General features: G+C 47.6%; 4 protein-coding genes across 5 annotated transcripts in view; 2 read left to right on the forward strand and 2 right to left on the reverse strand.

Moving 5' to 3' along the window:
- Wnt8b (wingless-type MMTV integration site family, member 8B) overlaps window positions 1-6 on the forward strand; it is a 20802-nt gene extending 20796 nt beyond the window's left edge. The window contains exon 6 of the mRNA NM_011720.3: window positions 1-6. This exon is cut by the window's left edge and continues 2731 nt beyond it. The gene's annotated coding sequence lies outside the window, so the exon portion shown is untranslated.
- A 2683-nt stretch (window positions 7-2689) lies between these two features.
- Window positions 2690-31581, reverse strand: Sec31b (Sec31 homolog B (S. cerevisiae)). The gene is made up of 26 exons (NM_001033343.1): window positions 31521-31581; window positions 29434-29545; window positions 28999-29122; window positions 21791-21986; window positions 21438-21533; window positions 20421-20564; window positions 19974-20116; window positions 18327-18426; window positions 18027-18188; window positions 17414-17503; window positions 14399-14629; window positions 12731-12805; window positions 12338-12436; window positions 11949-12048; window positions 11209-11387; window positions 10854-10980; window positions 10162-10307; window positions 9393-9566; window positions 8738-8899; window positions 6156-6315; window positions 4906-5220; window positions 4634-4692; window positions 4251-4397; window positions 3877-3993; window positions 3373-3444; window positions 2690-3221 (listed from the first exon to the last, which is right to left on the reverse strand). Exons 2-26 carry the CDS (start codon window positions 29510-29512, stop codon window positions 3042-3044), a joined length of 3477 nt encoding a protein of 1158 aa, NP_001028515.1. The 5' UTR covers window positions 29513-29545; window positions 31521-31581; the 3' UTR covers window positions 2690-3041.
- A 2722-nt stretch (window positions 31582-34303) lies between these two features.
- Ndufb8 (NADH:ubiquinone oxidoreductase subunit B8) lies at window positions 34304-41175 on the reverse strand. Of its 2 annotated transcripts, none has more exons than NM_001347447.1 (5): window positions 41050-41175; window positions 40664-40790; window positions 39402-39501; window positions 38431-38586; window positions 34304-35953 (listed from the first exon to the last, which is right to left on the reverse strand). In NM_001347447.1, the coding sequence occupies exons 1-5, from the start codon at window positions 41132-41134 to the stop codon at window positions 35948-35950; spliced, it is 474 nt and encodes a 157-aa protein (NP_001334376.1). In that variant the 5' UTR covers window positions 41135-41175; the 3' UTR covers window positions 34304-35947. The 2 variants fall into 2 exon arrangements, with proteins under 2 accessions (NP_001334376.1, NP_080337.1); NM_026061.3 differs by lacking the exon at window positions 34304-35953 and adding an exon at window positions 35973-36145.
- Window positions 41176-48586: 7411 nt separating this feature from the next.
- On the forward strand, window positions 48587-62007 carry Hif1an (hypoxia-inducible factor 1, alpha subunit inhibitor). The gene is made up of 8 exons (NM_176958.3): window positions 48587-48787; window positions 49023-49273; window positions 51611-51759; window positions 54068-54213; window positions 55137-55243; window positions 55626-55689; window positions 55960-56070; window positions 56847-62007. Exons 1-8 carry the CDS (start codon window positions 48611-48613, stop codon window positions 56889-56891), a joined length of 1050 nt encoding a protein of 349 aa, NP_795932.2. The 5' UTR covers window positions 48587-48610; the 3' UTR covers window positions 56892-62007.
- The last annotated feature ends 7636 nt before the right edge of the window (window positions 62008-69643 follow it).

Raw genomic sequence — 69643 nt, forward strand, 5'->3', positions numbered from 1 at the left:
TTTAACAAAAACAAAAACAAAAACAAAAACAAAAACAAAACCACACATCTAAATTGATGTTGAGAAAAAACGGTGGTCCAGCAACCCAGACCCCTTCCCTCCTCTTGTGGGCTCTTAAGGAGCCCATCTGTCTCAGTCTGAGGACAGAAGGAGAGGGGGGGTCCTGAGAAGTGACAAGAACTCTGGGTAGGGTGAGCAAAACACTGTCTCCTTCCTGCCCCTGGCTGGTGAGCCTACACATAAGCAGGGCTTTCTTTTCTTTAAAAGAATCCCACCCTCACTTGGCCTCAGGAGCAGGTCAGTGCGGAGAGAGAAAGGCTCCTCCTTGGCACGCTGGTAGCGCTGGTGGTGGTGGGAGGGAGGGCAGGCCAGGGCACTCGCCTATTGTGGGTCTGGATTGGATGCTTCCACTCATTCGTTTCCTTTTAATTAACCCACATTCCTGGAGGAGAAATATTTATGTTGGCTCCCATAGAGGCAACCCTCAGACTGGAAAGAAGGGGGAAGAAAGCCTGTCTTAGCAAAACAATATCTCTAAAGAGCTCAAGAAGAGAAAATAGGGGAACAAAATGCCATTAAAACAGCCTTCTACCCCCGCCGGAGTCAATGAAAACTTCATTTCACATGTTAATCCGCCACTCCGCCCCTTCTCTTCTCACAACACCTTTTCGGAAAGTGTTTGGGAAAAGTCTTGGCAGTCAGTACACAGCTCCCTGCAGCTCAGACTTCTCCTTGTGTTAGTTCAGGGCCCCGAGTGGGGCTCTCGCTCCAGCAGCGGCTTTTTCTCTCCCCCTCCTTTAATTTAAACAAAGACTTCAGAGTTCATCAACCTCCCACTGAAATTCACAGCTGCTGAACAAACTAATCCCCTCTCCCCGCCTTTCTTCCCTTCAATGGGCTCTTGGCTTCAAAGACACTTTGGGAAAGGACTTTGCTGGGGCTCACACTGCTTCATCAATAGAAGTTAGCACAAGTATTATCTGAAGAGCAAGTGGCTTTACAAACAAATACTGCTTAACAATCCCTCCCTCCCAAACACACACATCTAGCCTGCAGACATGATGGATGGACAACAGGATTAGGCCTGGTACCCCCTGGCTTCACACCCAGGCCCTTTGTGCAGCTGAACTCAGCCCTGAAGTGGTGTGGGGGAAACCCTGCAGCTCACTGTCAGGCACAGATGGAGACAGACAGACAGACACAGACAGACATGCACAAGCATGCGGGCACGCACAAACACACACACACACACACACACACACACACACACACACACACACACACACACCCCAAGCAGTGTGGCTACAGATGTTGCAAGGAAAGGCCTATAACACAAATCCATTCGTGGGACGACACTTTAAAAAGTTATTTCCTTAGGCTGGGTCTTCCAAAGGACGCAGGTTCAGTTCTTAGCACTAATAGGTGTCCTCGTCCGGCCTCCGCAGGCACCAGGTAACATACATAGTACATAGTACATACATGCAGGCTAAACTCCCAAACACATATTTTCTTTTAAGCTCTTCAGTTTTGGAGTTCTTATCTCTCCCCAGACCTTTCTTCTGTCTTCCTCTACAGTGCAGGAAGCCACACCTCTCTGTTCTTGAAAGAGAGGCATTAGCAAGGTAGGATGCAGAGGAGACGGAGTGGGAAACAGGTCATTGCACTTTATTGCACAGATAGGAGGTCAGCACGGAAGCATGGCCAGAGGAAGCGGCTGAGAGACACGAGGTCGCTGAGGGGAAGAGGAGCCCTGGGCCTTTGAGAAGCCAGGCTCTGATTCCTAAAAATAATCACAGATAGTTTAAGGCCTTGGCCCAGGCTCCAGCCTAGGTGGTGTCGAGGGTCATTCTCTAGGGCAGTGATTCCTAGTACTGCAACCCCTTAATATACACCAGCTCATGTTGTGGTGACCCCAACCATAAAATTATTTTCTTTGCTACTTCATGCTATCATCACGAATATCTGTGTTTTCCAGTCATCTTGGGTGACCCCTTGTGGAAGGGTCATTGACTCCCAAGGGGATCACGACCCACATGACGTGAGTTAAGAACTATCGTTCCAGAGTCTAAACAGAAGGCACTTCACCCTTCCACTCAGCACCTGGCAGCCCACCCCGAGTGATGCTAATACATGAGAAGTTCCCTTTTTGTTTTGTTTGTTTGTTTGTTTTTTTATATGTAAGTACACTGTAGCTGTCTTCAGACACACCAGAAGAGGGCATCAGACCTCATTACAGATGGTTGTGAACCACCATGTGGTTGCTGGGATTTGAACTCAGGACCTTTGGAAGAGCAGTCGGGTGCTCTTACCTGCTGAGCCATCTCACCAGCCCCCCCCCTTTTGTTTTTTAAGACAGGGTTTCTTTGTATAACTCTGTCTGTCCTGGAACTCACAGTGATCACCCTGCCTCTCTGCCTCCCAAGTGCTGGGATTAAAGGCCTGTGCCACCACCACTGGTAAAAGATTTTTTTTTTAAAGGTCCGGGTTTCCTCTCTTGATTTTGTTTAGTACCTCATGTCCATGACTTGTTCAAAGGGTAAACACCAACCAATTCCCCCCAAATCCCTGGGGCCACATTAGAATATGGACCTTAAAATGGGAAGACAGAGGTAGAGAGAAAGTGCATTTAGACTCAAACTCCAGAAGAGAAAAAACAGAAGACCTGTAAGATGTCGTGGCAGAGGCAGACTGACTAATAATAGCACTGTTTACTCTCTCGGAAGCCATGTGAACAGAATGCCCCAGGTTAGACACTCTGGCGCAGACCCTGCTGGGCTGCTACATTAGAGAGAGTAAGGTTCAACTCTGAGCATCACCTCTCAGGTGGAAGCACCAGGGTAAGTCCCAGGTGGCCGGGCATAAAGGAATGAGAAGGAGACACTCAGCTGGCGTGGGGCCAAGCCCCCAGTGTCACATACCTGGCAGCAAGGGAAGAGATTGGGGGAAATACACACTCTGTTGGAAAAAAAAAAAAACGTCCCCCTTTCTGCCACACGTTAAGTAACAGCAGAGGCGGCCTCTTGGTAGAAGAGAGTCCTGACTTAGCCCTGCAGCTTGTGCGCGATGGTGAGGACGGCCTTCAGCATAGGCATGAAGCTGGATACCTCGCTGAAGCTGCTGCAGCCCGCCACCTGCGCATGCACCGCGAGGCCCTGCTCAAAGCTTCCGGCATCCACACATCGGGCAACTTCATGGAGCCCAGCCAGGACGTGGGGCGAGAGCTGGGGAGGGATTGACCCTTGGATTAGATGAGCCTACCCCAACCCCGGCTCTGACAGCACGGGCAGGTCCAGACCTCAGTCCAGGAAGATGTCTCTGAGACTGGGCGGGAGTAGAGGGGCACCAGGCAGAGGGAGTAAGTTAGGTACTTACTGTCCCCTCGCAAAGCTTCTCATACAGACATTCTAGGCGGCGGGCTGCCTCCTCCAGCTTCCTTTTTGTTTTCTGCAGGGAGAAAAATGGCTCCTGACCCTAGCTCAAAGGCTCACACTGTACAGCACTATAAACAGATATGATATAATAATTACAACGGCTTGCTTTTAGTTCCTTCATTTCACAGACCCAAGTGGAGGCCCAAAGATGGCAAGAGGCTTGGTCAGGCGACACAGCCAGTGAGTGACTGAATGGTGGCTCTCTCCTGCCAGCTCCACCCTCTCTAATGTGCCCTGCTCCTGTAAATGACCATGCTCTCTGGTCCTGCTATTGAGAAGTGGCACTTAGGGCAGACTCCAAGCCCTCCCCTACTTCATCTGGACATCCAAGAACTTTAAGATGTAGTCAACACTCCAGGGACAGCGAGGGAGCTGGCCTACATCTGAGGTGTCTAGGAGCCTGCTGAGGCTGTGAAGAGGCAGGTTCAGGGAGACCCATACTTACAAGGTCAGTGGCGGTCAGGGAACAGCGCTGAAGGAGTGCCTCAAAGCTGTCCTTCACGCACTGATGCTCTGGGGGCAGCTCCTTCTCTGTCCTCTCAGGAGGCAGTGGCTGGAGTTGCTAACGAGGGGACAGTGAGGCAGAACTGGAGGTGAGCTGTCCTCATGGCTTCCCTAAGGCCTAGTGCCCTGTGACTCAAGGTCATACCTGCCGCTGCAGAGCTGAGAGCCACCCCTCCCTCCTCTACGGGAATAAGAACCCCTTCAGGCTCAAGGGTTACTTCCACCTTGAGCAAAAAGTCCAGTTTCTATGATCCCACTTTTCTTGCCCAAGTAAGGTGGGGAAGCATTAGGGGAGGGGCCCACAGTTCTTGTCACCTGCAGGCTGCATTCTCTTGGGGCTCCAGGAGGAGGCAGGGTCGCACTGGAGACTAGGGGCTGAGGTAGCAGGGCCTGTTGTGGCTCAGGGCCAAGGCTCCTAAGCGGAGCTGTAATTGGTGCTGGAGGCATGAATGTCTCAGGCAGCTGCGGAGATAAAGAGAAGCCTATGAGCGACCCAGAGACACCACAGGTGGATCTTGAACAAAGAAACAGGATGGGAAGTGGGGAACTGGAACACAGAACGGTGTGTACGGGAGGAAAGAGAGAGGTGCTGAGGGGCACACACCCACTTGGAGGAGAGCATACAAATATGAGAAGGGTGGGGATGAGCTCTTAAAGAACTAGGAAATGGGTCACTGGTTAGGGAAAGATGCAGCGACCTTTTTCCTTTGGAGGTTTCCCTGGGAGGCTGGAGAAACTTTCCAGGAGTCCTGGGGTCCTAAAGAACAAAAGGCAGGGGATTTTAGGGGCCTGGTTAAGAACCTTGATGATGTTAGAGTCTGCCATACCTCCCTCTGTAGGCCAGTCATACTCTTAACTGACAAAAGGCCTTAGTTCACTGGCTTGAGGAACAAGACTCCCAAAGTAATAGTGAGAAGGGGAAGAGAGGTGGCAATGACCCGCAGGAAGCAGCTATGGAAAGAGGACTGACCTGGACAAGTGGCCAAGATGCCAGAGCTCGGGAGTGCACTAGAGCACGGTGCTCTTGGACCTCCAGGAGGGGGAGCCACAGAGAAAGTGACAGGAGAGGCTGGGAGCTGGGAGCTCAGAGGGTTGGGACCTGGTGGTCCCACAGGAGGCAGAGGGAGGAGTCTAGGAGTTTCAGGCAGATGGGTAGAGCCGGGCTGCATGAAGTCTGGGGACGCCATGACTGGAGTGGGGCCAGGAAGAGGCCATGCGCCACAGAATCCAGCTGGGTTTACAGCTGGAACACTTTGTCCTCCGGACAGCTGTGGCGGAGATAAAGCTGCAGGAGGGGAGAAATAAGTAACTTATCACCAGCCTTCATTTGGAAAGGACTCAGAGAACATCACGCAGGAACAAACCAACAGAAAACCAGAAAAGAGGGTGTGGAAGCACCTGCAGGGACACCTGGGAGGCTGGGACAAGGTCTTTTGAGACCAGGAATTGGAAACCAAGCAAGAGTCCATTAAACACACACACACACATACACACACACACACACACACACACACACACTCACACACACATTTGTAAACCCACAACCAATAATAACAATGAAGGATTAGTCCATGTAGAAAGAAATCTATACTTTTCAAAGTACTTTCTAACTTTATTCCTTATTTGACCCTCAGAATATTACTAGTGAATTTGAAATGACAGATGTAACTACTTTGGTATATTGCCAAAAATACTAAGCCTTTAGCCAGAAAAAGAGAGAGAGGCAGAGAAAGAGGCAGAGAAAGAGAGAGCACATATGAGGGGGGGAGGGAGAGAGAGAGAGCACATATAGGAGGGATTCAATAAAGAGAACTCTTATGAATTCAGATTTCAATCCCAAATCAATTTTCTCAAAAATAGAAAAATTTTTGGTATATTTTCTTGGATATCACTCAAGTTGCCCCCCCCCACCCCCGTGCTCTGTATACTTTATTTTATGTTCAAAACTAGAATTTAATAAAATGTGTTAAAAAGACAAAACAAGCTGGGTACACTCCTGTGATTCCAGCACTGGGGGCAGAGGCAGAAAGATCAGTTTAAGGTCATCTTGGGCTACACAGAAAGTAGGAGGCTAGCCTGAGTTACACAAGATGCTGTCCCATATAAAACAACGGCCTCTCCGGGCAACATGAGCATAGGCTAGGGAGGCAGGATGTCTATCTGCATGCCTGTCTTCCCTGAGACCTCATATTCCACCAGAAGAGATCTTCCTTTACTCACCAGGCCTTACTCCAGGGACGAAATGCCCAGGCAGGATTGCCTGGGGCCTAAGGACCCTGTGGTCACTTGAGCCCTGAGAAGGGCTGGGCTGGGAGGGGCTGAAGGGCATCACTGATGACGGCTGAGCTGTGGTCCTCGGCCTCACAGATGGAGCTGGGACCTGTGAAGAGGGAAGGGGTCAGGGAGCTGGTGTGCTGTGGCCATTTCTCCCATGCCCCATCCCTGTAGCAACACCAGGGTCAAGCTGAAGGTCTTTAGTGTACAACGCCAGATTCTCCGTTATCTACTTTCCACGAGTCATTCCTTTATTTAATCCCGTCCCAGGACCACAACCCATTGACGTTTTGTCGGTCTTTATTGGAAAGCTGCTGTTTCTTCTTGGTTCAATGTGCTTGCACTTCTGTCCTCTGTGGCTGAGGTAGACGTAATGTCCTGATTCCCTTGTCTGAGTAACTTAATCTTTAATATCCAATGAAGGGCTGGAGAGAGGGCTTGATCCACATGTTAGAAGAGACCTAGTTCCCACAGCTTGCTCTCTGACTTCTAGACACGCACCATGGCACACATGCACACACACACATGTACACACACACATGCATACACACACACACACACACATGTACACACACACACACATAATATATTAAAAAAAACTCCTTTTCAAGTTCAGTATGGGGGTGCAGGCCTTTAATCCCAGCACTTAGTAGGCAGAAGCTTGCATATCTCTATGAGTTTAAGACCAGGCTGGTCTGCATAGTGAGTTCTAGACCCACTGAGACTATATGGTGAGACCCTGTCACAAAAACAAAAACAAAAACAAAAACAAAAACAAACAAACAAAAAAGAACAACTTTTAAAAAGGGAGTAAGATCAGGTTGGGGGAGTGGAGGGGGAAGACAGAGGGAGAGAATACTGAAGAGACAACTTGGGGGGGGGGCGCTGTGTAGATCTCTGGTATGAGCTAGAAATCTAGTACAGTGGAGACTCCCAGGAACCCATGAGGGTGACCCTAGCTAAGACTCCTAGCAATGGGAGATACAGAGCCTAAACTGGCCATCTTCTGTAACCAGGCACGTCTTCCAGTGGAGGGATTGGGATACCAACCCAGCCACAAAATCTTTGACCTACATTTTGTCCTGCCTACAGGATGGTAAAGGTAGCACAGAAATTGTGGGAGTGTTCAACAGTGACTGGTCCTGCTTGACACCCGTGATGCCATGAGAGTGAGCCCACCCCTGACACTGCCTGGAGGGCCGGGAACCAGAGGCTGGAGAGCCCAGACACCTAAGATCAAACCAAACATAAATCGAAAAAAAAAATCACTGAAGTGATTCCTGGTGATTTTATGCTGTACTCATAGATTGGTGTCTAGCCCAGTTGTCATCAGAGAGGCTTCACTAGCAACTAATGGGAATAGATGCAGAGACCCACAGCCAAATATTAGGTAGAGCTTGGGGAATCATGGGGGGAAAGGAGAAGAATTGTAGGAGCCAGAGGAGTCAAGGACACCACAAGAAAACCCACAGAATCAACTAACCTGGACCCATAAGAACTCTCAGAGACTGACCTACCAACAAGGGAGCCTGCAAGGGACTGACATGGGCTCTCCACACATAGCTTGATCTTCTTGTGAGACTCCTAACAGTGGGAGCAGGGGCTGTCTCTGACTCTGTGCCTGCCTTTGGGACGCTTACCTCTACCTGATTGCCCCATCTAGCCTTAATAGAAGAGGGGGGCCTGGTTTCACTGAAACTTGCTATGCCATGGCTAACTGATATCCATGGGAGGCACAGATGGGGTGAGGAGGAGGGAGAAAGTTGGAGGGAGAGACTGGGGGAAGGGTAGGAGGGGAAACTTCAGTCAGCATGTCAAATAACAAACAAACAAACAAACAAACAAACAAATAAAAATTGTAGAAAGCAGAGTGATAACCGGAGACATGGCTCAGTGGTTAAGAGTACTCCCTTAACCCACTGGTGTTTGTTTGTTTGTTTGTTTGTTTATTCTCTCGTATATGACATCTTGACCACAGTTTTTATTATGTGAATAAAAATTTAAAAATAAATCTTTTAAAATGTAATACTTTTCTTAAAGTCTCAGATTAAATAATCAGCCTCAGACCCATTCTAGAATATTCCTGAGCTTCACTCCTCAACACACACACATACACACACACACACACACACACACACACACACATACATACTCACACATACACACACACATATACACACACATACACACACACCCCACAGGAAATTTCTTTTCTTTCTATATAATCCCATAGTACCCTGCCATACCAATCATGGCTATTCTAAATTCTACATATTTTTGAATACGCTATCCTTCCACTAGATGAACTACTTGAGGGCAAAGATTATAATTTGTGTCTCTTATGTTCTAAGATTCTAGTGTTTGTTCAATGAACAGTTACTAGAAAAAAATACCCGACTCTCGAATGGTTCTGTGAAGCTAGGAATTTTCATCTGGTTTTGGACACTAAAATAATTCCAAGTGTCTATGTCTACGACCATAATCACTTTTGAATGGACCGATAAGCTAGCTAACAGATAAGGTCCTACCTGCTGAGGAGGCTGGAGCCCCCTTCTGTATGACGATGTCTCTTTGGAGTGGAGGGCAGCTCCTACAGCAACTCGGGGGAAAGGGAAAGCAGGAGCCTGTTGGCCTAAGACGGCAGAACCTTGGGCATGAAAAAGCCGATCTCTCAGCTGCTGAACTCCTGGCTAAAGTTGTAATAAGGAAGAGCTGGGTTAGGAAATGAAAACTAGCAAACATCTTCTCTTCCAAGCCTGGCTCTTTCATCAGACACTGGATTACTGCTTATATATTCTCTAGTAACACAGAGACCCAACGTTCCCTGATCCCTGCCAAGCACTTGCACGCCTCCCTCCTGGCTATCCTGAGCCAGGAGTGCCCCACATGCACTTCTCTTTGAAGGTTTAGTTCAGCTGTTTTAAGCCCTGGAAAGCCTTCCTTCACATCCCCAGGAAAGCCACCTCTTCCTTGCAGTCCCACAGTGCTCAGCGCAGTCTTCTGTTAGGACACTGTAAGTTACTAATAGGTGATCGAGATTTCCCAACAGGCTGTGGGCTGCTAAAGGAGAAAGATCTTATCTGTCCTAGGCGCTACAGCATTGGTACAGGATGTAAAGCATGGGTGTGCGTGCTGTTGGATGAATGAAGAAGATGGTTTGCTCTTTATCATGGCCACTCTCACCTGGATACAGTCGCTGGGTAGGAAGCTCATAGCAGTGGCTAGGCTGCCCTGGGCTGCCAGGAGATTGGCATACTGGGTGAGCCTGTGTGTTGTGGCAGGACCTGGGCTCATCTTGTTAGAGCCCTGAAGGAGCTCCAGGCTCCTGCTGAGGACTGTCACCTGCTCCATTAGCTCCTGCAGGAACAAGGATGAAGGTGATCCACCTTTTCCATGCACACCTTGCTCTGTCCCGGTGGCTCATCCCAGGACCATCAACATGTCGTTGAAGGCAACAGACAGTCACATGAAAGAGACATGATGGAGGAGGCCTCACTCCTTAAGCTATTAAGGTTGGGACCAATGGACTGCATCCAGGCCTTGGATTTCTATGCATCTGTCTCTTCTTGGTACCTCTTTATCCCTTCCTGTGTGTACGTCATCAACCAGACTGAATTGTTTCATATGAGACTCTGTTCTCCCCGAAAGCCTATGACTCCACCTTCTCTGATTACCCACAGAACACCTGATACAGTTGAGGTCCATAGAATGTTTCACTGAAATTCTCAAATACTGGATTGACTTGTGTGCTGAGTCTTTGAATGGCAACATTTTCTGAAGGCTCATAGCCAACCTAGGCATCCTGAGGGAGTAAGGTGGTTTCTTCCTGACATTAGGCACGGAGGGCCCTCTGCTCTTCCCTAAAACTTGGTTCTAGCTAACCTAGATGTCCCACCTCTCTGATCTGAACAACCCTACCACTAGTGGCCAGAACTCTGGAGAGGAGAGGTACCTGCAGAGCCATGGGGCTCGAGGCTTGCTGGAATTTTGCCCAGCTCTCTACCAGCCGCTCCACACTCCCTGAGCACACGTAGCAGAGTCTGGCTTCAGAGGTGAGTGCCCTGCCTCCCTCCTGCTCCATTCGAGTTCCCAGCATGTCTGTGGAGAGATGCAGACATGTTTACCAGCACAGCTTCCCTACGCTACTCCTCCTGCACATTTGGAAACAAGTGGAAGACTGTGATCTCTCAGACAAGTGTCTTCACTGGCTTTAAGACAACTCAGGGGAGAGAGATGGCCACATGATAAAGAGCACATCCCATTCTTACAGAGGACCTGGGTTCGATTCCCAGAACCCACTCAGCAGCTCACACCTAACTATAACTTCAGTTCCAATGATTCTGTCTAATTCCTCCTTCAATGGGACCCAGACATGCACATGGTACATTCGCTTATATATATATATGCAGGCAAAATACTCATAATACGTAAATAAAAATAAAAGATAAATCTTTTAAGCTAAACTTACTCTATTGAAACAGTCAAAGAATTTGCCATGTGACAGAGAAATAAGACAGAACTTATGCGATGCCTCCAAGAAACAAGAAGCTACAGTCCCTCTCCTGGCTGAGCCCTTTCTTCCAGAGCCCACCCTCTGCCTCCACTTTGCATAAATATGTTGGCACATGCTGGAGTCACACCTACCACAGAGCTCAGGGAACTTCTCTGGCCCTGAATACGTCAGTAGCAAGGCCAGCGCCTCTCTCCAGTTCTTCAGCCTACAGGCACATACTAGGTCCTTCCAATTCTTCTTTACAACACAGGCTAGAAGCTGTACTGGGCGGAAAGGGAGAGACCCTCAGCCTTCTGTCCAGCACAGTCAGCAGGGATGTTCCAACAGAGCCTCTCATGTTAGAATGCTCAGCATGGCTAGCAATGAAGTAGAGGTCGTTAGAGTAGAGAGACAGGTAGATTTCACACACCAGTCCCAAGGGACGGGCCTCTACCTGCCCAGGTCCAAGCCATCCCCTCCCTTCTTCTCCTGGGTGACGGGCAGTACCGAGGAGGTTTTGGTTCTCCTCTTGGCTAGGTAGCGTTCTTGTGTCCACTTGAGCAGCTCTGCATCCCCAGCCTGAGCCAGGATGATGGCATCAGCAAAGCGTTCCTCCTTCAAACACAGCTCCACAGCAGACCGCAGTTCCCCGAGCAGCAGAGCCTGGCTCAGGAGTCCATCAGTGTCTGCAGACAGCACATCACCTCCTCACTCACTGGCCCTCACATACTCACTTCCTGCCCAAGAACACAGAGCTTCCCCCTCTGGCTCCAGCTCTTCAAAGACGGCTGAGAAGTGAAGGCTTCCTCTGCGGTGTATGGGAGGCACATGTTGGAAGCAAACTGTCTCTAACTTAGGCAGCCTGGTTCCACAAAACCCCCAAGTTTCACTTCTGGGCAACAAAATGTAGTGTCCCAAGGATGCCCTGGTCCAACTGAAACTTTCTAAAACAGGATTCAAATCAGGGAGGACCTTGTGTGCAGGATCACAAACAGGACGCGGGCAAGGTCACCGTTTTGTTTTTTAACAAGAAAACTAAGGAACAGAAAAAAGCCCTTGGCAGAAGGCCATCCAGAGAAGGGCCCAGTCACTAGACTGAGCACAGCACCCACTAGCTGGAAAAGACCCACCAGTATTTGACATTTTAGGTGGGGGGAGGCAAGGGAGAATAAGCGACTCTTAAGACCAAAAACTCTGGGCCCATCTGCTCCTGTGCAGTGATCTCCTCTCTCCCAGGACCAAGGTACCTTCTGTGGTGGGGATCTCCCAGGGAGTCATGTTCTGAGGTATCAGCTCATCAAAGAAGGCTGAGGACTCAGAGGCTTCCTTGGCAGTGTGTTTGGAGGCCTGTACACAGAGGGGCAGGTGTGACTGTGTAGGAACTGAAGCCAGAACACAGACAGCATGCTCTAGGCAAGAGCGCTACCATTTGTGTCCTAGTATATAAAACAGAAAGAATGCACAGGTCCATTTGGGAAGCATCCTGTGGGTTCTGTGTTCTACTCTGGCTCCAAGTGAGCAAAGCCTTCCCGGGAAGCTTACTGAGAACAAGCGAAAGGACCAGCATGGAGACTGTTCCCTAGAAGGCATGTCTCCTGTGCTCCCAGGAGTCAGGCTCCCCGGACTCCAACCATACCTGGGCGCAAGGGCTGTGTGCTCTGTCACTTTTGAGGTCAACCGCCTCAAGCTGAGGGCTTTCCTGTGATTTTGAGTCACTCTTCAGGCAAGTGTCCACCTGTGTGGAGACCCTTGTGAGTGCCAGCCAGGCCCCCACAAGTGTCTGATGCGCCCCATTCACCCACCCCAAACTCTCCAAGATCCTTCACCCACTTTTCCAGAGAAAGGCCTAATTCCAGGAGGTAAAACACACATTGGTGATGGATTGAGGCTAGGTGTCCCGGGGCAGAGGCCCTAGTGGGGTTCTGCAGGGTTCTGTAGGGTTCTGTGGGGTTCTGTGGGGTTCTGCGGGGTTTTTTAGGGTTCTGTGGGGTTCTGTGGGTTCTGCGGGGTTCTGTAGGGTTATACTCACCTTCTTCTGAAGTTCCTCTCTGCTGTAACCTAACAGCCCAAGGAACTTCGGCCTGGAATCCTGCTCTAAGGTCACCTAAAGAACCACAAATACAGAAACATTTCCATCAAATGAATGTAAATGACCATTCTCCCTTACCGTGATGGATACCCGTACCAGTATACCCTCACATACAGCCCCATGGACCATCAAAGTACCCTCGAAACGGTGATCCCACCTTTTACCTTTCTTCCTCACTGGTTTTTGCTGGGCTGTGGACAGTATTATCACAACCCTTTGCCATATTGACATGAGAACTGTACCTTCAGTTGACTTCCTAACTTAGTTTACCTTAGTAACCCAGTGAGAGTAAACGTTGGCAGTTTAGAGGTGGTACTTCCTGTAATGATTGGTTATTGCACCTGGCCTGGAACTGGGTAAATCATAAATAACCTATATGAACACCATGTCAGGTTTCTGGCTTCACAGACTCTGGGCACTGGACGGGGTGCCCTGTGGGGTCTCTGAAACCGACAGTTGGCTTTTCTATCCGAGCAGCTTGCAAATCAGGGCACCTTACACATCGCCTGTGTCCACCTGGATCATCTCTTTGCATCTGAGCTGTACAGGGAGCTGAAGGGAACTCTGAGTGGTTGCATGAAATACTGAAAAACACACCACAAGGAGAGTGCCACCGGCACTGCCCTGGTCTCCACATCCTGAGGAGACTGGGGCACTGCCCTGGTGAGGAGACTGATGCCAAGTGTAACCTTCGTGGCCCTGGGATCTAAACGCAGGGTTGAGAAGACACTGGCAGAGGGTGCACAGGAACAGTGCCCAAAGCTAGCTTCTCACCAAATTGCTGACACCAAGGGCCAAGAAGTAGGACCAGCCTACCCCACTCTCTGTTTCTCCCACACTGACCCATGGATTCTGACTATAGTCTTTCTTACATCTCTTGCCTTCCTCCTCCTTCCATGCCCTTCCTGGGAAATGGCTTTCCAGAGCTCTGGGTATTTTAATTTACATTTATTTACTTATTTTTTTGTGTGTATGTATGTAAGCACATGTAAGTATGTATACACGTGCTTTTGTGTGTGCTTGCATGTGAGTGTGTCTGTGAATGCATGTGTGTATGAGAGCAAGCGAGAGGAAGAGAGGTAGAGACAGAAAGACAGAGACAGAGAGATAGAGGTAGTACCAAGCCTTGTGCATGTTAGGCAAGCACTCTGCCACAAGCTACCTCTCACATCTCTGACAAGCACACACTCTCCTTGTTATAACATGACCCAGCAAAGATTAGAACTGTATCCCTGGTGCTCAAGTGGAGTGGCCTAACAGGGACCTGCCCTAGGTTACCTTAAACAAATCCAAAACTTGCTTTATGCTCATGCATCTCTCCCGTGAACCCTTCCTTTGGTGTGATTCTATGAAAGCATCTGCCTTGGCTGGCAAAGTATCCAGGACACCACCACCACCACCACCAGCAGCAGCAGCAGCAGCAACAGCAGCAGCGACGCCCCACCACCCCAGTCTTTATAGAAAAGAGTAAAGACTCTGTGCCCAGAGGACATAAAAAAATACCAAGCCAGGGGAAAGGGTTAAAGTGTGCTTATTATGTCTCCTGGAGGTGACAGGGGCTGGAATTCTGGGTCTCGGGAAAGAGCAGCTGGCCTTCAAGCCTCCTACCTTCAGGAACTGCCAGAGTATCTTCTCGCATGGCAGTGATGCTTGCTGAACCTTGCTCTGACAATAATTAAGGAGATTTCCAGATCCCAAGGCCTCCTGCAGCACAACTGACCGAGTCAGGACTTCTGACTCTGTGATGACTTGACTGATGAAGACAGGGCGGGAACAAGCCTGTGCCACTGGCTGGACAGGGATGCTGGGAAGGCCAAAAGTAACCAGCTTTCCCCCAAACTGGTAAGGAAGTGTAAGAAAGAAAGAGGTTACATTTTCAAGTAACGACGAGTAGCTAACGAGATTTCAGAGCAGGCCATCTGTTGAGCAAGCCTTGGAGATTATGGTGGTTTGAATGAGGATGGCCCCCCCATAAGCTCATCTGTTTCTGTGACACTACTTGAGAAGGATTGGGGGTGTGGCCTTTTAGAGTGGGCATGGTCTTGTTGGAGGAAGTGTGTCACCATGGGTGGGTTTTGAAGTTTTAAGGGCCCCAGCGGGCTGGTGAGATGGCTCAGTGGGTAAGAGCACCCGACTGTTCTTCCGAAGGTCCAGAGTTCAAGTCCCAGCAACCACATGGTGGCTCACAACCATCTGTAACAAGATCTGACCCCCTCTTCTGGAGTGTCTGAAGACAGCTACAGTGTACTTACTTACATATAATAAATAAATAAATCTTTAAAAAAAAAAAAAAAGGGCCCCAGCCAGGCCCAATGGCTTTCTTTCTTCCTGCTCTACAGATCCAGAGGTAGAGCTCTCAGCTACCATGTCTGTCTGTATGCTGGCATACACCTCCACTGTGATGATAATGATCTAAGCCTCTAAAACTGCAAGCAAGTCCCCAATTAAATGTTAGCTTTTATAACATTTGGTCATGATGACTCTTCACAGCAATAGAATAATGACTAAGGCATTGGAAACCAACAGAAAGTTGCTAGAATGAAACAGGACCAAGAATTGAGTGGCAAATGGGTACTATAGAAATCTACTATCACCAGCTTAAAATGTCACCACATGGTACTCTCTCCCACTTCCCAGTTCAGTGCCACCATCTCTCAGCACGTGGCCTAAACGAGTGATACTATCACAGACTATGTCACTGGAGTGCTTGCTAGCATTTGTCTTTTTCCAGTCTGCCAATCCAAGGTTTAGAGCCTTCCCCATTGTTCACAGCACCCTATTGCTACCCTAGACTGTATAATGGTTTGGCAGACCACATAAGAACACTTACACTCCTCTGAAATGCATGAAACCCCTAAAAGTTAGGGCCAAACATGTCTGCCCCAGCATCTATCTTCTTGATCATTTATATGAGTGTTCCACGTTCCCAAATCGCCCAGCTCACCCGCTTCTGGGCCTTTACCTATCACACCACTCCACTTGAGGCCATCAGACGGATCTGACACTTTACATCAAGCACATGGCACAACATCAGAGGTTTAGCAATTCTTTCTCTGACCACTCGCAGCCCTGGCCACACAGTACAAGTCCCGGAGAGCTCTCCAGTCACCAGGCCACACCCCAGACAATAATACCAGAAGCTGGGTGAGGGTAACATCAGTCATTTTGAAACCCTCAAGTCAGTCCAGTGTGTTACCAGGACTGGCTCACGGCTCCAGTCCCTAACTAGTCTTTCTTTCCCTTCCTAAACCCCACTCCCTTAGTGAATTTTCCAGTAAGAATCATCTTACCTATAGAACAAACATTAGACTGCAGCTTTGCGCGCCACAAAAACCACTTAAATTATTAATTAACACTTGGCACTGGTAAAACATGCTGTGCTGGCCCTCCTACTTCTGTCTTACAAATAAGATACTGAAATCCTTCTTCAGAGTCACCTAACTAACAACAGAGCTATGACAAGAACTCTTCACTCCAGCACTGTGGCCATTTCTGCTGGTGGCAGTGACAGTGCTTGAGCATTTTAGTCCAGGGCCACGGGCATGCTAAGCCTTTGTTTGAGCTACGCCCGCAGTGTCCACTCCTGGTATTTAGGAAGGCATTCCTTCCTGAGCATGCTAGTCATTTCTTTGTAAGAAAACCACTGACTGTAAACGTGAGAACGTCTCCTCTTATGCATCCTTTTCCTAATCAAATCCAGTAGCTAAAGCATTGCTTGGCACTTCAGGACCTTCTTGCTCCTCAAAGCATTGGTCCTCGGACTAGCAGCAAAGATGGCATCTGGAAACTTGCTGGGAAATTGGTCTTCTTGAGCCCTACATCAGAGCCACTGAACCAGAACCTGAGTTTTAGTAAGATCCCCAAGTGACCTTTATTCACACTAGAGTTTGAAAAGCTCTCCTCTTGGGGGATAAAAACCAACAAGGCAGAACCTAGCCTTGCAGAGTCTATTATTAGGGTCTCCAGACACATATGATACGTTGTATATAATACATGCCATATAAAATACAGAATTACAGGAATAAAAATCTCAATAGAATGGAGCTGAGGTTAACTGGGATTAAGGACGGAGGAAGAGGTTGATATTTAAGGGTGAGGTCCTCAAAGTCCACCCCGGGATTCAGTGGAAACGGGAGAAGTTGGCGGATAAGATACAAGAGGGGTGAGGAGTTGTTCGTGGGGCAGAAATGAAATGAGTCACACGTAACTGGACTACAAGGTACGTAGGAGAATGGGAAGGGAACTGTCATGGGGAAGGCAAGTGGGGCCGGAGCATGTTTAGCCTTAGGTCTCTAAGGCAGGGAAAGCTCAGAACCTTTGAGTAGATGGATGGCAGGATAAAATCTGTGTTTTCCTTTCCTTCCTATGTTCCTTGCCGCCAGGCCAGACATCTAAGAGTTCTGGAAACCTCAGAAAGGGTCTCAGGCTCTCACCGTAAGCAGGAGGTCGAGCCGGGTTGCAGAATGGAGAGAGGGGAGAGGTGGGGGGAGCCACATTATGCACCTGCTTGAGAGGCGGTGCGGAACCTGATCCAAGCAGGTACCGGGAACAAACCTCTTGTCAGGCACAGGAGAGGCACTGCACACAAAGCACCGCACATGCCCGCCCGCCGCCGACACTTACAGCAAATGAACCGCCTGCCGGCCTTCGCATCCACTTGGGAGGCTTCTTCAAGGGAGGGATGAGTGATGCTTGGGCCACCTGCTCAGGCACCTGCAGTGGGGTGGGGGAGAGGCTCGCCTTTGCTAAAGGAAGAGGAAATCTAGAGGGAAAGGCCACCTAGGCCACCAGTACTGAGAGACATCTCAGCGAGGAACTCGTCCTACAGACTCGATTTTGGGATGAATCCTTGTGATGCGCAATTTGGCCTCGCTGGGGCAGACTCCCACAGTCTAGGAGATGAGGCTGAGGCTAAAAGTGGATGGGAGACTCGGGTGTCTGGGCCTCTTGGATAGCGATATTTAAAGTCTACATTGGAGTGAGACATAAGGTAGATACACAGCAGAGAGGGAACTATGTCGCCCATACTATGAGATACAGGTTCAACGTGAATAACAGGGGTAAAGTGGCTTCTTCCAGGGAAGTCGGGGACCTAATACAGAATACTGCCTCTAAAACCCACAGCCTGCTTCCCTCTCTTCAAGTGCTCCCCTTTTCCCCAAGCTATGTGCCCTTCTCTCATCCCCCAACTGCAGAAAGCTCCTCCCTCCAGCACTCTCGACCAAGCCCTTCAAACCTTGTCAGCCTGCCTCATGTGCTGGGCTTCCCAGCTCCTACCCATCACAGAGCACAAACTGATCCAGCCATCGAAGGAGACAGCAGAGAACACGGGAGGGCTCTGAGGGCACCACTGAACATCAAAGCACCAGCTGCTCTGTGTGGGCAGCTTGTAGACCACCTGCCACAAGAGAGCGCAACCGTGAGGAACACAGCTCAGGAGACACCGGCCTGTAGGTAACTGACATAGGAACGCGTAGCTGGGATTCCCCTGCCATCAGACCTCCATTACAGCACGCCCACAGCAGGACCGGCCTACCTCACTGCTTGACAGGTTCCAGCAAAAGATCTGGCTGTCTTTGGCAGTGCTAAGCAGCAGTTCGGCATCGGCCTGGTTCCAGGACATCGACAAGATGCCCCTAGACATGAAAATATAGAGGAGCCGGTGTTTGTGGAATGCCAGCCCTGAGTGGGCACCTTGTATGTCTTAGATAGGGCTTGCACAGATGAGCTAACTGAACTTTTCAAAGAGGAGAACAAAGCGGGCTGGAGAGATGGCTCAGTGGTTAGGAGCACTGACTGCTCTTCTGAAGGTCCTGAGTTCAAATCCCAGCAACCACATGGTGGCTCACAACCATCCGTAATGAGATCTGATGCCCTCTTCTGGAGTGTCTAAAGATAGCTACAGTATACTCACATAATAAATAAATACATATAATAAAAAAAAAGAGAGAATAAAGCTTTGAAAAGTGAGTAGCTGTTAGACAGTGGCCTAGCCAAAGTCCACAGCACACCCTGAGCGCTATGCACTGCTCCACCCTGCTGATGTTCAGCAATGAGAGGAGAATTGTGAATTAGTAGGAATCACACAAACATCCGTTCCTGGGATGCCTTTAGTCCCCTATTAAAGACCTAACTCTCAAAAGTCCTGAAGGAGGGACCTGGGAGACCCTTCAGTTGGTGAAATGCTTTCCATCTGGGTGTGAGGACTTGAGGTGGGTCCCGAGCACCTATGTGACAAACCTGGTAAGTCCATATAATTCTAGGGAGGCAGAAGCACAGGGGATCTCTGGGGTTGAGTGGCTAAGCGAGCATCCCTAGTTGGAGAGCCTAAGACTCAGTGATGAGACTGTCTCAATAAACATGTCGACATCCCCTAAGGAACAATATACTCACACACACACACACACACACACACACACACACACAAACACACACACACACTCACACACACACACACACACATACGAGAGAGAGAGAGAGGGGGGGGGGAGAGAGAGAGAGAGAGAGAGAGCGCTAAAGGAGGAATAAAGACAACATGGCCCTCTGGTTAAAATACGCTGTGGATCTGCTTCCTCTGCTGTGGGCCCAAGAGCAACAGCGTCAGGACAGATCTTCCTGAAGCGATAGGAACCAAGCTGCTTTTATTAAGAGGTCTGGCAGGAGGCTCTCCACTCAGAGAAGTGAACACTGTTCTCAGAGCAGAACCTAGGACCCTCCCAGTACAGGACAGATGTAGCAGTGAGAGGTCTGTGGGTCTCTGAAAGAAGGCTCTGGAGGAGATGCTGGGACCTGACCTCTTCCTACTTCTCTTTTGCTCCCTGGCTTTGTGGTGAGTGGCTTTTCTCCCTACACGCTCCTGCCGTAATTTGCTGCCACATCAAAGTCTCCAAAGTAAGGACACTAATCAATCATGAACAGAGAACAAAGCTCTTTCTTTATAAGTTGATTACCTTGGGTAGTTATTATAGTAATAGAAACTAACAAGGGTCAACTGGCTCAAATATTTCTCATGACCCATCTCTGGGGGTTACATGGAATCCCAGCTCTTCCCCCATAAGCCCAGGCTCCAAAGGAACTCCTCTTGGTTAGCGATGCAGCTGTGTTCTCTGCAATGTCTTTGAGCCATGGAAGATGTCCGTGGCTAAATGAGGCCCACATGTGTGAACAGGGTTGGAGATGCTACCTGCTGTGGCTCTCCAGCACCTTCAAGGGTGACGAAGCGAAGCGCAGGTCCCACAACTGAATCACCGGGAGTTGGTCGTCTTCTGAGCACAGCACTAACTGAGTGGCTATGTCTGGGTTCCAGGCCAGGCCCGAGCAGTTCATCTGTTAACAAAGAAGATCCCAGTGGGTAATGCATCGAACCTCTCAGATTATCAACCCGTTCTGCCCAATTGGAATGAGACTACTCTGAGGGTACCCTGTGTCTCCTCGGCAGTAAGTGGAGGCCACGAACAAACACAGAATGTGACAAAACCCAGGTCATCTGCTTGGCTTCTCAAGCATTCACTGTTTATAAGAACTCTGCTATGGGAGCTTGCATCCACACTTGAAAGTGGATCCCGGTCCCTGAGCAAGAGCAGAGCCCAGTGTTTGCAGGCGTGAGGCCCGTGTCCTGGTCACTACTCACCCTGCTGCTGTGGCTGCTGACTTTAATGATGGGCTCATTCTTTCTGAGATCCCACACCACCGCCTTGCCGCTGGGGTGAGCGGAAGCCAGGATGTGCTGGACTTGGAGGTTCCAAGACAATGCCTTGATGTCCTCTGGGGGGTTCTGAGGCAAGATGGTGAAAGAAACAACCTGCCATCACCTGAGTTAAGCGACATCTACCATTTTGTTCCTCCCAACGGCCCAGGGGAAGCTGAAAGGAGGCAGGAGATTCCTCCTGCTAATAGCCTTAGGAACTGGGATTACATTTTCCAAGAAAGATGCTTCAGCTATGGGTACAGAAGTGGGAGGGAACAGCTGGCACACCTGGCTTTAGCTCTAAGCCAAAGTTCTCTTAAAAGTATAGAGTCAAGGTTGAAAAGTAACCCTCGTCTGTAGGACAGAGGAGGAGAAATCTGAGAGAGGAAACAAAGAGCTCCTGAGAAAACGAGGCAGGAAGAACCGTATGACTCTCAGGGTAACAAGTGCCAACCAACCCACATTTACTTCATGATGAAGCACAAGACACAGAAAAGCAAAAAGGTAATCCAAGCTGCAGACTGACAGAGGAGGCATACGCAGAGGCAAACCAGACCTGAGAGCCGCACTCAGAGACAGCCCCTTCCCACAACAAAACAATGCTGGTGTGTCCTGGAATCTGCTCTCTCGTCTCTGCGGAGTGCAGGGCCTAGCCAGCCCTCTCCCCACCACTATGATACATATCACTCCTTGCCTGTCTTGGTGTCTTCTGTCCCCCCTTGCCCTTCACTTCTTTCCAGGAATTCTTTGAACAGCACTGACCACCGTGAACCACCTGCTCTGCCCTCTCTCCTGACTACTAGGTGACCTGTCCATCTGTGGGGTTTTATTGCCCTCCAGTGGTAAAGCTGGAAATCTCTGTTACTCGGCTGGCTCCACAATTCCAAACTTTACCTGGGAAAACCTGGCTGTACACCCTAAGAGGCAGCCCCAGGTCAGAGGGAGGAGGGAGCCCCTCACCTGTGACTTGGGTCCAGGTGTCATTGGGACACTCAGGTGGTTCAAATCCCAAATGAAGATCTCAGAGTCACTGGCTCCTGAGGCCAGGAGATTGCCCTGTGTGAATAAAAGATATTTCTAAAGACCTACCCCCAAACACACACACACACACACACACACACACACACACACACACACACACACACACACACACTCCCACCTCAGAAAAGGAGAAAGAGGAGGCTTGCATTTGGTAGACCCAGGGCCTCTCCCATTACAGTTCAGAGGCACAGCCTGAAGGCCACAAGAGAATGCTTCCATTCAGACATGCGTCGTCATGCCTTGACCAGGTCTGGTCAGCTAAGACACAGTACCTGGAAAGGATTAAAGTCCAAGGCTCTGACAGCTCCAGTGTGCTTCTGTTTCTGGGCAATCAGGGGCTCCTTCCCTGAAGAAAGGACGTGGGTCACATTGTATAGAGTCAGTGTGCCGTTGTCTCCTCCACCAGCAATAACCCCGGAGTTTTCCAGAAGCCCACTGCCAAAGCTTCCCCATATTAGCTTGTGAAACCTACAAAGGCAAAGAATCAGTCTCAGCACCGAGGCAGGCACATGTCATTATGCAGAGGACAGACATCTTCGCCAGCTTCTCCTATCATGCAGGCTTCCCCAGCCCAAGCCTGTATCTGCTTGTCTATTTTCTTCTTGCTCCAGACCCAGAAGGGAAGTCTCCCCTGCCCAGACTTGCCCTTTCTTTAGGAAAGAAAAAAAAAATACTCCAGGCTGGAGAGATGGCTCATCGATTAAGAGCACTGACTGATCTTCCAGAGGTCCTGAGTTCAATTCCCAGCATTCACATGGTGGCTCACAACCATCTATAATGGGATCAGATGTCGTCTTCTGGTGTGTCTGAAGACAGCAACAGTGTACCCACATACATGAAATAAATAAATAAATAAATAAATAAATAAATAAATAAATCTTTAAAAAGAAAAAGAAAAAAAATACTTCATCTATGTGAAACTAAAATCCAGAAAGTCACCATCTAGGTTATATGGGAGTGTTGTTCTTTTGCTTTGTTTTAAAGTTAAAGTCAGGCTACATAGAGACTGATAACTACTGCAAATGGACTCCATCACGTAGTCCTTACTGCTCAAATAGTCAAGTGATACAGCCTGGCCGGCATGGGATCCTGTCTGTGAGCCCAGTAATTGGGAAATGGAGGCAGGAGAATCAGGAATTCAGGATCTTGTAATTAAGCAAGTTCAAGGCCGGCTTGGGCTACATGAAACCTAATCTCAACAACAAAAAAGTCAACCTCATTTCTTGACAACTTGTCACATAATAGACATGATTTTACGTGCTTTACATGTGTTCACTAGTTTAATATTTAGCAGCTCTATAAAGAAGTCACAATCAGCTCCCTCAAACAACTGTTGTCCCATCTCAAACTCAAGGTGAAAAAGCCTTAGGACCTCGCTTCTCCCCGCCTTTCCCATATGCTAACCCAATGGAACCGACATGCAATTGCAATGGGTCAGCTTGGAGAAAAAGAGGCACAAAATACTAAGTACCCAACTAGGGAAACACTTTCCTGGCTTTCTGGAGGTGTTTCTAAACAAACAAACAAACAAATAAACAAACAAACAACAGTACCAGCGTTTTGCACAGAAGAAAAAGACAAACCCTAGATCTCCTACCAAAAGGCCTGGGTCTCATGCAAAGCACCATGGGAAAACATCTGAAATCCTCAGGCCTGAGAGTGTTGGGGGATGGGGTCCTGTCTCGATTTCACTGTGTCTAACCATATTTTCACATCAAATGTCACAAGATCCCTAGGTGCAACGGAACATTTCCACACCCTGATGGGCAAGGGAGCCAACTGAACGGGAATTGACAGAGCAAGAATTTGTTTACCAGGCATTTGAGCAGAGCCAGCTTGGCAAGAACAGTGGCCCAGGCAGGGCTGCATCTGCAGAACTGGAGGCTGACACGACGGGTGACACCACGGATGGACGTGCCTCTGGGGCTATCACCTCACCGGACAGTGAACAGCTTTCTAAAGTGGTGCCATCTCCATGGGGCAGAAGAAAAAGTCCAAACAGACTCAAGAGGGTGTCAGTGGCATCTAGGAACTGTGGGTAAACAACTACAGAGAGGAGGGGAAGACACAGGTCGCACAGGAACCAGAGATGGGAGGTGACAGGCTTCAGTGAGATCAGAGCACAGGGCATGTAGATAAGAATAAAGGTACCTGAAGCCTCAGGAAGAAATCACCCTGTGGTAGGAGAAGAGAATTACCTCAGAGAGGCAGAATACAGAGTATGACAAATTGGTTCTTTACACTCGCCGCAGCAAGTATGTTTCTACTGTTCACTACCTTGTTAGCGCGGTGAAGCCAACTCCTGGAGAGGCTGTGCTAGAAAACACCCGAGAGACCAGGGACCTGTGGCCAGTTAATCCCGGAAGGAGACTGTTACACCGTGGCCTCAAGTGAAGGTTACGTGACTGCTCGTTATAGCTGCCTTGTCTTCCTTGTAAGTTGGAATTTTGGAAAATGAAGCCAAGGGCTGGAGAGATGGCTCAGTGGTTAAGAGCACACACTGCTCTTGCCTGTTAACCCAGCCAGGGGAATCCAACACCTCTGGCTTCCTTAGGGACCACCAAGCACTCACATGTACACACCCACACACAGACACAGATGCATAACTAAAACGAAAAAATATTTCTAAAAGGGACATACAGTTAAAGGTAAAAAATGATGGCATTAATCATGGAAACAGGAAGTGGGGTTAAAGAAGAGAGGAGAAGACATGTTTGTGTAGGGAAACCATGAATGTAATATAAGGATGCATGGCGTCCTCTGAGGAAGATGCACCTAGCATTCTGATGGGCTACATCTAAAGAATGCACAGGCCTCACTATGCCTACCAAGGGCCAGGAATCAGAAGGTCCAGAGAAGAGACACACCACCAAATCTCCACGGAAACAGACGTTCTGAAGCGACTCAAGGCCGGACTGAGAACCGGTGTACAGATACATCAGCTTAGAAGAGGACACTGAAGTTCCTAGGCAGGAGCAGTCCTAGCAGCCAGCTCATGGCTGAGGATGACTAAATGAAAAGGCTGCAGATGACAACAAACTGAAGCCCACATGGTCAGGAGGCTGGACCACCTGAGCTTATCTGAGGCCAGCACTTAGCATTTCATGACTGCTAACATCTGCTGGATAATACCCCCAGCCCCCATCTTATTCACTTCTTCATTCGAGATTTTGCTTTCGTTGAATTGAGTTCCTTTTGAAAAAAAAAAATCCCAACCTTATAACAGCTCACTAAAGTGAGGAAGAGTTTTTCCACATCTGGGGCAAAAGAACTGGGAGAACCCAGTCTCCTTAAGAAGCAGAGTGGAGAGCGCAGGCCCAACTGGAGACTGGCAGCAGGCTGGGCAGGCCTTTGGGGAGCAACACACTCCTCGGAATGCCTGACATGCTCAGACATTGCTCTGTTTCTGCTTCATATCCTGAACTAATAGTGGAGAGCATAGTCAGAGAAGTTGGATGCTGTGCCCATGAAGACAGCAGAGCTGAGGTCTGAACCTGGGTTTATGGAAGAATAAAGATCACGTTCTCTGCTATATGATTTTGAGGCTGCTCTAAGGAAGGTGTGTCTTGAGGACAGATCCACTAAGAGAAGCACCTGGAATGGTTTTCTTTTCAGCTTGGTGTGTATTGCCCCCTAGCACTCAAAGACAGGCCAACTGTATTCCCCAAGAATGCAGAGAACCGAGTTAAAGGCACAACAAGAGCAGACAAACCACCCTTTTTCTCCCAGGTTCTTCTAGGATGGGGAGATTCGACAAATGTTCAGAGATCTGGAGTCTCTGTAAGCAGAAGGAAGAGAGCAGCAGGACAACCAATGACCTCCAACCTCATTCTGCCATAGCCTCTACCCACCAGGGAATGACATGAGAAGACTCTCACCAAACTCCTTCTTCCACAGTAAGATTTGTCTAACAAACCACAGATGGCTTCTTCGATGCACATGCTTCAGTGCCCGATCCATCTCTTCAATCTCTCCACAGCTTAAGCTGGCCCTACTGTTACCCTTATGGGTTACTTCAGAACACTGCTTTCCAGCAGATGTTTCTAGTTAGGAGTACTTCTCAGAAGCATCGTAGACTGAGGGAGAAAGAAGACGGGGCAGTGTCTGGGCCCAAATCTGACTGAGGGTGTGAAGAAAAGAGTAAGCAGAGGGAAGAAAGTCTGTTGATAGGAAAAGGCACAAGAGTGGGGTTTTGAGGGAGGGTGTTAGGGTTTCTACTGCTGTGAAGAGACACCATAACCACAACAACTCTTATAAAGGACAAGGTTTAATTAGAGATGGCTTATAGTTCGTAGGTTTAGTCCATTACCATTATGGCAGGAAGCATGGTGACATGCAGGCAGACATGGTGCTGGAGAGGTAGCTAAGATTTCAACATCTGGATCTGCAGGCAGCAGGAAGAGAGAGTGACATTGGGTTTGGCTAGAGCATTTGAAACTGTAAAGCCCACCCCAGTGACACACTTCCTCCAACAAGGCCACACCTACTCCAACAAGGCCACATCTCTGCCATACCCACTCCAGTGGAAACTGCGTGACAGGCCCAAAAGCTTGGCCACAGCTCTGAGGCAAACAGTTTTACGGAAACTTAGTCTCTTGGAGTCTTTGCATCCCATAGCATGAATGCTCTAAACTTGTCCCTGCATCAGTCAGTGAATGGATCTGTGTGCTTTCCTTCAGTATTGTTTTATTATAAGTGCCTCCAAGGAATGATTTGACATATAGCTACGTTAGATTGGCCTCCACCAGTGTTCCAATATCCTAGGAAATCGTTGAGCTGCCCTTGGGTTTTTAATTTAGTAAGAATGCTACTCATTCAGAAGAAATGCCTCCAGTGTAGATAGTGAAAGGAGTCAGGCATTACAATTTACTGGATAAGAACTAGAAATCTCAGGACTAGTTCTACAAAGTAAACTTAGAATAACAGCTGAGTCACTCCCATATACAGGAATTTACAATGGCCTAGGAAGAAGGAAGATTGTGGTCTAAGAAGGAACTGGAGTAAATAATTAGAATAACAGCTGAGTCACTCCCATATACAGGAATTTACAATGGCCTAGGAAGAAGGTGGATTATACAAAAGACTAGAATTGGAACTATGGCAAGGGCATAAAGGCCTTGCCCCTGGCTTCTAGGACTAAGCTGACCTTAGGTGGGGCTGCTTTTTATCCCAGTTGTAAACACTGCCTGGTTCCTGTCAGCTTTTATGTATGCATTCCTCTGTAACCTCAATGTACCTTGATGTATCACTTAGCTTCCTTGCTTTCTTCTGTAATATAAGTCTGATGCTCACTTTGAGAAACTGCACTCAGATCCAATACTCTCTCTGGTGTCTGTCACCCCATAGACTCTTTGTCCACTTGAGTACCAGAACCCTGATTCTCTCACAGGTTGAGGGACCGACTGAGTCCAGTCTGTGGCACACCTCCTCATAGTGCCATTCTGTAAGAGCCTATAGGAGCCATTTTCATTCAAACCCCTAGAAGGGCTGAGGGCTTAAATTTTATTTATTTATTTGTTTGTTTGTTTGTTTGTTTGTTTTTTGAGACAGCATTTCTTTGTATAGCCCTGGCTGTCCTGGAACTCACTTTGTAGACCAGGCTGGCCTTGAACTCAGAAATCCGCCTGCCTCTGCCTCCCGAGTGTTGGGATTAAAGTCGTGAATCACCACACCCGGCTCTTAAATCTTTTTATTATTAATATTGTGGTTTTCATGGTGTGTGTGCTGCAGCACCAATGTGAAGGTCAGAGGACAGCATCATGGTCTTGGTCCTCTCCTTCCACGTTATGTAGGTTCTGGGGACTGAACTCCAGTTGCTGGGCTTTTGCAGCAAGCACCTTTTCCTCATGAGCCACATTGACAGCCCTCCTAAGAAATTTTAAGGGGAAACAAAGGACAGAGAAATCCCACAGGGAAAGTGGGGAGAGACTGGATGTACGATCTGGGTGCATGTCTCGGCAGGGTCTTAGAAATGATCTTGTATGGGCTGGTGAGATGGCTCAGCGGTTAAGAGCGCTGACTACTCTTCCGAAGGTCCTGAGTTCAAATCCCAGCAACCACATGGTGGCTCACAACCATTCGTAACAAGATCTAATGCCCTCTTCCGGAGTGTCTGAAGATAGCTACAGTGTACTCACATATAATAAATAAATAAATCTTTTAAAAAAAGAAAAAGAAAAAGAAATTATCTTGTATGATCTCTTCTTCTTCTTCAAAAGTAAGTGAGAAAATACAAGGCAACCAACGTAACTCACTCCAAAGCACACAGCTTAATTAGCATCACAGCTAGGCTACAACCCAACACAACTGTGCTTTCCATGACAGCAATGCATAAGATGACTGGCAGAAGGGAAGATAGAATAGGGGCCTACCAATTATCAGATGGAAGGCTGCAATAGAGACCAAAAATCTCTAGGTTAAAGCGGTCAAGAAAATGTCCTGAGCTATAAGAAAAATACTTACATATTTTATATAGATACCTGATATCTATATAAGATCAGTAGTGTGGTAACGTGTATACTACTTATTAAATATGAAGTGGACTATAGTGAATATTTACACTTTTTTTCCTGACAGTACAAAAACCTGCTGACTATTGTGTCAGGCTATACATGCCATTTTCCACAAAGCCCTTAAAAAGGAATAGAGCCAGGTACAGCGAGACATATCTATACCAGCTTCTCAGGAGGATGAGTTGGGAGGACAGTGAGTTCAAAGCCAGCCTTAGCAAGACTTTGTCTAAAGACAAAAGCTGTGACATACTAGGAAGAAGACTTGGCACTCAGATGGGAACATGCTTCCATTCCAAGTCCACCTTCTTAAGGCTTCCATCGCCCATGTAAAATGGAAGTAGTGGCATGTCTAATTCAGGCTTATTCTGAGGACTGAGTAGAATCTGAAGGGTCCCAGTGATAGTGCTCTCCTACCAAGCTCCTCAAGGATTTCTTGCAGCCATTTCTGCCATTATAAAGGAGAGGATCAATGATCCTCTTTTCATTGCTCTTGCACAAGACAGCCAAGAAACCTACGAGCAGAGCATCCAGCTCGCAAGAGCCACGAAACCTGCGACACCCAATCAACACCCAAGAGCCATGAGGAGAGATCGTTCGTCATCCTCCTTGTTGGCAGAAGAGTGTGGTATTGTGTAAGCTTGCTGTCCTAACAAAAGCCAAGGGAGGGAGGAATCAATGTCCATGGGTTCAAAAGGAGACCTGATACAGGTAGTCCTGGCTTGTGCAAGATAGCTCTATCACCTGCACGCTGCCTGATACTGCTGCTGCTGCTGCCACTGCCTAGTAAGGTGAAAGTGGTTAGTTCTCAAGTCCCTTTGACCAGCACGACCTCCTCTGAAACATAACTCCTGTTCCCCATACTTCTCACCCCCATGATCCCTGAATTGCACACACCACCCCTAGGACCCTCTATCAGTATATCCATCAGGGTCTGACCTGAATACCCACTCATAGACCCAACATAGTACCTGCTGGAGACAGAAAGAATTCCTTTGTGTTTCAAGTCCAGAGAAGGGTCCCTGAAATCAATCTCAAATATTTCCAGGGTGGCATTTGTGCTAAAGGAGGCATCTAGTTGCTGAGCAGATGTTCCTAGTCACATGGAAAGGAAAGAAGAGGCAGCAAATGAGCAACAATGTATGCATGGGAAAATACTGGGTACTAATAGGTTAGGGAGCGGGGAGGAAACAGAACAGAAGAGAGATAGGAGCATCCTTTTCTCTAGAGGTAACCGCAAGGAAAGCATGAGGTGCCGCCCTCAGGCCCTAGTCCAAGGCTGTTACCAGGTACCCAACCTGACATAATCCTACAGCTGTCTCTCATGGTCATTAAGGAATTCTAGATACTGAGTTTTCCTTTGATGGCTGACTTCTAGTAGCTCCTGGTCTGTCGTGTCATCGTACCTGTGGCCAGATACACAGGGTACTGCCTGGCCGGGCTCCACGCTTGGACAGCTGGCTTCTCAAGTTCTTTCAACTTCATGGTTTCCGGGAAACATATATGACCTTTGGCCCACTAAAAATAGAAATAATAATTAAAAAAAAAATCTTAGGGCCAGTGATCCAGGGAGCGTCTGTGGACACAGAGATGGTCTCTCTTCTCTACAAGATGAAGTAGTCCAGCAAAAAACAGAATGAGAAAAACAAGCTCATCTGACAGTTCGCTTACCCAATGGCTAAAACTGATTATCTAAACTCCCAAGGTCTTTAATCAACATTGGTTACTACAGTTCTACCGACAATAACCATCAAACTAGGTAATTTCTCAGTGACGTTGCCTGATTCCCTTGGTTTTAAATATTGTATCTGTGCCAGGGAACCCTGTATTTATGTCATTGACACACATCTGTCCTCTGAGTACCAATTCCCAAGGGAAATGGATAATTAAATATTTCTAGCTATAATGTACATCTATGATCCAAGCATTCAAGAGGCTGAGGCATTAGAATCATAAGTTCAGGCAAGCCTGGCGTGGACTACATACAAAGTAAGAACTTATCTTAATATATTTAAAATTATAACATTCATAGATATGTGTGTGTGTTGCCTGCATGTATGTCTGTGTACCACACGGGTACCTAATGCCTTCAGAGGCCAGAAGAGAGTGTTGGAGCCCCTGGAACTGGAGCTACAGATGGCTGTGAGCTACAATGTGAGCGCCCCGGGAACCCAGCGGGTGCTCTTACCAACAGAGCCATCTTTTCAGACCCTTTCCTTTTGCGGGAGGGGGCGCATGGTCTCCCGTAGCCCAGACTGGCCTCAAACTTGCTAGGTAACTGAGAATGATCGTCCTGTCTCTACTTGGCAAGTGTGAAGCCCCCACACCGCATTCATTTTAACTCTGTGATTTCCACTTCTAATGTATACTCAAGGTCTCATCCTCACGGGCCAGCGAAAGGGCTGAAAGGTAAAGAAGGACACTTAGAACTATTTGTGACCTGCTTGAGCAACCCAGTCAGGTCAGCCTCACCTATAAAAGCAGGCGATAATAGTACTTAATCTCTATTGTACTTTCCAGCTTGAAAAAAGCTTGGGGCTGTCAGTTAAGCTTGTTTCTGGGAGCTTCTAAACTCCTGAAGCTCCGCTTTATCAGTGACCAGCGAACTACACTATTTCGTCACCAGTGCCACCTGCTGGTCAGAACCATCCTGTACAGAAGCGCAGCGACCAGCAACAGCGCATTTGCCAGGCACAACTAGAAATTTCTATAAATTGTTACTTTGTTTTACATAGAAAACAGCCGGCTAAGCCGCAATGTAAACCCCGTGCTTTTAACCATTATATTAATTTAAGCAAAGCTTTCATGACGTGCTTAAACCATTGACAGAAGGACGGGAGAAATGCTTTTTTTTTTTTTTTTTTTTTTTGGTTTTTTTCGAGACAGGGTTTCTCTTTATAGCCCTGGCTGTCCTGGAACTCACTTTGTAGACCAGGCTGGCCTCGAACTCAGAAATCCGTCTGCTTCTGCCTCCCGAGTGCTGGGATTAAAGGCGTGCGCCACCACGCCCGGCTGAGAAATGCTCTTTTCATCCACTTTGCTCTGAGGCATCATTTTATAAGAAAAACCCTCGTTAGGATCAGAACAGCCAGAGCAGTGGCGGGCTGATAGGGTCGGGGAACCACTATCAGGGAGGACGACCCTTGGCAGTCCAGTCCTTAGGGAGAAGGTCAACACGGCTTCTCGCCTGCTGACTGCCATACAAGGCGCTTGACGGTCAGTTACCACTGGCCAGGGCACCGCGACAGTGTGCAGGCTGAGGGCCCGGTCAAGTCAAGGCTTGGGGGGCAGTCGGAGGCGCGCGCAGCGCTGCTGGACCTCGGCGGGGTTGGGGACACTGTGTGGCAAGGGGAGCGGGACCGGGTCCAGCTGGGGGGATTCGTACTGGTGCTCCAGAGGCGTGGCAGCCCGGGTGTGGTCAAGGCGAGCTCCCCGGCGTCCTCCCGTGGGAGGAGCGGTGCTCCGGGACCCCAGACCCGCAGGGGAAACCCACCTGTTCCGAGCGCCCAGGTCAGGGGTCACAGGCGACCGCCTGGGCCGGTCCTGTCCCAACCAAGGGCGCACCGCGCTGCGGACGGCGGCTGCCGAGGGCCAAAAGTCAATTTGCCCTGGCCACAGCTGGCGACCCACTCCCTCTGCTCGCCTAGCTGAGCTCCTCAACACTAATCTGCACCGAGAGCGATAGCGCAGAGGTTTCCCAGCAGGGCCTGCCTCACTTGCCCTGGGATTGCACAGTTCTAGCCCCCACACCAGTACATGCTAGTCTATTCTATTTGAGTCAGGCTCCTGTGTATAGAAAGGGAAAACACTAATTCAATTTATTATGTAGTTATTAAAGTGAGGGAAGCCCATGAGCTCTCAGTGTGATCTATTTAGCTAAAAAGCAATCGAGGTTGTAAATAGTAGTGGTGCACACTGGAGCCTACTAGTAGAGGGTGTCCACAAACTGATTAACGGCTGTGTGTGGAAAAAGAGACAACTGTGAACCAGGCACTTCATGGAAGATTTCAGGCACATGACATGGGCATTACTCCTTGGAGCTGAAAGAACACTAGGTGATATTTCAGCAAAAAGGGGGGCCAAAGCAGCTAATGGGCATGCTGGCATTTCCCATACAGTAAGTCAAAGAGACTGATCAAGAACAAGTACTGATAGATAAATTGTGGAATACCAATTAATTCTGCGGTTAACAGGGAATTACTGAAAATTATTGGGTCAGAGGCACTAGTGGCAATTGTATTTTGTATCTGGCAGTATGGATCCCTTTGGAGAAAAAAGAGAGGAAGGCAGGGACCCAATTACAAGAGGAATAGAGCAGCCCAGGGACCGGTGAAGAAAGTCAGGATTAATACTGGTGACTGAAGGAGAGCTGCCCTGGCTCTCCTGACTGAGAAAGGAAAGGATTCAAGACAGCCGGGGCCCAAGAGCAAGGGAGACCCGGTGTCGCTGATAACAGAGTTAAAACCTTGAGGCAGAGGAAAAGAGAATGTGAAGATATCACAGATGCTTTTCAAGTTGAGATAACTGTGGAGGTAATTGTGGCAGGTGAAGATGCCCAAGTTGGTTCAAAAGTGCCACTTGATGCATGGTGAGTTCTACCCGGGTCACCTCTGAAACTGGGGTGCCCATTATCTGATGGGCAGTTCTGAAACCAGATAGACACCCATGTGTGGCACCATCTGTGCCAGGACCATTCTTGCTACAACTAAACATTTAACTTTTTTTTTTTTTTAAGTGTCCTATCACAGGTGAGCCGGTGATGGGGGTGGAGTTGGGGAGTGAACAAGGTCTGAGCCTTAGGAACTAGAGGTGTGGATTGGCTGAGAGTGCTTGCTTGCCCTAAGGCTTGAAACCCTGGTTTTATTTCCCAGCACTAGAGAAACCAGTAGTCGTGGTGGCTTCAGGGTGGAGGGTCAAAAGTTCAAGGTCATCTTCAGGTACCCAAGCTACCCAGCAAGTTCAAGGGCACCCAGGGCTACAGGAGATTCTCTCTCTTCCTCTCTCTCTCTCTCTCTCTCTCTCTCTCACACACACACACACACACACACACACACACACAGCTGAACCTTGGAAAGTACTCCCAAATTAGGGAATAAAGCAGAAGTACCAACCACACTGATGGAGCATCACAAAAGAAATCGCACTAAAGTCCTAAGGTTCAAGTCCCAGCACCCACATTGCAGCTTCTAACTGCCTAACTCCAGTCCCAGAATATCCAACATCATTTCCTGGTGGCACACAGCCATATACATTCATATAAATAAATAAATATTTAAGAATGAGATGATTAAAGAGTATATCTTTGTAAAAAAAACTTCTTAAAATGACATTTATTCTGTGTGCAAGTGTGGATGCACACACACTATATATAGCACATGTGCAAAGGTCAGAGGACACCTTGAAGTAATGGATTTTCTCCTCCAACCATGTAGGGCCTAAAGATTGATATCAGGTGTTCACCACATATCTTTACCAACTGAGCCATCTCAGCAGCCCGCAATAAATCTAAGAATTCTTCAAAAAGTAACGTTTTCAGTTCCACTCCCTAATTTTGCACTTTTTAACTGCCCAGATAATCCACTAATGGAGCCCATATCTAAGTTGAATGATGTGATGGTCTGAATAAGAATGGCTCCCAAAGGCTCGTATACCTGAATGCTTGGTCACCAGGGAGTGGGACTCTTTGAAAGGGTTAGAAGGTAAGGAAGCATGTTCGTGTTGGAGGATGTATGTCAATGGGGGTGGGGTTTAAGATCAAAAGCCCATGGCAGGCCCAGTCAGACTCTTATCCATCCGTCCTCCCTACCCACTCACAACCCAGATCAGGATGCAGCTCTCAACTACATCTCCATCATCATGCCTACAATGCTTGCCACCATGCTGATAATGGACCAAGCTTTTAAAACTGTAAGCACACCCCCAATGAACTGTTCCTGAGTTGTTACGGTCATGGTCTTTCTTCGGAGCAATAAAATAGTGACTAAGTCTGATGGGTTTATTTGTACTGATGCAGGAGAAACACATTTTTCTTATGGGTCAGGTTTCCAAAGGAAATGAAGTTACCTTAAGAAAACACTCTACTTTTAATCTCAGCCAAAGCTACATAGTAAGACTCTTGTCAAGAAGCAACCCCCTAAACAGAGTGTGTGTTGACTCACTTGCCACTGCAGATGAGCTGACATTCGGTCAGTGGTCACGGGAAACTCGACAGGCACTGTACTCAGGTCATCCTCTTTGGATATCTCACACACACAATTTTACAAAATCCAGAAACCATACTTACACCATTTCTTTTATTCGGTTGAGTTTCAGGCATGAGCCACCATGGTTCCTTCCACCAATTCTTACCCTCCTTGAAGGTTAACAGATATCTGCTTGGATTGCCTGGAAGCCCCCATAGCCAAGACTTTTTAGTGGTTGCACCAGTCACTTCTACTCAACGAGCCTTATGGCTTAGACTACAAATGTGGCTACTTTGTCCGTTATTCCACGGCCATCCTGGTGACTGTTATTGCTTTCTTATAAGTTTTAATCTGATTGCTATACTTTTTAATCCTTTTGGGTTTTTGTTGTTGTTTTTGAGACAGGGTCTTTCTACCTTGGTCAGTCTGAAACTCACTATGTAGAGATCCACCTGCCTCTGTCCCACCCACCAGGTGCTAGAATTAAAAGCTTGTACCACCACAACCAACCTTTTAAATTTTTTTATTTTATGAGTGTTTGCCTGAATGTCTGAGCACCACATGCAGTGTCTCTGGAAATCAGAAGATGGTGTCAGGTCCTGAGGAGTGAGTTACAGATGGTTGTGAACCATCATGTGGGTGCTGGGAGAGCACCCAGTACCCCTAAGCCCTATTTCCCCAGTGGAGCCAGCTTCTTGAGACAGCACCTCACTAGCTGAGTTAGAGCTCAGAGATGTTTCCTGCTTCTCCTTCCTAATGCTGGGATTAAAGCCATCTGAGCAAACACTATAAATCTGAGAACTTTAGACTGTTACCTCCAAAGGTGACAACTAGAGGTCAGGGTTGGAGTAGTTCTCAGTGACACATGTACCCTTTAGGCAAAGTGGCCATGATGTCCTTGCATATTCTTCAATGATGCCTGTAGATACTTTGTGGTTGACAACATATACTTTAGAAAATAGATCTCTTTAGAAAATAGCTTTCTTGTAAGGCTGTCACTGGAGCTTGGACGCATCCCTTATTTCATAAATACGGACAATGCTAACTTACTAAGAAGCTGTTTTAGAAAACTTGCTTTGAAAGGGGGAATGAAGAAATGCCACAGATCTGACCAGGCATTCCCTACTGTTCCATCGCTTGAAATGCCTTACTTTCTTTTAAAACTTATTTAAGAGTTTAAATAATGGTCTTTGTTTTGAAACCACCTTACTATATATAGTTCAGGTTAGCCTCAAACTCACTAGATAGCCTAGACTAGTCCTGAACCCATGGAGATCCTCCTGCCTCAGCCTCCCAAGTGCTGGGATTATAGGCACACACCACATGTCTTTAAATCTAACAAGTATTACTTAAAAGTTGGGTGGTCTTGATAGCCTTACTGTGTAGCCCAGACCGGTTTCAAACATGCAATCCTCCTGCCTCAGCTTCCTGCATGCTAAGATTATAGATGTGCTCCACAAAAATGGTTTTTAAGGAAAGTGAATCTTGTTCCAAATTGGGAAGAGAGCACCTCCCTTCCCTCTTGGCCCTGGAAATGGGCAACAGCGGATCCTTCACTCTCTGCTGTGCGACTGCAGCTGAAAACCACTCTCCCATCCCCAGTGAGATGACCTATGATTTTCTTACACTGATTTCCTAACCTTCCTTCCCATCCTTCCAATTTCAGAGCAGGAAAACAGGAATGCAGGCAGGCAGCACGTAGAGGGAAGGACAAGGACCTGGATCCTCACAGCAGTGACTATTCCTGGAGAAAGAGACACAGAAACCAGAGCACTGAGCTTTATTAGGGATTTTATTATGGTTAAGCCTCTAGGAACGAGGGCAAAAAGCCCATCAAGCCTCCTCAGATATCATAGTGAACCACGGGCTCAGGCTCTTTGGTAGGATCACCACCCCGCTCCAGGTACAGATTATTGTAAGGGTACTGCTTCGGACCCTAAGGAAGAAGACAGAAAACAGAAAAAAGCACAAGGGTCAGCAAGAACAACAGCCAGCCAGCCAGTACCTGACTACACCCTACTTGAGTTAACAATCACGCAGAGCAAATGGGCATATAGTAGCCTTTGGTCAGACCCAGCTGAGCAAACTGGCAGAGGGATGCTCTTGCCATGCTCAACCCGCAGCACAGAGAGAGCCTAAGTTGTTAGAGAAGTGGTGTCTGCCCTGCAAGTGAGCAGTGGAGGGGGGAGGTCCAAGCCAAAGCTTTCTAAATGGGATGGTGCATCCATCCATCCATCCTGCTCTCGCTCTCTCTCCCCCTCTCTCTCCTTCTCCCTCTCCCTCTCTCTCAGGGTCGAGACAGACTCAATCTCCTCTAAGTCACTCAGCCTCTAATGACTCCACCACTAAAGTGGCCTGGCAAATGAGGCGTGCAGGAGCAGTGTGGGGGAAAGCAGAGGAGACGCGGCTGGAACGTGCTTTCGGGGCTGCTGGCTTTACCAACAAACAGCTGTCAGAGAACACAGCTCAGAGGGAGGAGAAAAGGGTGAAGTGCTTACAGAACTGAAAAATGGAAGGGCCACACTGTTCCTTGCTCTCCTGAAGGGAAGTCAGTGCTCACCACAGCCCCACATGCTTTCCAGCAAAGGGTCCCCGGGGCTTAGCAAGGCTTGTGTCAGTGAATATGCTCTGCCAGCTCCCTTCAGAGGCAGCACTGGGCAGCCAACTGCAAAGACTGCCGCCCCTGTCTGCAGTTCTTCTCCTCCAAACACCCTGGAGACACTCCTAGACTAACCTTCCTAAGGGCCTGGCCCGTATCATGCCAAGCTTCTTGTCACAAACAAAGATGGCTCCCTGGTACTAGAGGAAGCCCAAGAAATCCCTGTATTCCTTCCCCCTAGCCCAGTCTGCATCTGGCACATAGCAGAGGTTATATAAATATTTGTTTGATTAATACACCACTCTGCCATCAAGTTCAAATCCTCAGCTCTGCAATAAAAGCTGCCCAACAGAGCTAATCAATTCACCTCATAATCTAGTGATCTTCAATTCCTAATGCATTTCATAATTACCTAGAAACTGTTGAGAATATTGATTCTAGAAGCCTATTGTAGAGCCATAGAATTAGGACTTCTAAGAACCAGGACCGAGGAATATGAATGTATGGGAGTTCTCTAGGGAACCTATGTAGCTGGTTATTTAGGAACTATTTTTTAAAGGCTGGTTTAAATTTTTGGATATTTTAATTACATTTATTTATTTATTATCTCAATGTGTGGGCACACTGCCACCACGGCACTCACGTGGCAGTCAGAGGGCAGCGCACAGGAGCCAGTTCTCTCCCTTTTACCATGGGGGTCCCAGGGCTGAACTCAGGTCAATAGGCTTGGTAGCAAGTGCCTTTACCCACTGAGCCATCTCATTGGCCCTATTTTTATTATCACCTAACTCACCCTTTGTCCCCTTCCTACTGTCTCTCGTGTCCCTCATAGTTCTCTGACCTCTCATGACTCAGATACTTTTTTTTTTTTGTCCTCTAGTTTTTTGGTTGTAGTTGTTGTTTTACATATGTGAGTACACTGTAGCTGTCTTCAGACACACCAGAAGAGAACATCAGATCCCATTACAGATGGCTGTGAGCCATCAGGGAATTGAACTCGGGACCTCTGGAAGAACAGTCAGTGCTTTTAACCACTGAGCCATCTCTCTAGCCCTGTCCCCTAGTTTTAATCCTCTTCCCTCCCCATGGGTCATCCCGCTCTGTAGTCACTGTAGGGGGATGAACACAAGCTGTGCCAGGCTCGCACACACATGTTAACATGATGCTCATTATTATGTCTACCTAAGGGGTCCTCCTCCCGCCTTTAAGCTGGGAAGTATACTTTCTATGTCCTTTGGATGCTCTGGATCACAACTCTTTCCAGTACCCTGCAGAAAGTGCCCTTCACTGTTCAGTACCGGATGAGCTTTCAGCTCCAGAGTCCTTGGTTACTACTAAAGTATAAGTGGTGATGACTGTCCTCAGATGGAAACTGAAGGTTAGCCTCCACATTCTCAGCCACTAGTTAGTGCTCAAGTCTGTCTCCTCGGTTATCTGGTCCATGCAGTGGGGGGCAGAGCAGTGCTCTGACGCCTGTTGGGCGGGAGGGTCAGGCCTTTCATCTTTCTCTTGTCTAAAACTCTAGGAAGCCAAACTTGGCACTGGCTACTTTCCTACCCCAGCAACTTCACTCCCTCAGGAAAGGAGGCGAATGTGCTTCAGAGAGCACATGAGATACTCACCACAGGCTGGTAGGAAGGGAACACGTGCCCTACCCAGAACATGAAAACCATGAAAGCCACAAAGCCGAAGAGATGTTTACACATGACATCCCAGGACACAGGGGTAGGTGACGTGTCCACACGATTCCTGATGTACATGTCTAGGTCCCAGTGTATCTGTGGCAGAAAGGCACATAACTGTCACAAACTGTCCTTGCAAAAGACAGGTGTTCTGGCTAGTCCTTTGTCAACTTGACATAACCTAGAGTTATCTGAAAGAAGGAAACCTCAGTTGAGAAAAATGACTCTATAAGATCAAGCTGTAAGGCATTTTCTTAGTGATTGAGGGGGGAGGGCCCAGCCCACTGTGGGCAGTGCCATCCCTGGGCTGGTGGTCCTGGGTTCTACAAGAAAGCAGGCTGGGCAAGCTACAGGGTACAAGCGAGTAAGCAGCATCCTTCCATGGCGTCTGCATCAGCTCTTTTCTCCAGCTTCTGACCTGTTTGAGTTCCTGTCCTGACTCCCTTAAAAGATGAACCGTGATATGGGAGTGTAAGCCAAATAAATCATTTCCTTCCCAACTTGCTTTTTGATCATGGTGTTTCATCATAGCAACAGAAATCCTAACTAAGACCACAGGCAATCTGGAATGGACAGAGCCTGATACAAGGCTTCAAAGAAGCAATACCCTTCTTAGGGCAATATTCTGAGCCAGGTCCAAGACACACAAGGGCCAGCCTTAAAGAGGAATGCTGGCTCCAGCAAAGGTAGTAGGTCAAGCATGACCCGCACAATGGTCACAGTACACAGGGCTTTGGGTATGCCGGTAAGTTCCATCCTGTGTACCATATGCAGAACTTCAGGTCTCAGATCACTGGACCTTGCTCCCTTGAGCAGAAAAGCTTAGCCAAAAAAGCACCATGTGCACTGAGGAAAACACCCCGAGAAAACACAAGGAAATGAGAGGAAGGGAAGGGTAATCCTTTTCTCACCGGTTCACCCCAGTTCATCCTGAGTTCTGAGTGGTCCCACTGATACCACGGATCCCTCTCATGCTGTGATCGGTTGGGGAGCATCGGGTAGTCGCCATACCTGAGAGAGACAGCGAGAACCTCTGGAAAGGGCTGTGGTAGTCCCTGACAATTCAAAGCCCTCGCCCCAAAGATCAGAAACAAATCGACATATATATAACTACATCACTTAGAATAGAAGAACTTGCCCCCAAATCAAGATGTCTTAGCACTAAGCACAGAACCAAAGAGGTCCAAAATATAGTTAGAGGTTATGTCAAATCCTGAAACAATATGGCCTTATCTTCTCTTACAAAGAAAAGTCACACAACTCAGAACTAAAGGGAATTTAGCAATCAACTACACCCATATTGGTTGGATAAAACAAAATAGGTACACATTAGAAAAGGCTTTTCTTCTCCATAGCTACTATGTTTCTTAACCACAAGTTGATGTATACCCTCATGCTTCAAACACCTCCTTGGAGGTCTCCCTTAACTTGGTTTTCCCCCCTAAAAATCCAAGGTCACCTTATACAGACTACTGCCCAGGCTGTTCTAGTCCACAACAAAGTAAAAAACAGACAATGGAAACTGGACACGTGTCAAAAAAATGATTGGAAAATAAAAAGAAAAGAAAAATGCTAACACAGGAAGTGACGATGATGTTTAACCACTATTCATAATTAACTTTGTTACAGGGGATAGATAGAGGGCCAGAAGGGACTAACACCAACTGAAGAATGAAGGCTGACATGGAGTGTAATCTGCTTAACCATCAGTGACATTTTCATATGCCTAATGGCAAAAAACAAACAAACAACCCCCTCCCCCAAAAAAGCCAGACATACACAAATATAGAGTACCCCAACCTCAGCAAGGTTCTCAGGACAGGGGTCCAGCTCCCGCCTGGTCAGCACCTGAGCCCAGCAGATGCTCAATCTAAATGAAACGCAGTGCTCTGGATGGAGCCATGGAAGAATCTCACTATTCTGGAGTCCTCGAGGGAGCTATGATAACCTCGGCTTCCTCATTTGAGCAAACAGCCTGAGCCAAGCAAAAAAAATGGAAGTCTTCTCGGCTGCAGCGGCTCAGCCACCCACTCCCACCTCCCCCAACCTAGAAAAGCACCCGCACTAATGACTCTGAGGGGTCACTACAAGGATCCGGGAGAAAACGCCTGGGTCGCACCACCCAATCCAACCGCCTTCACCGCTCCTGACCCGAGTCCTCTACCTCACTCACCCCATGCCATCATCGGGGTATGGCTCGTAGTCTTCCACTCGCATGTTATACTTCTTGGCGGCCGCGGCGCGTTCCTCTGGGGTCCTAGGATATGACCCCGGCAACATGTCCTTGGTCATATGGAAGGCTGGACGCAGAGGGATGCAGGTCAGATGGACACGGTGCTTTAGGCGCCCACCCAGAAAGGACTAAGCCGCAGTGACTGCAGAGGCTGTCGTTTCGCACCTTGCCGGACTACAGCAACCCTGTATCCCTTCTTTGGGCACACGAATCCACCGCGACCTCCCACCCCTTACCCCCAGCCAGGACACCTCCGCCACCGTCCCAAGGATGCCTCCATCCCGAAGCAGTAAACTTCAGGCACCCGCTTCCCACACCGTGCAGACCTCTCCGTGCCTCCAGTGGCACCACGCCCCGGGTTGTCCTCTGCAGCCATCGGACTCCCAGGGCCGCAGCCCGGGCGGCAGCCATCTTCACCTTCTCCGCGGTTCACTCTGCACATGCGCAAAAGCGGGTCACGGTGGCTGAGTCGGGCCAAACGGCGATCTCCGAAGCCAGCGCAGAAGTCCCGGCATCAAGCTGGGCGGGCTTTATTTAAATATGCTGTAGAGCCTGGACGGTGAGCGGCTGATGAGGTGCCAGGACAGACAGCAAGGAGAGAAAACAAAGCTACTGCTTACTTGATATTGCAAGTTACTGTATTCCTTTTCGCCTTCAACCGACTGAGGCCCTTTCGGGGCTGCGCCAGCCGAATATCTCAGACCGCTGTGCAAAGTAAAACCAGCCTTCTGTCCTCACACACAGTCCTTTTTCACATTTAGCTCTTGGTTTTGTTTGATCCTTTCTCCAAATCTCTTTCCTTATATACTCAAAGTTGTCTCAGTTCATCTAAATGTCTCAATCACCTCAACCCAACAAATACAAAAACCAAGCCGATTACTGGAGGCGGCTCGCCTGACCCAGCCCCAAACCTCCCATTTTTCAGGAAAAAAAAAAACAGATTTCAAACAGAAAGACCATAATTAACAAACTCTTAACACAGACTGGGAGACATGTTTGCATACTATTAAGTTTTCGTTTTATTTGTACAAGTAGGGTTTGGATATATTACACATTTTGAGTATGCACGTATTTCCATCAACTCTTTAGACACAATTACTGTAATAGAATCCCTTCTCAAATGTATACCAGATCGACAAACACAGGCGTGTACTATTCAACATATAGATTTGGGGAGGCCTACTGCAGTGCATTTTATCCTCTTGTAGTATCATTAGACATCATCAGAATTAATTTGACAGCATCTGCATTTAACTAATAGCAAACCCTGATCTCATGTTGCTTAAAAGCAATGTTGGTATAGGTTATTCATTTGTTTTTTTTTTATATTGTTTATATAGAACATAGCATATTCTTTTTTAAGAAGAAAATTATATGTATGGGTGTTTTGCCCACATGTGTGTTTGCACTCCACATGCATGTGGTAGTGGAGGAGACCAAAGGGCAGCAGATCCCCCTGGAACTGGAGTTTCAAAGAATCCACAGTTACCGTGGATTGTTGGCCTTCATTCAGGTGCTGGGAATTGAACGCTGGTCCTGGATCCTCTGTCCTCTGGAAGAACAGCCAGTACTCTTAACCCCCGAGACATCTCTCCAGCCCCACAGTGTACTCTTATGTGATGGTATATGCCTTTTGTAAAGTCAACACTTGAGAAATGAAGACAAAAAAAAAAAAAATCAGGAGTTAAGGCCAGCCTGGGCTACATAATGAGTCTAAGGCATATCTGGGCTATGTGAGACTGTGGCGGGGGTGGGGTGGGGGAGAAGTGTATAATGATTTTTAAGTGTATATTACAAACGTGTGTGACTATTACTTCTATCTAGATCTAAAACATTTCATCACTGCCCCAGAGAAATCTCATACCAATTAGCATATTCCTCTACTTCCACACATTGGCAAACACTAATCTACTTTCTGTTTCTATGTTTTTGCCTAAGCAGTATGTGATGGTGTGTATATGCTTGGCCCAAGGAGTGGCATGATTAGAAGGTGTGGCCCTGTTGGAGTAGGTGTGTCATTGTGGGTGTGGCTATAAGACCCTCATCCTAGCTGCCTGGAAGCCAGTATTCTGCTAGCAGCTTTCAGATGAAGATGTAGAACTCTCAGCTTCTCCTGCACCATGCCTGCCTAGAGGCTGCCATGTTTCTGCCTTGATGATACTGGACTGAACCTCTGAACCTGTAAGCTAGCCCCAATTAAATGTTGTCCTTTATAAGAGTTGCCTTGGTCATGGTGTCTGCTCACAGCAGTAAAACCCTAAGACACAGTATATGTATAAAAATGGAATCTTCTTATAATATGTGGACTTTGTATCTATCTTCTTTCTCATAATGTGAATATATCCCAATATATATTAATATATCATTTTTATGAATAAATGATAATCTACTGTACACTCTGTACATTTACTATTTAATGGACTTTGGGTTGTTTCCAATTTGGAGTTGTTGTGAATAAAGTTACTGTAAAATGCTAGTACGCATCTTTTTATGAGTTTACATAGCGTATTTTTTTTTCTTTTTCCTATGAGTTTGTTTTGCTCTTTGGTCTTGTTTGTTAGCTCCTTGAGGCAAAGGTTTCACTCTGTAACTCAGGGTGTCCTTGAATTCACTTTAAAGCTCAGAATGGCCTCAAATCCAAGTCCCTCCTGCCTTGGCCCACCAAGTGCCCGGGTTACAGGGACACACATCATTTCAAGCTTGGATGTATGTTTTCAATTCTCTCGGCTACATCCTTAGAATAGATCTGCACACTGGGGATACCTTGTATGATTCACTTACTGAAAATCTCCCAGATTGCTTTTCAAGGCAGCCGCACCATTTCCTATTTCTCCTGGCAGCTGAAGAGCCAGCTCCATGTCTTCCTGCCCTCACTAATGCTTGCTACTGACTTCTGTCTTGACTAGTCCCGTGGATGTGGCTGCATCTTTCTCGCTCTGATTGGAGACCAGGAACATTTGAAAAGGATGGAGAGTTGTCTTTTACATTTCCAGACACTGAGAGCTCCAAAGTTGAGGGGGTCCACTCATGGTGACGGTCTCCTGGAATGCTATTTGGTGGCAAAAGGCACAAGGTCACATGCAAAAGCATCAGTTGAACTCCCAGCCTCAGGCCCTTTTATAATGGGGACCACTCATTCATGAAAGTGGGGCCCTGTGACTCGAACTCCCCCCATTAGGCTTTGCCTCTTAATACTTACATGGGGGGGGTACATTTCCAATACACATCTTCTTAGAGGAGCACAAGTAGGCTACACCATTATCTCGCTTTTATTTGCTTAACTTGGATAAGTAGACCGATGTGTACCAAGGAGAATGAAAAACTAAAGATAAAAATGGGGTAGGGTGGGAATAGGTTAATCTTCAAGTTGATGGCATTTAGAATCAACTGGAAATAAACTTCCGGGCAGCTGGGGGGATTTTTCCAGATTAAGTTAATCAAGGTGGGGCATGTTCTAAATGTAGGCAGCACTGTCCCATGGGCTGAGTTGCTGACTGAATAAAAAGGGGAAAGGGAACCAAGAGACAGCTTTTATCACTCTGTGCTTCTTGACAGTGAATGCAATATGAGCAACTCGCTCAAGTTCTGGCCACCATAACTTCCCGCCTTGGCAGCCTGGCCCTGAAAACTGTAAGCTAAAGAGACCCCGCACATTGTTTCTGTCAGATGTTGTTGTCGTTGTTTTGTCCCAGCCTTCAGTAACTAATACAGGAGGGAGGGAAGGATTCCTGAGACCAGTAACATGAACATATGCTAGCTGATGTTAATGACTGGACTGTATGAGAAAGGACTCAAGAATCCACTTACCTTTTTTTTTCCCCCCTGTTGATTCTTTTCTTTCTGTGAAGATCTCACCACTCCCCATGTGCCTAGGCTGGCCTCAAACTCCTTCTGCTCCTGCCTAAACTCCTGAAGTGCTTGAAATTTTGGCCTGGGCCACCACCCTGGCTAGGAATCCCCTTTCTGCTCTCCACCAAGGCTTGCATTTCCTTTATATGCACCTTGTTACACAAACTGCATTTGCACAAAAGATTCTTTTGGTTTCTTTGTACAGAAATTCTATGACTGTTCAGATAGTTCCTTCCATAACAAATTGCCCTCTTCTCCCCTGAGCATCTTCTCATGTGCATTCAGCCACGATAGATCTTCTCTGGAGAAGTACCTGTTCAAGTCTTTTGTTCATTTTTAACTGAGTTCTATTCTTTATTGTTGAGTCCTGAGAGTTCTTTATGGAACTCTAGATGCAGTTTCCTTACTAGATATATGATCTGTAAAAATTTCCTCTAAGCACACTCTCCTTCCTTTATTCCTTCCTTCCTTCCTCCCTTCCTCCCTTCCCCTTCCCCTTCCTTCCTTCCCCTTCCCCTTCTTCCCCTTCTTCCCCTTTCCCCTTCCCCTTCTTCCCCTTCTTCCCCTTCCCCTTCTTCCCCTTCTTCCCCTTCCCCTTCTTCCCCTTCTTCCCCTTCCCCTTCTTCCCCTTCTTCCCCTTCTTCCCCTTCTTCCCCTTCTTCCCCTTCTTCCCCTTCTTCCCCTTCTTCCCCTTCTTCCCCTTCTTCTTCCCCTTCTTCTTCCCCTTCTTCCCCTTCTTCCCCTTCTTCCCCTTCTTCCCCTTCTTCCCCTTCTTCCCCTTCCCTTCCCTTCCCTTCCCTTCCCTTCCCTTCCCTTCCCTTCCCTTCCCTTCCCTTCCTTCCTCTTGTTGAGATAGAGTCTCCTGTAGAGCAGGCTGCCCTTGGACTTGCTATATAGCTGTGGCTGATCTTGAACCTCCTCTTCTTGTGTCTACCTCCCAAGCCCTGGGGTTTGAGACATGCACTAACGTGGCTGGTTTGTATGGTACTTGGCAGCAAACCCAGGACTTTGTGCATGCAAGCAAGTGTTCTATCAACTGGGATATATCACCATTCCTGTCTTTTTACTGTCTCCATGATGTCCTTCGGTACCCTGCTTTTATCATGGAAAGTATTGTGTTAAAGCTGAAAGAAAGATGAAATTTTAAGACCTGTAAGTCATATAAAGTACTCAGAAATTGCTGGTTGTTTGTGAGCCTAGAGGCTGCCTGGGGCTGAGAAAAAAAGAAAAACCTGGGTATGCCCTGTAGATAAAACATTCCTGGGAACATCTTGACCATTAAGATAAAGAGGAATGTGAGGACATAACAGGGCTATCTGAACTGAGTCAACAACTCACAGAACTCTGAGACCCTGCACGTACATGTAATTTTTCTGCTGATGTTTGAATAAGCCAATAGTGTGTCGCTATGCTGAATTCCACACCCCTGAGCCCCTTACCCCATAAAAACCCCTAGCTTCTGAGCCTCGTGGCCGACATCCGTTATCTCCTGTGTGGGATGCATGTCGGTCTGGAGCTCCATCATTAAACTGCCTCATGTGATTACAGCAAGATGGATTCTCATGTTTCTTTGGGTGCTCTCTCACTCCTGAGACTAGAGTGGGGGGGTCCCGAAAGGGGGTCTTACAAAAGCCTGTCAAAAGACTACTCTAAAGCTGGGCAGTGGTGGCTCATGCCCTTAATCACAGCGCTCAGGAGGCAGAAGCAGGAGGTACCCTGGACAGCTTGGTCTACAGAGCAAGTTCCAGGACAGCCCAGGCTGTAGGCATTCCAAAAATAAATCCCATTTAGTTATAGTATGTAAACTTTTTTGTATGGTGCTAGATTTGTTTCGCTAGGGACTTTTGTATGTCTGTTCATAAGGGATATTTTCTCGCTTTCTCATCTTGATATCTGGGTAATGCTGGCCTCATAGGATGAATGGGGAAGTCTTCCCTCCTCCTCTGTGTCTGAAGGATTGTTAGTAATTCTGTTCTAAGTGTTTGGTAGGACTCATCAATGATCCACATTGTTTTGGGCTTTTCTTTATGGGATTAATAAAAAATCCCTAATGTAGTTTTGATATGGGTCCAATTAGATTTTTCTTGAATTAGTTATTATAGTTGGTGTTTTTTACAGGAATTCCTCGATTTCATCTAGAGTCTCTATTTTTAATGTTCACTTGCTGATAGTATCTTATATATTGCTTTTTATATTTGTAAAGTCAGTGTTATGTTCCTGCATTCATTCCTGATTTTAATAATATGAATTTCTAGGTCTGGTTTATTTTTAATTTTCAAGGCTATAAATTAAAAAAAAAAATCAACATTGCAGATAAAATCTTGACTGCTGCCAAACCCCTTCATGGAGATAACCCTGTTATCAACTTGTTATATCATAGTGACTATGTAGCTTAAGTATATAACTAAGACAGAAGTATTAATTTCTATTGCTGCATATTCAGTTAAATTTTGTTTTAGTGTTCTTTAAACAAGTCATAAAATTAGCAGCCCAAACAACACCTACTTAATATCTCACATTTGTCATGAGTATTGGTTCTGGTTAGTCAGGTCCACAGCTCAGGGTCTCACCAGTGTGAAACCAAGGCCTATGCCATGACATCTGAGGCTCTGAATCCTTTTATAAGCATAGCAGTTATTGGTCAAATTCAATTACTTGAATTTATAGGGCTACACTTCCCATATTTTTGTTGGCTATTAGCCAATAGTCTTTCTCAGCTTGTAAAGAATTCACTTGTCATTTTCTGAAATATATGCATATATATGTGTGTGTGTATATGAATATACATATATATTCAAGGCAAACCAGAGAGCATGTATTATGGATTCAAATCCCCAAGCCTTTTGTCTCTAACTAATGTTTCCAGATTTAAAGGGCTAGAGAGATAATGTCTGCCCTACTCAAGATAAGTCTCCATTTTGATGACCTCAAATTTGACTGGTTAGGGACTTTGACTACATATTTGCCATATAATGTTACCTAACTACAGGGACACCACCCTGTCATAGATGCAGTTCCTACTGTCATTTTAAGGGGAGAGACTTAAATAGGATATGTACACCATGGGATGACAATCTTGGCCTCCTGTAGGTATTCATTAGAATGGTCCAGTAAGGGCTGGCGAGACTGCTCAGCGGGTAAGAGCACTGACTGCTCTTCCAAAGTTCCTGAGTTCAAATCCCAGCAACCACCCATAGTGAGATCTGACGCTGTCTTCTGGTGCATCTGAAGTCAGCTACAGTGTACTTATGTATAATATTAAATAAATCTTTTAAAAAAAAAGAATAGTCTAGTAAGCAAACAAAACAATTAATACCTTCTCTTATAACCAGTATGTATTGTTGGAAAATGTGAATATCTGTGGTTGCATAACATTGGTCTCATTGCAAGATTAGATTTAAGTAGGTGAGATAGTGCTATATGCAGAAAAATCAAATAATACTGAACAAAAATGGATTTTATATTACTTTTTTTTTTTTTTAAAGGGATGGTGGTTTGCTGTGTTATTCAGACTGGCTCTGAACTCTTGGATTCAAGTGGTCTTCCTGCTTCAGCGTCTGGAGTAATTGGAACTATAAGCCCTTGATCTTCTCTAGATTCTGAATGAATTCAGTTTGTCCTTAATCATCTGTCTAAGCCTTCAGGACAGCTTTACCCAAGGTCTATGTGCTAACTGATTTTTCTAGTGATTTCTTAAGTGGATCTAAGCGTTGGCTTCTCTCCCCACCCGAGAGAGTAAAGCTTAAAGCTTAATTACACTTGCCTCCGTCTTTGCCTCTGTAGGCTTGAACATAGGGAGGCAGCAATATTTCGTGGGCTTGTTTGTCCCTTTTCTAAGGAACTAAGCGAGTCGGCCTTATGGAGCCTAGACTGTAGTCCTGCAGGTCACCGCTAGGGAGCGCTCCTTCAACCTAGGCGCCCACCTACTTAAAAGGTCTCGATCGGTTTCTCTTGCAGTCCATCTCTATGGTGTTCGTTGTTGTTGCTTCCGGAAAGGGCGGAGCTTTCACTTCCGGCGGGGCCGTCCCTAGAGTAGAGATGGCGGCGACGGCAGCCGAGGTTGCGGCCTCTGGCTCTGGAGAGGCCCGGGAAGAAGCCGAAGCTCCGGGTCCCGCCTGGGATGAGTCCCAGCTACGAAGTTACAGCTTTCCGACCAGGCCCATCCCACGTCTGAGCCAGAGTGACCCTCGGGCGGAAGAGCTCATCGAAAATGAGGTGGGGGGCGGGGCTGCTGCTGAAGGGGGTGGAGGAAGGGACCCGGTTAGCGGAGAGGTGGCACACTGATCAGATTGTGGACAGAGGCTTGAGAGGCGGGAAAGGGAGATGCTACGTCAGGAGAGAGTGACAGGAGACACTGTTGTGAATTTGACAAGTACAGATATCGTCGAGAAGAACATATTAGCGCCTTGGAATTACTTCATTGATTTTTTTTTTTGATGTTTTTGCTTAGGAGCCAGTGGTGCTGACCGACACAAACCTTGTGTATCCTGCACTGAAGTGGGACCTCGAATACCTGCAAGAGAATATTGGCAACGGAGATTTCTCTGTGTACAGTGCCAGCACCCATAAGTTCTTATACTATGATGAGAAGAAGATGGGCAATTTCCAGAACTTTAAGCCAAGGTCCAACAGGGAGGAAATTAAATTTCATGAGTTCGTTGAGAAACTACAAGCTATACAGCAGCGCGGGGGAGAAGAGCGGTAAGTTGCCCCGTCAGTAGAACCAGGGCATCCGCTTTCCTGTACTTGTTTGAAGGTGTGGTGGAGTTGGGTAAGAAGAGATTGGCACCTCCAAGCCTCTGGGTTCCACGAGTGAATATTCTGCTCTGCGCTTTGAGTTCTTGATGGTTCTTTTTAGCTTAGTGGATGAGGGCAGCATTAGCCTTGAACTGTGAGTCCAATTTCCTGTCTTTGGTAGTTAGAGTGACAGTTGTTTTGCAGGGTCAGTCAGACGAAAGAAAGGCTTTGACCGTGCCTATGTGGAACTTATACTAGCCTGATAGCATATGTCCAGTTAAATCATTGTGCGGTTCTGTTTGGGAGGGCTGTCCCAGGGTTCGAAAATTTCAAGCTCAAAATGGAAGATTTTTACTTAAGATCTTTTGATTTCTTGAAAAAAAAAAAAAGATTGTGTTTTATGTGTGCAGGTGTTTGTATTTAGTTGCTATTGTTTTGGGGGGGGCGGGGCAGGGACTCACTCTGGAGCTCTTAACTGGACTGGCTGGAACTTGCCATATAGACTAGGCTTGCCTCAAACTCGATAAGATCCTCTTGCCTCTGCCTTGAGTGCTGAGATTAAAGTGTTTACCTGTTTGCCTTGCACACCATGTGTATTTAATGCCTGTAGAGGGCAGAAGGCATTCCATTCTCTGCAAAGGAGTTACAAATAGTTGTTAACTGCCAAGTGGGTCCTGGGAACCGAGCCATGTGGGTCCCAGTCTCCTACTGCAGCTGTTACCCGATGAACCATCTCTGCAGCCCTTTTGACATTTAAAGCGCGCACGCGCGCGCGCGCACACACACACACACACACACACACACGCACACGCATGTGCACAGAGTAAGGCAATAATTGCTTGTTGGATTTAGCCCTGAAATTGACAGTCTTGATTCTCAAATACTTTTCTGGCTAGGGACAAAAAGTTGAGCCGTCCTTTATGATTTGGGTTGGGGGTATCAGGATCCTCTAGCTTTGGGAAGGTCAGAACACATTGCTTGATACACTGTTCTATTGGTCCAAAATCATTTGGAAGAGTGATTCTTCCTTTTTGTTTTTATTTCCACTTCTGAGGACCGCCCAGTTATATAGGTTCCAGACAGCAGTCAGTCCCACATTATAAAATTGTCCCTGGAGAATTGCTTTCGCTGAGTCCTTGACAGTGAATGACTGTCCCACATTTGGTGGCCATATCTGGAGTACTCTGTAGCCTCCTATCTTGATTCTCTTTCTGGCTTCCTAGCATCAGAATGTAACTAAGTGAATAGATTTTAAAGGTCTGGGCCAATGAGGTAGCTCATTGGCTAAATGTGCTAAGTGCCAAGCCCGACAGCTGGAGTTAATCTCCAAGACCACCATGGTGGAAGAAGAGAACCAGCTCTCACAAGTTGTCCTGTGACCTTACATGCATACTAGGAGAGATTCTGAGCTTTTATAACTCAGTTGTAATAGGCATATGGTTTAGATTTGTGGCTTACTTTTTTTTTTTTTTTTTTTTTTTTTTTTTTTGGTAAGTAGGTGTGTTATACCTGGCAGGGTGGTGCACGTGTGTAATCGTAGCACTCAGGAAGTGGAAGCCGAAGAATGAGGGATTCAGGGCCAGCCTCTCTTACCCTGAGAGAGCCCACCTAGGAGGTTCCTTGTAGCTAGGTTTTTCCAAGTTACTGAGATCTCTAATTAATGTTGCCGTAACTGTTAGGACTTTAAGGCAGGGAAGTCCCTTCTTTTCACTCAGACATGCTTGGCCTGGGTCACATCATCTTGTCTATTCCTGACACGAATTGTCCCAGTAGTTACAATCTGGAATTTTGCAGTTTGGATGTAGCAAAGGGAAAAACAGGATAGTGTGGACTATTTCCTAAAATCAGACTTGGAAGCAACACAGTCCCTCTGTGACATTGTATCAGTCCAACCAAGGTCTCTTACAAAGGAGGCAGCTGGTGGGCAGTGTTAGAATCAGCCACAGCAGTCATCAGGGGCCAAAGGAGGTGGAGGTGGATCAGGTCCTGAAAGGAGTCTGGTTCATCATAGACTTTGTAGACAGGCTTCCAGGGAACTTGTGTGAAATACCCATATGCGTGGATCTTGTTCATGAAACCTTGATTCTTAGGTAGTCTGTATTGTGGTCCAGAGGGTGAAGAATCGCGTCTTTGAAGAGCTTGTTGTGGAGCAGAGCTCAGACACGGAGAAAGAATTCAGCTCTGTGACTACTGTTCAACCTCTTGCCATGGAGATGCTAGTAACAGCCTTGAGTTCCCGACGTGGGCACTACCAGGGACTGCTCACCCATACTGATGGGAGTTTTCTCTTGGGGAATGTAGGTTGTATCTGCAGCAGACACTCAATGACACCGTGGGGAGGAAGATTGTCATGGACTTCTTGGGTTTTAACTGGAACTGGATCAATAAACAGCAGGGGAAACGCGGCTGGGGGCAGCTGACCTCTAACCTGTTGCTCATTGGCATGGAAGGTAAGAAATGCTTCCAGAAGCATGGCTTTGTACCACGCAAACCTGATTTCTAATCCTGTCTCCACTACTTAGTAGCCATATGACTGGAAACTAGGCCCTGGACTTTTTAATGCTTCAGCGTCCTCATCCGCAAAAGGAACAAGCTAGCATAGTATAAGTAGCTACATAGTATAAGTAGCTACCGCAGTTGAATGAGGTAATGTATAACGTAAGTCATTTGGATAGTGGCGTGCAGTCTTGAGGAAGTTCTCTTCCTCTCTCAGTGGTGCTGTGAGCACGATGCCAAGATAGGGAGGTCTCTCTGAAACACTGCCTCGTTCCATTGAAGTACAGGGTGTAGAGGGATCTATTCCTGTACAAATGGAAACTTGTTTTAAAAAGACAGGTTCTCACTAGGTAGCTCTGGCTGGAACTCAGTATATAGAATAGACCAGAGTGGCCTTGAATTCACAGAGATCCACCTGAGTGCTGGGATAAAAGAAAGGCATGCACCATTGTGCCTGGCAGAGACTATTCTCCTAATAAGGTGAAACCTTATCTCTTAAATACATATCTATGGGGTTCAAAACTGAAAGGATATAAATAGGCATTAGCCGAGAGTCTTCTCTTACTCTCAGCTTCTCAGTTTTCCTCTTCAGAGACACTTCATGTCATACTCGTTTATGTTTCTTGCTGGGAGTTTTTATGTTTACACAAGTAAACATGTAAATGTGTTTTGACTTTTTAGTGGTTTTTAAATTTTTAATCTTATTTGTATGAATGGTTGTATACATGTATGTATGCGTGTGTGTCTATGCACCTTCTGTGTACCTGGGGCAGGTGGCTATAAGGAGGCAATTGATCCTCTCAAACTGGAGTTAAGGTGGTTGTCAGCCATCATGTGGATGCTAGGAATCAAACCCTGGTCCTTTGTAAAAGCAACAAGTGCTCCAAACTGCTGGAGCCACCTCTCCAGCGTTTAAGCGGTGTTCAGGAGAAGGAACGGTTTGCAGGGTGGGGTTATTTTTCAGTGCCCAGCACCAGCTCAGCGCTAAGCCATCAACAGCTGCGCAGTGATTACTGCGTGAACCTGGGGAGCCAAGAAACGAATGACGTCATTGACCTGGGCTGGTATTTCTCAGATTTGGACTTTTGATAGCAGTATTAAAGAGGTTTCACACAGTGCAGCTTAGGAATTGACACCCACCTGCCCGGTTAAAACCAACTTTGGCTTTTTAGAAAAACTCTGGTTCTGCTTTCCTGGCTCTGGGCCAATCTTTCCTTTGCTGTGGCCAGGTGCCTCTGGTGGAGCTGAGGGCTACTTTGAGGACGCATTTGGACCGTCCATAGTAGGACGGCAGCCGTCTTGGCACACTAGGTGTTTAGTTTGTGACAGGGTTTCACTGTATATCCCTGGTTGGCTATAAACATACTACGTAGCTCAGGATAGCCTGGCACTCACATCAGTGCTTCTGCCCAGCCTCCCTAGAGCTACTGTAGCTGCGACCTTAGTTATACAGGATAGATGGAATGTGCATTAGGGCAGAACTAATTAAAGGTACCAGTATATGGATGTGTATATATATTTACACTTGTGACACTGGGGATTGTCATAGGTCCTTGCGTGCGGACAAGTGCGGTACAATTAAGCTGTCCCAGCTGTTTTAAAAACATTTTCAGGTTAAATCAGGGTTTCACTATGTTGCCTGTGCTAGCCTTGAAATTATGATCCTCCTGCTTCAGACTCTTAAGTAGCTGGAATCACAGCCCTGCATTATAAGGCCTGGCCAAGGTGACATTCTAAGCAATGTCTCTTAAATTCTGCAGCCCTTTCCAATAATTGAGTCATCTCTCTCTCTCCCTGAGACTCAGCAGCCCAGTGTTGCTCTGAGCAACTCTGTATCCCACAGGTGTGTCGAGGCAAGAACAGCACTTGAGAGTCTCTGGGTGCCAGAAGAACTCTTCAGAGGAGAGTGTGTGCGCCATCAGTACCAGTCCTCTCACTTCTCATTGTTTTGCTGCCCTTGGATTCTTGCCATAGTCAGGAAGAGTGTAAGCTTGTTGCCTGTCAGACGTATTTAGTGAACTCTTGATACTAGTAAGGGCATCAGCCACCAATGAGAATAATTTCCCAGCTGATGATGTACCTTGCCCAGTGATGGTTGGTTGCTCAAGTTTACTGCACATAAAATGGAACAGTTGACTGATTCACTACGAGTTAACGCTTAGCTGGGAGGACAGCTAGCAGCACTCGGCTGTATGCAGTTCACTTGTGCAATGGGAGCCACTGCCTCAGCTAAGAAAATGTCCTTTTTGGTTTTTTTTGCAGGAAATGTGACACCTGCTCACTATGATGAGCAGCAGAACTTTTTTGCCCAAATAAAAGGCCATAAGAGATGCATCTTATTTCCTCCGGATCAGTTCGAGTGCCTCTATCCATACCCTGTCCATCACCCCTGTGACAGGCAGAGCCAGGTGAGCTTATGTGGTTGAAGAGGGTGCATAACTCTGGGCTCTAGGAATGTCTTTGCCCTTCCCTAAAGGTCTGCTTTACTACTGGTCTTGTCTACAAACAAGCCCGAAGAAGAATTTCACAGTGTAGCCTACATGTTCCAGGCTCCCATCATGATCTTAGATATTTGTAAGTAGAAACAGAGCTAATTGTTAGGGGACAGACCCCATCATTAATGTTGGAAGACTTAGATTCCTTAGTCTGGGTTGGTTGGCTTGTTTGTTTGTTGCCTCGGTTTCATCAGTTACAAATGCCTCCACCGACTTTAACAGCTGTTCTCTTTTATTGTGTATGCTTCTTCTTTTTGATAGGGAGATAGGTAAATACAATATTTTCTGTGTATGAGTGTTTTGCCTGAATATATGTATATGTACCATGTGCATGCCTGGTGCCTGTGGAGGTCAAAAGAGGAGGTTGGATCCCCTGGGACTGGAGTTACAGATGGTTGTGAGGCCACCATGTGGTGTGGGAACCAAACCTGGGTCCTCCACAAGAGCAGCAAGCGCTCTTACCTGCTGAGCCATCTCTCCAGCTTCTAACATCCTCTTGAGGAGAAAGATGCCCTGCTATTTTATGTAGCAGTCTTCCGGTTAGAATTTGTTTGGGGGAAAAGTTTGGAAAGGTTTGGGTAATGGATGAATCCTTACTCCTTGTGTCTTAAGGCTTTGAGGAGTTCCTCGGAGCTCAGGAGCACTGAAATCTAGAGATCTTTATAGTGTAACCTGTGAGCATGGACTTCCTTAAGTTGTTCTCTGAGAGGGCCAGTTAATAGCCACTGTATCCTCTCCATACAAATGGAAATCTTTTCGTTGTTGTTGTTTTTTGTTTTTTGTAAGTTGCTATAGCAATCACTGGACTGACCTTTTTTCTCTTTCTTGACCCTCAGGTGGACTTTGACAATCCTGACTACGAGAGGTTCCCCAATTTCCGAAATGTGGTTGGTTATGAGACAGTGGTTGGCCCTGGGGATGTTCTTTACATCCCAATGTACTGGTGAGGAGGAGAGGGACGAGGGTCTCTCGAAACACTTCCTGTCCTGTTCCCAGAAAGCTTTGCCCGAGTCCCTTTTCAGTTGAGGCAGGAAGATGAGCATGTCCAGACTGAGCACACTGAGCATAGAGGGCAGCTCTCTCTTAAAAGGAAGACGTTTCCTCAAATCCAAAGAGATCTGAGGTCCCTGTACTACCCCTTCATTATTTGGAGACCAAATGCCACAGCCCCTAGCCCCCTGTATGTTTCACAGAATGAGCATAAAGCACCTGTCTTCACTCTTTCCTTTAACTGGACTGTATGAGTTTTCATCCTTGTCTCTGGAAAGTAAACAGGAGCCCCCCCCCCCCCCGCCTCCTATTATTTTTCTTTTTCTTTTTAATAGGTGGCACCATATAGAGTCATTACTAAATGGGGGAATTACCATCACTGTGAACTTCTGGTATAAGGTGAATATTAGTGAAGTTTTGTTGTTTTTGTTGTTACTGATATGTACACACAGACAGACATAATTCTTTTTTTATTTATGTGTGTGTGTGTGTGTCCATATGGAACTGGGGCTGGAGTGAAGTAGCCATAGAATTAAGTGGGCTGGCCTGGGCTGGGGTTGTTGACTCTCTGGAAGTGATTTGCAGGGAGTTAGAAGGGAGGCTGGGACTAGAGAGGTAATGCTGCAAGCCTGGTTAAAGATAGTTCCTGAGCTCCTGCTTCCTTTGTAGGGGGCTCCCACCCCTAAGAGAATCGAATATCCTCTCAAAGCTCATCAGAAAGTAGCCATCATGAGAAACATTGAGAAGATGCTTGGAGAGGCCTTGGGGAACCCACAAGAGGTAAGGACTGACAGCGTTCTCTGTAGCTCCTCTGTTTTAGTAGCTGCTGTCTTCTCCATAGACTTGATTTGTCTATTTAGGAAATCTTGTTTTCTGTCGAGAGCAGGGCTTGACTGGCGGATCTATTATAATCTGTTCCGTGCTAGTAGTAATGTCTGCCTCGGGGCGTGTGTGCCATCTGGGGACCCCTGAGCGGATTCTTACGGAACGGGAAGTGTGTAGTAAGGATCTCCCCGTGCTCTCCCAGCTGGGCCAGGGCTGCTCTAGGTAGTGCTGAGTCCTGCTTCATCCCCAGGTACATTACGGTCCATTGGTAAAAGAGGGAGGTGTGCATTTTACTTGCCTTACCTCCTGCCTGTGGTTCGTCTCAGCATCAGAGGTGCCTGTGGGGTTGAGAGCACTAGCACTAACTGCAGGTGGCCTTTTGTTGAGGATGGAGAAGCATTTAAGATTCTTCAGGCTCATTGGAGAAGCCCGCAGACACACTTTTCGGTGTTTGGAGGTTATTGGCTCCTCAGACCATTTCCTGTTTGATGGGTGCTGCTTACAGATACACGGGGTATTATAAAAGGGGAGGAAAAGAAACTGGACCTCCAAAGGGTCACTGTCATAGAATATTAAGTTGACATTCAGGAAAGTTGATTAGAAAACTTACAAGAACTGAAGAGCATTTGTCCCTGCCCTTAGCTGAAAATTGCATGTCTCTAGGTACACCCAGTCCTACGCCAGGATCGGGAGATAGGCAGTTCTGATTGGCTTCTCATATCTCTTTACAGGTGGGGCCTTTGTTGAACACCATGATTAAAGGCCGTTACAACTAACCTGCCAGAGGTCAAGGCCTCCTGTCAGGTGACTGCTATCCTGTCCACATGCTTCGTTGATGAGGACAGGACACTCCAAGCACTAGTATTGCACGCTGCACTTAATGGACTGGACTCTTGCCATGGCCCTGGAGGCAGGTGTCTGAGGCAAGGCAGGGTAGTTGACTCCACTCCCATTTGGAAAGGTTTCTCACCCTTGCCTCTTGAGCCCCAGAACCTTCCCTCTGCCCCCCTGAAGTCCTGCATTTAGTGTGTGGAGTCCCAGCTTCTGGTTGTAATCATGTCTGTGTTAGTCTGTTAACCTCAGGGTGTGTGTGTGTGTGTACATGTGTGCATATGCATGTGTGTATACACACACATGCATGTATCTGTTCCTTGTTCCCTCTTCCTGGGTCAGGATGTCACTTCTGGCTCTCAGCTCCTGTCTCCTGAAGCCTCAGTGCCTCAGCCTGGGAGGAGAGATGCTCCTGTGTCCCTACAACATCTGGGCTGTGGTGCCAGAATGACTCTGCACATGAGTCTGCCTTCTGCCAGTTTTTGCAGCATAGTCAGGCTACAAACCAGGTGGCAATAACTGCTGGGGCCCTAATGGGGACATTGAGAAGGAGGCTTATCTTTGGGAGGTAGCCTTCTAGTGGAAGAGGATTAGATAAGATTCCAGTTGAGAACTACATGCTTAAGCCATACATAGAAGGAAAACTTGGGGACCTGAAACCAGGATTGTGCATATGTCCAAATACAGGCATTTGCAGCCGTTCTCTTCAGTACCAGCTCCTGTCCCTGTGCTGCAATGAGGGATTCTAGCTCTGACTTTTTTGGGCTCGAGGGGTATGAACCTCTGCATGTGTGTGTACACATCTGCACACTTGTATGCATGTGTGATCACACTTGCCATCCTTCTTGCTTACTAAGGTTCTCAACTGCTAACATTGTCCAGTGTGGCAGTACAGCGTGAACCCCAGATACTGCCTGACTCAGCCTAGAGCTTTTACACTCGGATTTTAGCCATCCCGTCTTGGTCAGATCTTACTGCAGCCTACCTAAAGCTGACTGGCTCAAGCCTCCCAGTCCTGTGTCTTTCCCTGTCTGAACCACATCCCTGCTCCTGCTGAGCTTCCTGGCTGAGTAGATGAAATGGGGTCAGACTTAGGCAGCTAACTCAATACCTTTCATCCACCTCAGGGCAAGGGGAAAAAAAATGTCCTCTTGCCTCTTAGAGCCAGCGCCTCTGCCAGACCCAACAAAGCGTCGCATGTGAGCTGGAGTAGAGCTGGGAGAGCTTGGAGATAGAATTTACTTTTCTGTTGGTAGCTGTTTATGGGAGCCCTCCTCGGGGCTGCAGCTTATAGCTCTGTGTTACACAACACAGAGCGCAATCATTTGTATCTGTTAAGAGGGAATGGGGCCCCAGCAGCTTGGCAGAGTGGTGGCCCCGTGTCCACTTACCTCAAGTCCCTTCCTTCTCTGTCAACCTTTTTTCTCTAAAATTGGAGTTGGAAGTCTGATTTTATTCTTTTCTTTGCCACCTTTTAGTCCCCTTCCCTGTAGATTTGACCTCCCGTGTTCAAGCTGTGGGTCTTAGCCCTGAAGCTCAGCTTACAGCGCCCCATGGACTGAACAGATGCAGGCGAATGCTTGTGCACCCGTGTGCGTTTAGGGGCGGGAGCTCTAGCCCCCACTCTGGGCTCTGCAGTGTGGTTGCGCAGACTTGGTACCTTCTTGAGTATGGCTCTTTAAATACAGCCCGTGCTGGGCAGTGTGATCGCGGCAAACGCATGCCTCCATCTCTTTTGGGAACGAGGGATGCAGCAGAAGAGGGAGGCAGAGTGGTATTAGTTTGGCCACCGTGGCGGATTTTCATTCTCCGCAGATCTATGGTCCTGGCTCTGCCCTCAAAGGTGTCTGGGATGTGTGGCAGGGAGTCTGGATCTGCTCGGTTGACCCTTCAGTATAACTCTGCTCTCACAGGTCTGACCTAGGGTGGCTGAGGGCAGCGAGAGAGAAGGTGAGCTTAGGCACCATCACAGGATTGGCCCTGATGCTGGGATGATGTCATGGCTGTTCCTGGTCTTAGACACCTGATGTGTACCTGTTGTTTCTAGCTCTGTCCCTCACAGTGCTGCGTGGTAGTCAAGAGCAAACCTAATGCCATTTAGCTATAAACCCACTACTCCCTGCTCCTCCATTTCTTCCAAATGCTGTTGGTTCTCTACCTCACCTCAAGCCTTGTTCCCTAGAGAGTGTGCAGGTAGACTCAGGCAAGAGGGTGTGGAAGGGTGAAAGGCTTTGGGGGTTCAGCTAGAGACATGGAAAAGCTGCCTAGAAAGCCATCTTAACAAGCTAAGGGTTCTGGGAAGAAGCAGAAGAGTGAGCTTCGGCCCTGCGGGGGAAAGGGGTGCTGTAGGTCCTGTAGCTCCTCTCACCACACCTCTGCATGCTGAGAGGAAGCTCTGGTAACCCGATTCATATTCTGCTGGGCCACTTCCTCCTGGGGATGGCAAGCAGGGACTCACCTAGGCTAGGGTCTCAACCCTAGGGCTGTTGAGGCTCCAGTTGTACTTGCAGCAGAGCAGGCATCACTATTGTGTACCCATTCTAGCCAACAGCCTGGGAGTCAGACGTGCCAAGGAAGGTGGAGACCTGGGCTTGTCCAGGGGTCAGCCATCTTGCAGGCTCTCGTGTTTATACCAGCAGTACAGTGAAAACTACTGTTTTGTGAAGTCAAATATTTGCTGGGGGGTTAGAGTTATGGGGTGGAGGAGGGGCTGTTCTGGGCATCAGTTGAGCAGATGCCCAGGATGCCTGGGGGAGACCAGCTTCCCCTACAAATCAGAGCTCTAAATTACAAGGTTTTTACCAACGCGAACAGTTGGGGGAAGTCGTCTGCTCTCATTTGCGTAATGGTTTCTGTCACTGGTGATTAGACACAGGATGAAGGAAAAGAAATTTGACAATTAGGAATGAGCCATCATTAATCTGAATCTGTTAGGAGACAGAGAGGGGAAGGCTCCTTACTATTGGGCCAACCTAGTATGGGGAGACACTCCCTATTTCTGACCCCAGAATCTTGTGGGCCAGGTACCCTTTTGGAGTTCCCACAAGTGTGGGTGGAGTTTGTATGCCTTCATAGACTGGAGTCCAGGCCCAGCTTGAGGTGGGTTTGCAAACAGACATCTTTCTGCCTGAGCCCTCGCAGTTGAAGGTAGGTAGGCTGGTTACTGCGTGTGCTCAGTTACAGGAAGGATCTCTGTAGTAGTCAGCACTGTTGCGCCCCACCTGTGACAGGGATCTGTCACTTCGAAGCACTTGAGCTTGTGTGGGAAGCCTGAGCTTCATCAAACCCCAGACACTGGTGGAAGTTGGAAAGGAAACCGTATGAAGAGTAGCAGAGCCTAGGTATGTGCAAGGAGGGGTGTGAGGAAGAGCTGGTCCAGCACAGGCTGTCTGGGAGGAGACTCGGCCTCTCAGCAGCGTTGTCTTACTCTGGATCAGCGAGCCATTGCTGTGGGGAACACTGAGGTTCCTGGCTCAGTGACCCAGTGATGTGGCTATTGAAAAATGGAGAGTCCAGCGTAGATCTTCCAGTGTTTGCAAGTTACCTCACCACTCACCCCCATCCCTTCAAACGCCTAAGAATATTAGTCTGTACCAAGTAGTGGTCCTCACCATTAGTGTGTTCCTTAGACCCCAGCCCCCCCAAGGTTTGGAGGGGGCTCCTCTGTCTCCTTTCATAATGTGAACTTCTCAAGGATGGTGCTATCTCAGTCCTTGGTAAGTTCCCTACCTCTGTTGTCTTTCATCCTTCAAAACTTGGTGCAGAATTTAGCAAGGGCTACCAGCAGTGACCCTCTGACCAGTTTTTCCTACATGGCCAGGGGTGGGGATGGGGATAGCTCAGGGTTGTAGAGGCCAGGCCTTTCCAGTTCCTGTTTCTCTTGGTGTCCTCTTGACCCATCTTTAAGAGGATCCTTGAGCTTTCTCCTAACTAGGCTCTCAGTGGCCTCTTTACCAAGGCTCTTTTCCTCAAAGACGCTCTCTGGCTCCAAGTGCTGGGCAGCCTGGCTGGAGGATCCCTCTCCACAGGGTCTGTCCCTGCCCCTGCTTCACTTCTGACCTCAGGTAGCTCTGTTGCTGTGTCCCTGCTGAGTTGCTATGTCCGTCTGCTCTGTCCACTTACCATTCCTCAGTCTTTCCATGCTGGGCCGTTGTCTTACCATGGCCATCCTTCCTACCTTTTCTTCAGCCAGCTCTGTTTAATTATAGACCCATAGGGTCCTGACTGGAGCCCCATTGAGCACTTTGGGGACGTTTCTGGAGGAACAGAGGCTCAGAAACTGGTGTCCTCAAGGCCCATGGGCCTGTGGTTAGCGAAGCCTCGGAGACAACTGGGGAGGAACTTGGAGAGGTGAAGGACTTGGTGAGAGACTTGGAGAAAGAGGCCAGGCTTGGGAAAGCAGGGTGGCAGGAGCGAGCTCTGTTTTCCATGAGTGTGTCCTTGTGCCTTAGGGTCCAGCAGTTCAGGTATGAGGGGCATTTTCTGAATGCCTCCTAATTTCTCTCAGGTCTTTGGCTCAGTGTCACCAAGTTTGACAGACCCCTTCGTTCCTGAGCTTGCTAGAAGGGAAGCAGCACGTTGAGTGGTGTGGTGTGGTGCGAGAGCGGAGGCCTCCCATGCAGAAGGCTGGGGTGGTGGACAAGAGAAAGGGCCCGGTGGTCAGCTTCTCACCGATGACTCTCCATGCCTCAAGAGACTGAGTATAGTAGTTGGTTCAAGAAGTTACTCTAAAACTGCCTGCCCTCTTCACCTAAAGTCTGTTCTCATTTCGGGGAGGAATGCAAGTCCTTAATTTTCAAGGGAAGACAGTCTAGTGTTTAAAAGCATGTGTCTGGGGTCTGGTCCCTTTGGTACATTTCTAGCTTGCTACTTACCAGCTGGGTTTGACCTTGGTTGATTGATTGAACCCGAGTCTCGGTTTCCTTTCCTATAATGACTTGTGGGGGTGGGGGTTTGAAAATATCTACCTCAGGGTTGCTGGATGAACTGAAATAATGTCTGTAAAGCTTTAGCACAGTGCCTGGCAAGCACTTAATAAACGGCTGTGGTGGTGGTGGTTTATAGTATGTGACTTATTTAAAAAACTTGGCTTCAGTGATGTGTACGATTTCCAGCGACTCAGCCTCTCTAAACCCATGCATGCCTCTTCTGCCCGGTCAGCCAGGCTCCTGCTCACTGCCGCCTGGTGTCAGAGCCCCTCACTGACACATGGTGGGAGCTCAGTGGCCCCTCATCCCACCCGGGGAAGCTACTGCCTCCCACATACAGAGCACCTACCCCTGCTCATGCCTGTCTCCCAACTGTCACTGGCACCTGTCGCCACTCCCTTCTAAATTCCTCTGAAGAGAGTGACAGCTCAGGCCCTGTGGCTCACTTTTATGACATTCAGCATGTTTAAATGACAAATGTGTTAAGATTGCTCGAGGGCATAGGGAATTCCAATTGAAGAAAATGGGTGGGTGTTGACTAACTGTTAAGTGCTTCTGTCCAGGCACTGTGCTAGTCCCTTGCACTGGGTGCTCTTGGCTCAGTAGGGAAGTTAAGGATGCCCTGGACAAGCACTTCACTCAGCTTGGATATTCACAGTAGAGTAGGCCTTCTATGGAACGCTACAGCCTGAACTGATAACTGGAAGACATGTAGCTCCTTGGGTTGCAGAAAAGGTAGAAGGCATGTTTGTACCCAGCTTTCTCTTATACTTAGTCCAGAGAGTGCCAGAGAAAAAGACTAGGTGTAGTAACACGAAAAGAAGAAAACCCTTTGGTTAGTCACAGAAATCTGGCAATCCGTTTGGTTGCTGGGCTGCGTTCATTGTGAAGGGCAGATAGATTGGATTGGGCCATTTAAAGTGCCCTGCTGTCCTCAATGTTCAGCCTAGCCCGCTAACTGGGTTACTCAGGCTTCAGCCTGAAATTTACTTGGGTGCGTGGGGTTCCCCGCACCCCCCACAATGGGATCCCACTGATCTCCTGGCTGCCTCCCTTTGTCTTATGGTGTCTCTGAGCAGCAGGGCATTTAGAGTCACCTGCAGTCACTTCTTTTATGTAACTCGGGCCTTGGCTATCTTCCCTATTGGACCAGCCAAATTTACTGATTCTTTTTGCTTAAGACCTGTTCACTTGGTCATCAGGGTCAGTCCTGTCTTTAGGGAAGCTCTGTACACTAACCCAGAATCGCTGTGTGTGTGGACCAGGTTTTTTTATCCTGTTTGAGTATATAGTGTGTAGTATGGTGCAGGGGCGAGGTTGAGAAATGACAAATGCACACTGGGTCCGCCATTCTGTGTGACTTTGGAGAAATGACAAGTGCCTGGACTTGACCTCTTCATAACTGCATACTTTGTGATGGTTACACAAAACAAGGTAGGTAAAGAAAGGCTTAGCAGAGGGACAATGGTGGCGAGACCCAGTCATCCGCCTTAGCCTCCAGGGGTTCAGGTGTCTGTCCTTCCCAGAGTGGATCTCTTCTCCATCTGGCTTCCCAGCTAGATCCTGTGGCTAGTCTTAAGGTGTGCCTGGTTCTCAGCACCTGAGCAGGGCCCAGGGTTGAGCATCGACTCCTGCTCAAGGCTCCCTTCCCCTCGTCAGTGACTTCCAGCTCTCTCAAGGACCTTGTCACCATTGCCATCAGGCAGTGATTTTATAGAATTCATTTTCCACACTATATAAATACAGAACTGTGAAATCAATACATCCTCTTTTCCTCTCTTCAGGAATAATTGCTTGAAGGTTTGTACCAGCTGGTGACAGTAGTCAGGGGATAGGAGACAGTGATGTGGGAGGGGTGTCACAGTAGGGCCACAGTGGTGCAGACGAAGTTGTCATAGGCTGTTGTGCTAGTCTGGAGGCAGATCACCCCAGGCTAGAAGATGTTGCTTCTGCACATCTTTGAAATTTCACTTCTGCCTGTCCTTTATAGTCAGCATAGCTGTTGCTCTCCCAGGGACTTGCATGATACACTGCTGTGAATGCCACCCATGTGTCTGAATCCCCACTTAACCACTTCCTAACTCTAACCTTAATTAACCTCTCTGGGCCCCAGCTTCCTGGTTTGGTCTGTGAAATAACAGGTAGCTTGCAACATTGAGGGTTTGTGAGGCGAACCTCAGACCCAGTTCAGGGAGGGCACTTGGGAAATGTGTTTTCTTACAAAAACTGTAGTGTTTTGTGGGTGCAGGGAGAAAAACTGCTGATAGCAGAACTTTTCTTACTCTGTCCTGAGTTTTCAAGTACAGTTCTCAAAGAATTCACACAGAAGAGCTATACTTGAGATGAAGAAAGAAACATGGAGACCATAGGTGGTAGAGGGGACTGGAGATCCATAAGCCAGAGCTGGGCTCAAAGATGGTTCTGCCAGGACAGGATCTCAGGGAGCAGGGGTGGAGACCAGACCTGTTGAAGGGGCAAGATGTGCGTGTGTGTGCAGGGCACAGATGCTGGGTGGGGAGAACTTGCGTGTCAGGAGTGGTGACTATAGCCCAGGATGGGTGGCTCTTTGGTCCTGCTAGGCCTCAGCCCCTCATCTTTAAAGTCACCACTTCCACTGCCTTTCAGAGCTGCTGGGACAGTTATGTGAGAGTGTGACATAAAATGAACACTGTAGAGGCTCCTTCCTGAGTTGTTACTGAGAGCGAGGATTTAGGGGAGCTTCTATAGAGAGGTGGGCCACAGAAGCTCAGAGGTTTTCAGATTACAGTTTGTCATGGCCTGAGCAGGAAATCAGCTAGGCAGCATCTCCATCAGAACACTGCCGTCCCGCCACATTTGACCGGCTAGAATTCTCTTCAAGAACTAAAAGCAGTATATGTAAGAGAGCCCTTTGAAGTTGTGTAGACTAGGTTTGAATTTTGGTTTCACCTTTGCCTTACGCTGACTGTTCAATTACACTCTCTGAGCTTGAACACATTAACAGGTACCCTCGGATGGCTACTAGAAATGAGCGAAGTGAGATTGTAATGTGAACTCGGTGTCTGGTGCCCACTAAGTGCCCAGTATATGTTAGCTTTCTTTGCTCCTTTGGAGACAGGTTGTTTGTCCAGCAGAGGAGAAAAGACTGGGTTGTCTGTGTTTCAGCTTGATCATTGTCAAAATTTTCTTTCCCTTTTGGGGAGATCTATGGTCCCAAGGGAGTATGAATAGAGTTACGGGAGGGAGGGGAGTGTAGAACTCTGCAGTATTGAACATGGGGTGGGGTGGATACAGCAGACAGAGAGAAGAGAGAGGGTACCACTGTGTGCTATAAGGAAAAGCCAGGCAAAGACATAACTCTCCTATGAGTGAGGAGACAAGCGCTCTCAGCATAGAAACTGTGACCTCAGGTCAAGGCTGTGAGAGATCCTACAGCCAGCCAGGCTTCCTCTGAAAACCTCCAGGAGCTGTGGCCCATCAAGAAAGGAAACAATAGAAAGCAGACATTATTAAAGTGGGAAGATGTTTTAATTATTTTTAGAGCCAAAAAATTGCACCACATAGTCAAGATGTACAACAAATCACCTAAGGTGGGTTCTAGACTTGAGCAAGTACAGGTGGGTGCAGAAGAGCAGCAGCCCAGCACGTGGACCGACAGCAGCTCTGATTTGTGCTGGGACCCGTGTGACGGTGCTTTATGAATCCACAAGGCGACATTTCTAGGTTCCTTAGCAGTCCTGTTGGTGCCTAACCAAGGTTTCTGGCCATCTTGCAATTTCGGGCATCTGAAACAGTATCCCAAATACATGGGGTGATTTCATTGTGTTCTTGCTAGACAAGGTCTAGCTGGGGGTGGGGGGAGGCCTCAGAAAAAAGGGTAAGCATGTTTAACTGCATCAAACTCATGTACTACTGTTTGCTTCAAATAATCTGTAGGTTTGGGGATTTTGTTTTGGTTTTGATTTGTGTTTTTCCTTGAGATGCTCTCCTATGTAACCCTGTCATACTTGGAACTCCGTCCTGCTGCCTCAGCCTTTAAGAGCTAGCTTTGGTGTGTGTATTTGCACATGCTCACTTATTTAAGCCCTTGACATACAGAAGAGAGTTAGGATACAAGGTTTGCTATGTGATGCCAACATTTTAAAAGTTAAATTGATTTTTTTTTTTAAAGTCGAAGTCTCATTTCTTTCTGAGTAGTTTGGAGACATTTAAAATGACTAAGATTCGCCTTAAATCCTTACAAAAGTTAGTTTGGGTCAGATGAAAGAAGTACTTAAGAAATCAAAGATGGTTGTGTTGGCATGTGCCACCTGTAATCCTGGCATCTGGGAGGCTTTGCTGAAAGCTATGACAAGACCTGTCTCAAACAACACAGAAAGTCAATACATCAAATAATATTTTCCATTTGCATACTTAAGGGGTTTAAATGTAATCAGGATATCCGGTTTTATAAACAAATTAATTCAGAGACTTGTAAACTAAATTTAGTTCTTACAGGAAGAACAAGAGCTTGACTCAGCCTCCGAGTAGTTGTTTCTATGAGCAGAAAAGTCATCCCCATGGCCCGAGAGCTCTCAGGAATGGATTCCAGCTGTGTCAGTCTACCTCCCAAGGACACACCCCTGGCAACCAAGAGTGGGTACCACTGTTAGTCAGAGCACAGGGCAGCCAAGAGGGGGGCACCACTGTGAGTCAAAGCACAGGTATTGGCCAATAACTGCTTTAAAGGTCTTCAGAATTGATACCATTTAAGTTAGGAATCCCCATTTAAAGAGGTCTAAAATCAGCCAATCTAACGACATCATGTTCCCTACATGACCAATTTGTGTTCATACCAAGTGCTCAGTTTCCATTTTTTATTATTGGACCTTACCCCCTGGTTTGTTTCCTGTGACATGTGTGACTCGTGTCTATCGTTTCCATAGACACGAGTGAATGGGTGACCCCTGAATTTAAGCTCTCTGAGGTTCCTAATGGCTGATACTGTCTAGCCAGGAAGAGCACAAGCCTTGCACACCTCTCTGCTCTCATTATCTCCAACTAGGCTGATGTTCCAACTCCTCTGGGCTGCGGCTCCCAACCTGTGTAGGAAATGTGAGAGAATCCCTTGCTTACGCTAGTGCTGCTCCAGTCTACGACCAGACAGTTCAGTGGACTTCTGGCCACCTGCCTAGTCTGATTGATGTAGCCTGACTGCTCTGAGAGCTAATAGGCTCTCCTGGTCTACCTGGGTGTCCTGGGCTTCTGAATCCTCTTCCTCGATCGATGTCATCACAGCCCACTGCATTACCTAGTTTAGAAGGCAGACGACTGCAGCTTAGGAGACAGGAAGTGGTTTTGGAAGTGTTTGCTAGACTCCAGTGACCCTTTAAGGGGCAGCTGGTTGAGGGCTTTTCAGTTTGTAGTCGAGGGAGGCCACTGCACAACTGAAAGTAGATCTGCAGAGGTGCAGAGTGGTAGTATGAAATATCAGATGTAGAGACCCTGAAGCCCAGCAGGATATAAAACAGCAGAGATACTCTCAGGAGACCCTGACACTCAGTCAGGAAGGAGGGGGCACCATGGGAAGCCTACAGTCCCCTGAGGTGATGACCGGACACATGCTTTGGGGTGCATAACGAGGGCAGGTGTGATCCCAGGGCAAGAGAAATTTCCAAAGCAACTGACGGGTTCCTCATCATGTCTGTAGATGTGGCAGATACAACTGAACCAAATGGCCATGAGGTTTTAGTGAAGAGCTAGATGCGGTGAAGTTGATTAATGGGTCCACATCAGGCTGAATGGGAAGGAAGTCTCCAGAAGGATACCTTAGAGCTCAGTCTAGGCCTGCGTCCTGTCTGACATGTTTATTGACAGCTGACCGAGGCAGCAGGCTCATCAGATTTGCAGGTGTCGGAGCTAGGAGGTGGGAGGGGCAGCTAAGACTTTGCATGAAAGAGTCAGGATTCAAAAACGATTTCAACAGGCTGGAACACTGGGCTGGAACCAACAAGATTAAATTTAACAGGGATAAATGTAGAGTCCTGCACTTAGGTTAAAACAAAATCAATGGCATAAGTACTGGATGGGGGGCGGGGTGGACCCAGCTTGACAGCGGTTCGCGGAGAAAAGACCTGGGGGGGTTTAGTTGACTGAAAGCTCAATATGAGTCAACGGTGTGATGTGATTACTAAAACCCTAATATAGCCATGTGTAGTATTAACCAACACAACAGCGGGACATCCCTTCCTCCGGGCCGCTGCTGTGTGTCGCTGTGTGCTGGGATGGTCGAGCCACCTCTGGAATACAAGGTTCAATTTTATGATCATTGTTCTGTTTTCTAAGGGTGGGTACAAGTGAAGAAATTCAGTTGATAGGCCACCTGCAGGGCCTGGGCATAGATACTGTCAGAAGCTTGCCAGGGGCTCTGGGGTGCTGGGATTTTTGGAATGGACAGGAGTCTACTCTGATGCCCACAAAGGTGCTGTTAACTGAAGCACTTTGCTGAGATGTGGAAGAGAGGATGTAATTCTGCATTCCCTTACTTCCAATGGGTGGACACGTCACCTTCCCAAAGTCAGGATGAGGAACAGAAGGGAGTCTAGGAGGCAGTGAGGTGGGAGGGGGTCTGTATATCCAGACCTCAAGCACCCTGTTTCCAGTGTGCTCCCTTGGGGCGAGTGGCCCCTGCTGTGGCCACAGCGTGGCGCACTTGCTCCATGCAGGGATCCAGAGCCACTTTGGGTGTTGGAATGGGCAGCACTGTGCTACCCACACTGCCCACTTGGGGGAGCCTGAGAGCCCGCTCTGCACAGGCCAGCTAGGCCTGAGATTTCCTGTGTGACAAAAAGACAAAAGTCTGGAGATGACTCCACAGCCTTACCCCTCCCTGTGGTACCTGCTGGGGCCAAGCTTCCCAATATGAGCTACATTTTCACATGGCCCACCATGCCAGGGGCCACTCTTCTCACAGGAGAGTGTAGAGATCAGGAGCCCCACAGCTGTGGGGTCACGGAAGGCCCCAAATGTCAGTGACAGGTCATGTGACTGGCACTAACTCACCTCAGCTCTGATAGGTCTCAGAGCCTTTAATAGTGGTTGTTCAATAACATGCCACGAAGTTCACAGTCTTACAAGTGAAGAGTCATCGCCTAGGGCAAGGCCTGCAGGAACAGGGTCTCCAGAAACTCGGATTTCTAGTTACATCTGAAGAATCGCTTCGAAGTTCTGGCTAGAACCTAGGAGTCTGAATCCTAGCCAGTTTCCCAGTTGATTCTAATGTGCTCTGACTACATTACCCGAGAGCCCAGCTGGGCACAATGAGGCACTCATGGGTCTGGGCTAGCAAAGAGAACACAAACTTGCTTTCCAGGTAAGCAGGTGAGTCTAAGCATGGGGACAATCTCCCAAAGTTTGAGCCCTGGCAGATGGAAGAGCCACAGAGGAACTTGGATGTAGGCACCCAGAGAGGGGCCACTTGATAGCTGGGCAATGGTACTAGTGTCTGTTGAGTGTAATGAGTTGATGAAAGAAAAGCGGTCAGAATGCATTAGATGAGGAACAGGAAGCAGAACCAGAAGGAAGCGAGGAGTACACTGAAGGACTGAAGAGGAAGGTTTGCCACATCCCGACCGTGCCAGAAGGGCCGGAAAAGGAGATGGCCATGTTCACCAAAGCCCCTGGGGGCAGCCATTCTATGGTTTGTGCGGAGGCATTGAGCCACAAGTACTGACTATTCAGTGTTCTGGATTAAGAGGGGATAAGGATGCTCCTTAAGAGTATCTTGGAGAACTTACCTGGTCACCCTGGGC

This window comes from Mus musculus, chromosome 19 (genome assembly GCF_000001635.26).
Source record: "Mus musculus strain C57BL/6J chromosome 19, GRCm38.p6 C57BL/6J".
Lineage (NCBI taxonomy): Eukaryota > Metazoa > Chordata > Mammalia > Rodentia > Muridae > Mus > Mus musculus.

Excerpts from the sequence above, each read along its gene's own strand:
- Hif1an (NM_176958.3), top strand. The coding sequence starts at position 48,611 with ATGGCGGCGACGGCAGCCGAGGTTGCGGCCTCTGGCTCTGGAGAGGCC. Across the intron at positions 55,244-55,625 it reads CTTTACATCCCAATGTACTG|GTGGCACCATATAGAGTCAT; the intron begins GTGAGGAGGAGA and ends TCTTTTTAATAG. Across the intron at positions 56,071-56,846 it reads CCTTGGGGAACCCACAAGAG|GTGGGGCCTTTGTTGAACAC; the intron begins GTAAGGACTGAC and ends ATCTCTTTACAG.
- Sec31b (NM_001033343.1), bottom strand. The coding sequence starts at position 29,512 with ATGAAGTTGAAAGAACTTGAGAAGCCAGCTGTCCAAGCGTGGAGCCCG. Across the intron at positions 12,049-12,337 it reads CACACAGCCCTTGCGCCCAG|GCCTCCAAACACACTGCCAA; the intron begins GTATGGTTGGAG and ends CTCTGTGTACAG. Across the intron at positions 3,445-3,876 it reads CCCTGACCGCCACTGACCTT|AAAACAAAAAGGAAGCTGGA; the intron begins GTAAGTATGGGT and ends TTCTCCCTGCAG.
- Ndufb8 (NM_026061.3), bottom strand. The coding sequence starts at position 41,134 with ATGGCTGCCGCCCGGGCTGCGGCCCTGGGAGTCCGATGGCTGCAGAGG. Across the intron at positions 39,502-40,663 it reads TACCCCGATGATGGCATGGG|GTATGGCGACTACCCGATGC; the intron begins GTGAGTGAGGTA and ends TGTCTCTCTCAG. Across the intron at positions 36,146-38,430 it reads TCCCTTCCTACCAGCCTGTG|GGTCCGAAGCAGTACCCTTA; the intron begins GTGAGTATCTCA and ends CTTCTTCCTTAG.